This window comes from Coregonus clupeaformis, chromosome 18 (genome assembly GCF_020615455.1).
Source record: "Coregonus clupeaformis isolate EN_2021a chromosome 18, ASM2061545v1, whole genome shotgun sequence".
NCBI lineage: Eukaryota > Metazoa > Chordata > Actinopteri > Salmoniformes > Salmonidae > Coregonus > Coregonus clupeaformis.
In genome coordinates, this window is record NC_059209.1 from 40,187,006 (window position 1) to 40,259,094 (window position 72,089).

Sequence of the window (72,089 nt, forward strand, 5' to 3'; positions counted from 1 at the left end):
GTCGTACCAATCAGAACCCAAAATATAAACTTGTTTTACTTCATTGTTTGTAAGCAATGTAATTGTAAACAAACACTGTATAGCCTCAATGGTTAAAAGTATCAAATTGATATAATTCCTTGTGTCCATAGCCCTGTATATGAATGTGAGATTGGTTACATTTCTCCAGCCCCATCCCTCATCTTTTGACCAAAACAGTGGTGGGGTGTCTGCTTTGTTTGAACTGCAGATTGTTGCCTCTAAGGTGTGCATTTCTCATAGTTCACCAGACATGCATGGACCATTCTGGCTGAAGGGAGACGTGCTGTGCCTTTCATCCTTGCACCTTTCAGTAGAGGGCAATGTAGTATCCATAGATTCATTGTGGTTTAAAAAATGTTGTCTTAGGAAATGCCATCTGTAGAGCCTACAGGCCTACTAATGTATAGTGTGTGTGTGTGTGTATATATATATATATATATATATATATAACCCACATTATTATATATAACCCACATTTAAATGGCCATCTTCCACAAACCAAATGAAAGATCCCTCTAAAAACATGAGATAATATTTAAAGAGACCTTGGTTCACAATGTTTTGGATCTCTCTTTCAGCCCTTGTTATGTAACCTTGGTGTCATGTCATATGCACTTGATGTATGAAGCATCAATGTGCCCTAATACAGATTATTTTAATCCTTGGAAAAAATAGCAAAGTGCTATTTATGAACACAATTTCCCTCAGAACCGGGGTGAGGCACTAGAACTGGGTTCCCCAACTGGGGGGCTGTGGGTTAAAAAAATTGTTGGACATAAGACCGTAAAAACACCAGCAAATTAGCTCCAAGTGATTTTAATTTTGGAAATCTGTTCCAAAGTATTCCCACGCATAGAGCAATATGTGATTGTATACAAATCAGTGGCAGTTGGTGACGTTTAAGATGAGGGAGGACAATATATATTTTTCATAAGCATGGCCTTATTTCTATTTTAGCGTATTGAATGACTCATTCATATTCCATTCACCCAGCTCAATGTAACATCGATAGGTTTAGACTACTACATGATGCTAACAATTTCCCTATACCCATCATGAGGTTGCTACAGTTTAGAAATCAAGGTGACCGACGGTGACTCATTCAATACCGCCTTGCACACTCTTGCCTGCATCTAGCTGATCCAGTGTGTAGTCATTAGTCCAACAGTTGCAAACGAGAGTTTCTATTGAACAAATTCAGTTATGTTTATCTTCGTTTCATTTGCTTAAGTTTAAGAAACATTTCAACAGATTTGGCGTAATGAATAAATCCCTAATCACATGCAAACACAGTTTACTTTCATAGCAGCCACATTCAAACCGCATGAACATTTTGCATGAACACATTATTTTCGCATCTATGCGCTCTCCTCCTCTCACCTTTTCCCTTAGCTGTGTTGTGCACTGAAGTCAACAAGCAGACTGTGGCCGGGTGAAAAAACTGTTCCAAGCCAAACCTTCACATCATAACCGCTACCCATAGCCTACATTGTTGTTGCCATATTAGCTAACAACATTAGTAACGTCATAGTCAACATAGCTACCATTTTTTTTATCTGAGTCATACCGAGACACAAGCCTATTTTACAGATGAGCCCTGAATTACATAAATTACAGAAAATACACATCAAAATATAAACACAAAATGCAAGCAGAAAGAAAGACTGTCATAAAAACACATTCATCAGTAATAAGGTCCTCAATCAGCTAGAACTAATGCGTTAGTAAACCTGCTACAATCATGCAGTACAGTGTACAGTCAGCAAGCAATTTAGCAGTTAATTTATAAAACCAAAAGCTTACATTGACTTGGAAGAGTTCCAGTGTTGGATAGCCAGAGCCAGCTAGCTAACATAGCATCCTTCTCTGTGTTGAGCCTGGTGTTTGAAAAGTGATACAAATACAAGTATAGCACTCTCTCTCTCGCTTCATTTTTAAATAAATGAATTTGTTCAAAACTATTGTCTTTCCCTACGTTTTATGCACAGCAGCACTCTCTAGCTGTATCTTATCAAATCAAATGTTATTTGTCACATACACGTGTTTAGCAGATGTTATAGCGGGTGTAGCGAAATGCTTGTGCTTCTAGCTCCAACAGTGCAGTAATATCTAACAATTTCACAACATATACCCAATACACACAAAACTAGTAAGGAATGGGATTTAATAATATATACATATATGGACAAGCAATGACAGAGCGGCATGGACTAAGATACAGTAGAATATTATAGAATAGAATACAGTATATACATATGAGATGAGTAGTGCAAGATATGTAAACATTATTAAAGTGACTAGTGTTCCATTTTTTAAAGTGGCTTTCAGTACTAGATTCATTCACTGATCCTTTGATTGGTTGGACAGCATGTAAATTCATGCTGCAAGAGCTCTGACAGGTTGGAGGACGTCTGCTGGAAGTTGTCATAATTCCTGTGTAAGTCTAGAACGGGGTGATAACCATGAACCTCCTAGGTTTTGTATTGAAGTCAATGTACCCAGAGGAGGACGGAAGCTAGCTGTCCTCCGGCTACACCATGGAACTACCCTACAGAGTGCTATTGAGGTTACTGTAGACCTCCATTGCAAAACTGTGTTTTAATCAATTATTTGGTGACATTAATATATTTAGTATAGTTTTATCTTAAATTGAAAACTTTGTTTCACTATATGAAATTAATTGAGGAGGATAGTCTTCCTCTTCTGAGGAGCCTCCACTGATTCAAATGTTTGAAATTATTGTTTTAGTGTCAGCTTCTTGCTGTCAATTTGCAGTTGACAAATTATTTGTACATATGTTCAGGCCCCTGACCATCTGCTCAATTAAAAATCGTCCCGCGGCTGAATGTAGTTCATGATCCCTGCATTGGAAGCACTAGTCTAGTGTTTTATGAAAATGCACCTTTTTGTCTTCTCAGCTTCTGTACTGTGGCTCGTAACAAAGATTGTCTATTATAATGATAAGATAGCCGAGTGACCGCTCTAACAATGGAAATACATGTCCTCGAAGATGGAAGGCGGCGGGCGGGAGGAGGCGAGATCAGGTGGGACCATTGTAGCCAATGAGAGGATAGATACGCGTATTAACATGCCATAGAGATAGATAGAGAACTCATCTTTGTATCTGTGACATTTAGCGTCTGTGACAGCATGGGCAGCGCCATTGAGGCTATCTCCATTTCAATGTAGTCAGTTGTCTTCGTATTCATTGGCTGATTGCGAAAAAACTCATAGGAATCCACACACAGTCGACTACTTTAAAATGGTGGAAGCCCTCAATGGCAACGTCCATGCTAAAGTGGTTAATATCCATGATGAGTCCTCTATCTCTATGAAAAGAGGCACAACTCTGAAATAAAGTAGTACATTTTTTTCAAAGTTGCAAAAATGCCACGAGCGTCCACTTATATCAGTGCATTTGTAACAACCTAACCATAACGAAACTTCTATTCGATCAAATAAGCCTCACGTAGCAAATTAGCAATTCAATATTTTGTTGAACAAATTCGACACTCATAGACCTCCATACAAAGACTCCTCACCGTGGACAGATTTTAGGCGGAGTAAAACCTTTTCCTTCGCGTCTTCCCTTTTGCTTGTAATTGCAGCTGTGCGTACCGCAAAACGGATTAGGAGAGCGTCGTGACGGCATCGTCTACGTACCTCTCTCACAAAACAGCGAGAGCTCAGCAATAACAGCCCTCACCATCATTTCTTCAAGCTTCACCCAACAAAGCGCTCCACTCAATGGGATCCTGCACAAAACAGAGGAGACGAAATCGTTCACCACCACTCTATTACCGAATCTGATAATTGCAACTGAGCGCTTTTTCTACTCAGCCTACCTATTCCGCATTCTGACTACATATTTACAGAAGCTGAGCACATTTCCTGAGCTTCCTTCTATAGTAAGGGGATTGGGGTATGACCGACGCCCCGACTCCCCATCTCCAACTCCGTTCTATCAGTTGTAGGAGCGCTTCGCAGCATGCTATCGCCGAGAAGAGGGGTCGATCACCGAGCAAGGCCAGCCGCTACGCTTCTAACCCAGGTTGCTGTCATTGCAACCTTCGTTGCTATGAGCGCTTGTATGCCAGGTAAGAAAAGCTCGGCGCATGTTTTGCGCACATTTATTAAAGTTGATGTGGATGATGTCATGCTGTCAATGAAAACATATTTGCAGGTGTTACCGCGTTCCCTAACATATGGTAACATATTTTAGGCATACACCAACTCATGAATATATTAACTGCTGTTGATTTCTGACCATAGGCAATTTTAGAATTGAAAACTGATATTTCAATTGGTGTGTGTATCACCATTGTGAATGCTCTGTGTTTAAGCACGCAACTTCAGAGCACCTGTGGTTTCTGTGAGGCTTGGGGAAAGCTCAATTCATAGTGCATAGCACAGAATACACTTCAGAGATTTGGGTGATGTTTCAATACATTCTATGTATCTGAAATGTGTTACCTCAAACACACAACATCTTGCTTTTATTTATTTTTACATTACCCTGGGGGGTGGAGGAGAGAGAATACAAGAATGCGTCTGGCTGGGGGTGACCTGATAAGATGTGACATGTGACATATGGCATGTCTCTGGACACAGACAGACACTCACACTTAAATAGTAATTACCAGAGCCATATATAAATGGCCATTACTGACTAGTGATTACATTGCATGGTTACCAGAAGGCCAGGAACCTTTATTAGGTTACAAGCCCGTACTACACGACTACAAAATGCATTACCAAGATACCATGTATGATATCATCCATATGTAGACCCTTGGACACACACACACACACACACACATACACTTGAGTATAGTGAGGTCATGTATTGTCAACCGTGAGGTATCTTATCTTAGGAAGTGGTGGTGAAATTGAAACTGGCTATCAGCAGGCAAGCTGTTCTGTGACACGTTCCCCCTGTCAGAGAGACCACAGAAATATAATCACTAGAATGGGAATCCCTATTCAAATCAATGGTCAGAGGTTCTATGTCCATTCTAGTGATGGTATCTAGGATGTCCTGTGACACATTCCCCCTGTCAGAGAAACCAGTGGAGATCTTCTGTGTATAAAGTGACGCGGAAGGGCAAAAAAGCATCTAACGACGCACTTCGCTGTTCTACGACTGGTCTGAGGCAGTCTGTAAATAACAAGAGTTTTCAAGTGCAACTTTACTAACAATGGTTTTGGGAAACAGCTTGGAGATTTAACGATGCTCCTACGAAGGTTCTAAGGGTGAGTTTAGCCTTAAGATGCTTTTGGGAAACTGGGCCCTGTATATTTTCGCTCCAACCCTAATCTAGCACATCTTATTTAAAAAATGGGTTGATAAGCTGAATCCGGTTAATTACAACTGGGGTTGGAGTGAAAACCCACAGGAGGGTAGCTCTCCAGGAACAGGATTGGAGAACCCTGTTCTAGATTGTCCTGTAACACATTCCCCCTGTCAGAGAAACCACAGAAATAGAATCACTAGAATGGGCATCTCTATTCAAGTCAATAGTCAGAGTTTCCTGTGTGGCTCAGTTGGTAGAGCATGGTGCTCTAATGGCTAATTTCTCTGAAGGGGGGAAAAAAACTACAAAATTCCCTGAGAATACATTACATTACATAACATGATTAAACAATACTCCAAGCCGCAGCTTCATACTACTTGTCAAACATAAAGAACTAACGCTGTATACTGGACGTTGGGGTGGGCTTGGTTTAGGGGGTCCACGGGAGGCTTTCTAACATTTATTTGGATTCCTCACTTTTTAATCATTGTTAAGAGGATGTTTAGTTCAAATTGGATGTTGGGTACTATATGTATTGAATATTATATGAATCCTATAAATTGAAATGACTCAGATTTGTCCGTTTAAAATGAATCCCAAACAAAAAACATTGATTTCAAAGTTTAACAAACCATACAACTCTATGCACAAGGACTACTTTTAACATTTTACACTGATCATTTTACAAAAAACGTTTACTGGAAGAACTGTGCAGATGCAGAGTTTAGTAACAGAATTTTGGTGAAATCTTCCTCAGTTCTTTTGTGTCCACATTTTCCAAAAATATCTGCTCCGAATTAAGATTCAACGATGTCTACAGAAAGAATGGGGTGTCAGCGATGACATGACACATTGACTTTGAAAAAATATATATTTTGGTTATTGAACTACAGTAAGTGAAGTGTATTTACACCCGGTAACGGAATTATCATCATGGGTCCCTGATCTGTACTACACAGAAATGCATAATTATGGATATGAATGTAATTCTCTTCATGGTGACGTATCCTGAATAGGTACACAAAGGTATAAATATGCAATATCCTCCTTTGCTTATTTGGTTATTATTCTACACACTGGCAAAAAAAATAAAAGAGCTCTGCAAGACCAAATTTGGTTGGTTTGGTCAGGACCAACTCTGAACCAGTCATAGACGTCTTATGTTTCACAAGTTTGGACATCAAAGTACAGCACAGTAGAGCTCAGTACTGTACTCTACTTTTCTTTACTGTATTGTACTGTACTGAGCTCTACTCTACTGTGCTGACCAAACTTGTGAATCCAACTGTGGTTTGTGACTACTATGATTTCCTATTGTAGCCAATTCAATTGTAGATATTCCGTTACCGATTTTTCTGAATGTATGTCGCGTTTTAATCACATAATTCATAAACCAAAGTAAAATCAGTTAAAACACTAACTAATTGGTATGTCTACCTTCACTTGTTACTTCTGTAAACTTTCATTATCCTCTTAAAGATATGTGGGTTTTTAACAGAATTTCAAGGCATAAGGCAATGTTTCTTAAACTTACAGAAGGCAGAAAAATGTATCCAAAACTAAATATGTGTTGATATTAGTTGGCAGGGGTCATTACTTCAATATTATTGTGTTTTGAGGTATTTCTAACACCTTTTTAAGACTTTTTCTGGTAGACCCCTTTTCTATCTGTTTGACCAGAAATCAAAGCCTTTGCTAATTCCATATTTTTGGGATGGAAAATGGTTGAAAAATGTATATATGCCTTAATAATAATAATAATAATAATAATACTTAGCTTTCATTTGACACCCAATTTGACATGCTCATATGAACTTCACATGTTGGTGCTCATGGGTTCTTTTACTTGACCGATGGCCAATTTGGGTTCAATCAGTTGGCTTAATTTGCAGGAATTCTTATCTGTTTCTAACTACAGAAACCATCTCAGGTGGGGTTCATGGCTGCTGAAATGAAATGGAAAGACCCTGGTGTGAGCTCATAAGCACAGGTAGCAATGGCAGAGTTGGCTGTGTCCCAAATGACACCCTATTCCCTTTTATAGTGCACTACTTTTGACCGGAGCTCAAAGGATGGGCAAAAGTATTTCACTAAATAGGGAATAGGGTGTCATTTGGGACTCAACCTGGGTCTGTGAGCTCAGGTTAGAAGGGCTGTGGATAGAAGGGCTGAGAGGTGAGAGCAGGCTTCCGTTAAGGCTGTAAAATTGAGATAACCTGATTATAGTGCACTACAGCTGTATAGTATTCTGCTCCTAAAGGAGGTGGGCTGGGCTGGCACTCATGTCCTGCACACACTCTCACCGAATGGCTAAATGTCCAAAAAAGACTGTTTTAGAGCAAAGCAGTTTCTGGCATTATGTTTTAGAGAGAAGCAGTTTGTCAGGCCATTGGGCGACTTTGTCCCTATGCCAGAGGGATGTCCCATTTGTTAAAATTCTGATATATAATGTGGGTTTCTTTCTCCAGTCATTTGGGTAGGAAATAGCTCTGGCATCACTCATGGTGTAGACAAACAGCACGAGACATGGAAAGATTCAACGTTTGTTTTAGAGAAGCATTCTTCTGAGTCTGGATGCATCCACAATGGACCCCTATGCCCTATATAGTGCACTACTTTTGACCAGGGCCTATAGTGCACTATAGGGAATAGGGTGCCATTTAGGATGCTGCCTCTGACTGTTCAAGGAAAACATAGGCTTTGTCTAACTCTTCTTGGAAGAGATGCCACTTGGAATACCAGAAGCACAATTAAAAGGCTATCAATGATAATTGAGAATAAGAGGATTGACATTTAGTGTTGAGAGAAGAGAATGTTTTGGGGGGGGGGGGACTCATAATTAAAGCATGACAGTCTATCGATTACTTTGTCGCAGTGGAGATGTCGAATGTGTTGTTTTGCTGCTGCCCCAAGAGGAGCAGAGAAGGAGGGAGGAGAGATGGATGAATGAAAAGGTTAGCTGCCAAGGTTTATTAGATGCTGTGGAGTGTAACCGGGGCAACAACATCAGGGCAGTTCTGTTTCTTTCCCTGAAGGCGTTGGTTTTGGGAGCGAGACCAAATTTGGTTTCTTCATTTCACCTGCCTCTTGTCGTCTTACAGGCTCTCACATCTGCAGAGGTCTTTGATTTAGCCTCAGTGAGAAGTGCATGGACTTGCTGTTAGACTGGCACAGTCTTAGGGCCTTTTTACACTAACAAAATATTTGAAGTAAGATCTGATTTAAACATTAAGAAACCATAATTTGTTTTCCATATATTTCCTGGCCAACAGTGTGTTTTTGTATAGAAGTTAATGGAAAATGTAAATAGACTGACATCACACATGGTGAACTAACTCAGCAGCTTTCAGATCTTATCTTGTCACAAAAGAAAGACTAAATTAATTTTAGATTCAGAGGTTCCAAAACGTGTCTGCTGCGCTGTATGCGTCTTGAATGGCTGCGTGTCCCCAAGTAGTCAGAGTAGCGCTGGCTTGAAGATGAAATCCTGTCGACATGTCAGTGAGATGTTTAGGCTTTCTGCTGATGTGGTGTGCTGCTGGCACTGGGAGGACCAGCTTATTCACTGTGTTGGACTGACTCTCTTTCTCACTCTCTTTCTGTCTCTTTCTCTCTAGTGTATTTCTTTCTCCCTCTCTCCCTATTTAGTTATTTATCTTTCTCTCAATCTCTCTGCTGCATCTCTCTCTCTCGCTCTCTCAGCTGTTGTTGTGAATAACACCTCTGGTGTCGTAGGTATACAGTATGTTCAATAACTCACTTCACTCTCACAGCTCATCACAGTACTCTCTCTCAAACCTTGGTTACTCTTGAACCATCTAGGACGTCATGCATGTCCTGTTTCTCATATTTCTATGAGTACTACTAAATGTAACGTAAGAGGACGCTTCTAGACTACTTGACATGACTGAAACCATCTTTGCTCTTCTTGAATCCTCCTTTCTATTCTGAAGAGAGAATATAATCAAAGTACTTTGAATCATATGTTACTATATTCTAAATAGGCATATTATTTTTACTCAACAGAAATATTTTCCATTGCAGAGTTCTATTCCCAGAAATGCTTATATCCTACAAAGGTAATTTCAACCACATCCTCAAATGAAGATTGAGGGACCATGTCTAATAATGTATTTACTCAGGCAGTAAATCAACATTCCAGTAACCAGATGGACATTACATTACATTTGTGCTTTTAATACCAAAAACATAAGGACACTACTACTACTCTGTTTATGCATACTAATTCATTTTATGTCATATTTTTCCATCATAACTAGGGAATGCTTTATGCACAATCTGGATGAACCGAGGTGAAATAATGTGAAGTGCATTAAGAATAGAATACAATATACTTTATTATTCCCATATCTTTTTACGTTTATGCCTTAAAAAGCATTTTAATATCACTTCTCTCATGTCACTGTGTCATTCTGCACGGCTAAACAAGCACACAAGAAGTCCACCTTGCATATGGCAGATTAAGTGCATAAGCCAAACCAGTCCATCTATTGGACTTTTTGTGTCCTTGTTTAGCTGTGCAGAATGCCACAGTGACTCACAGGAGAGAAGATACAGTAAATTAATAAGTAGTGTGAAAAAAAATATCAGGCAGTCAGCTGGGGCTATCTGTGTTATTATACAATACACACTGGAGGGGGTCTCAATGACTTTCAATGGTTCACATGGGCTCACGCCTGTAGGTTCTCTCAGGTGAGATCAGATCGTACTCACTACTAGACATTGTTATGGCAATATTAAATGTCAATAGCCTAGAAATAGATTAATCTTGGTCCCTCCATATGCAGTAGCGATTGAGCCTAGGGACGAGGTTACTTTTGAGCCTGGGGGCGAGGTTACTTTTGAGCCTGGGGGCGAGGTTACTTTTGAGCCTGGGGGCGAGGTTACTTTTGAGCCTGGGGGGCGAGGTTACTTCAAACCCTACAGTATAGCTCACTCACTGACAAAACACCTGGAACAATTCTATGTAATACACCTGAGACCATGACAACTAGACCCATATATGTAGGGCTAACAGTAGCCTATTCCGAGACCATGGCAACTACACAGATACTTTTGGTCATGTAGTGTATGTGGACACCTGCTCGTCGAACATCTCATTCCAAAATCATGGGCATTAATATGGAGTTGGTCCCCCCTTTTGCTGCTATAACAGCCTCCACTCTTCTGGGAAGGCTTTCCACTAGATGTTTGAACATTGCTGCGGGGACTTGCTTCCATTTAGCCACGAGCATTAGTGTGGTCGGGCACTGATGTTGGGCGATTAGGCCTGGCTCGCAGTCGGCGTTCCAATTAATCCCAAAGGTGTTAGATGGGGTTGAGGTCAGCGCTGCGTGCAGACCAGTCAAGTTCTTCCACACCAATCTCGACAAACCATTTCTGTATGGACCTCACTTTGTGCACGGGGGCATTATCATGCTGAAACAGGAAAGGGCCCAAACTGTTGCCACAAAGTTGAAATCGTCTAGAATGTCATTGTATGCTGTAGCGTTATGATTTCCCTTCACTGGAACTAAGGAGCCTAGCCCGAACCATGAAAAACAGCCCCAGACCATTATTCCTCCTCCACCAGACTTCACAGTTGGCTATGTGCACTGGAGCAGGTAGCGTTCTCCTGGCATCCGCCAATCCCAGATTCGTCCGTCGGACTGCCAGATGATAAAGCGTGATTAATCACTCCAGAGAGTCCAATGGTGGCGAGCTTTACACCATTCCAGCCGATGCTTGGCATTGCGCATGGTGATCTTAGGCTTGTGTGTGGCTGCTCGGCCATGGAAACTCATTTCATGAAGCTCCCGACGAACAGTCCTTGTGCTGACGTTGCTTCCAGAGGCAATTTCGAACTCGGAAGTGAGTGTTGCAACCGAGGACAGATGATTTTTACATGTTACGTGCTTCAGCACTCGGCGGTCGTGTTCTGTGAGCTTGTGTGGCCTACCACTTCGCGGCTGAGCCGTTGTTGCGCCTAGACGTTTCCACTTCACAATAACAGCACTTACAGTTTACCGGGGCAGCTCTAGCAGGGCAGCAATTTGACAAACTGACTTGTTGGAAAGGTGGCATCCTATGACGGTGCCACGTTGAAAGTCACTGAGCTCTTCAGTAAGGCCATTCTTCTGCCAGTGTTTGTCTAGGGAGATTGCATGGCTGTGTGCTCGGTTTTATACACCTGTCAGCAACGGGTGTGGCTGAAATGGCCAAATCCACTAATTTGAAGGGGTGTCCACATACTTTTGTGTGTATATATAGTGTACATGTAGGGCCAACAGCAGCCTATTCCGAGACCATGGCCACTAGACACATATGGCCAGCAGTAGCCCATTTCAGGCCATTTCCCAAAACAAGGCAATATTAGCAGAGACAACATGTTCAAACAAGACATTGATCTTTTGCAGCCCCAACCAGCCACTCAACAAACAAATAACATTTTAAGAAAATGTGACAGAATTAATTACATTAGAGCACTGAGCTACATTATGACTGATATTTGTGTTGCCTTCGTGTCCTGTGTGCGTCCCAAACGGCACCCTATTCCATATGTAGTGCACTACTTTTGATGGCTTTGGTCTAAAGTAGTGCGCTATACAGGGAATAGGGTGCCATTTAGGATGCATGTTAGTTTCAGATGGGGTTAAGGGGAGGAGGAGAAAGCAGGGGGGGAGGAGGAGAGGGAGGGAGATAGAGCAAAACTTTACAGCAGCAGCTCAAATTTGTTTACATCCCTGTTAGTGAGCATTTCTCCTTTGCCAAGATAATCCATCCACCTGACAGGTTTGGCATATCAAAAAGCTGATTAAACAGCATGATCATTACACAGGTGCACCTTGTGCTGGGGACAATAAAAGGCCACTCTAAAATGTGCAGTTTTCTCATACAACACAATGCCACATAAATTATGTCTTACGTTTTGAAGGGCCGTGCAATTGGCAGGAATGTCCACCAGAGCTGTTGCCAGAGAATTTAATTTTCATTTCCATAAGCCGCCTCCAACGTTGTTTTAGAGAATTTGGCAGTACGTCCAACCGGCCTGAGAACCGTAGACCACGTGTAACCACGCCAGCCCAGGACCTCCACATCCGGCTTCTTCACCTGCAGGATTGTCTGAGACCAGCCACCCGGACAGCTGATGAAACTGAGGAGTATTTCTGTCTGTAATAAATCCCTTTTGAGGGGGAAAAAACTCATTCTGATTGGCTGGGCCTGGCTCCCCAGCCCACTTGGGAGCCAGGCCCAGCCATGGCTGCGCCCCTGCCCAGTCATGTGAAATCCATAGATTAGGGCCTAATGAACTTATTTCAATTGACTGATTTCCTTATGAACGGTAACTCGGTATAATCTTTGAAATTGTTGCATGTTGCGTTTTATATTTTTGTTCAGTATAATAACAACCAATACAGAGAGTGAGCACCTGAGGAGGACTGTTTGAATTTCCGCTTTAACTGTGGCACTTGCAGAGTACTGCAGATGGGAGATAAATCAATCACATTTATTTAGAAAGCCCTTTTTACATCAGCAGATGTGCTTCTACAGAAACCCAGTCTAAAACCCCAAACGGCAAGCAATGCAGATGTAGAAGCACGGTGGCTAGGAAAAACTCCCTAGAAAATGCAGGAAACTAGGAAAAAACCTAGAGAGGAACCAGGCAGAGAGAGACACACACGTTCGGTGAACAGGTCAGGGTTTCGTAGCCGCAGGCAGAACAGTTGAAACGGGAGCAGCAGCATTGGGCATCATGAGTGGCAGCTGCAACCTTTTCTCTGTCTCTAATGTATTGTGTCCTGCTATCAATAGGGAATAGATAACTAATATATGCATCACTGGCTTGTCATTCAGACCCATATGGTGCCATCGACTACAGCTAGAAGGGAGCCAGACTGAAAAAGGTTTTAAATACAATACTTAATGACATTCACTCATTTCCTGAGACAGCCTTACAAGAGATGAGCAATGAGACATGTTGTCACACGTGAATAGAAAACGAAACCAGATTATCACAGGTTAATTTAAACACTACCAATAGAGCAGAAGTGTGCCAAGGATCCAATATAGAATTGTCTCTACGCTACAACACTGTAAGAGTAAGGACGAGTCCCATGTAGAGTAAGGCTCAGTCCCTATTCCCTATATAGTACCCTATTGGCTCTGAGCAAAAGTAGTGCACTATGTAGGGAATAGGGTGCCATTTGGGACACAGCATACGTCTTCATATTAAACAATTTGCCAAAAGGAGGATGCTAATCAGTCTGCCTCTTTGGCAGTGATTGAGTGAATGGTCTCTTCCTGTTAACATTGTTCAAGCAGACAGACAGACCGACAGCTTGACAGAGACAAAGCCTCCTATTTGTAAATAGAAGGCTCTTGATGGACAGAGGCTGCCTGTCATGTTTTCAGATAAGTGCCACCGCTGCCGCTCTTCAGTGCCCTGGGTACACAGGGTTTAACTACTGCTTCCTCACTCTACATTTGGCTCCTGACAGCACCTCCCAGCCTGCCTGGCTGGTCTGGCCCTGAGGATCACCAGCCCTAATAGGTAACGGCAGGTTGTGGAGGAGCATGGCACACGCAGATAGACACTACAGAATGAAGGAGAGAGCAGCTCAGCTGGCAGTGAGGAAGGAGAGGCAGGGGGGAAACATTGAGTCTTGCAGGGTTTCAATCATTCGCATTGGCAATGTCACTGACTATACATTGAGTGAGAGGTGGTGGGACTGACAGAACTATAAAAATGTTTTCAGTTTAATATTGTACTGTTCCAGTTCCTGATTGCTTTGATAATCCCCAAGCAGTGGTTTAATTTCATTTTGAGTCCGTTACATTTGAATTCTTATCATGAATTCATTGGAGAGTTCTCAGAAAACGATTGGCATTGTTCTAAATCATAGGTAGTTTGAATGTAATTGACTCTGGCAGACAGTTCATAGGCATAGAACACTTTCATGTCAGAATGCAGGAGACAGTCTTGACTCACTGTGGGTTGGGCTCAGTTGGAGATATCGCACTACTGCATTCACCTCTTCTGTCAGAGTAGCTTTGCATTCAGTAGGTGAGCTGCTAGTGAACCTGGGTTCAAATACTATTTGAAATACTTTAGGGCTGACCCCATTTTGTTGACTGGTCAATTGTTTGGTCGATAGGCTGTTGGTCTACCAATAGTTTGTTTAGTCAAGCAGTTGCAAAAAAAAAAAAAAATGTTTTATGGCACGTCTTGATTGATGGACTAATCCATTGTGAGGCCGCAGGGATGCCTCACCAGTAGTACATTTACCATTAATTACCATAACTTCTTATCTACAATGTTTATTTGGTTACGGTCATTTCTGTTAATTCATTCAATATATTATTATTACAGTCTTATTGTTGTCATTGTAGGAGTGGACACGTTGTTTGCAGAGCGCACAACCTAGGCTACACCTGTGAGAAACAAGTTTTGGTTGGTTTCATTTCATTTACAAGTTGTCAATTTAGTAATTGTGTTTTGTTTGGAGTGCTCCTGTCAATGTTGATTAAGCAAGCGCACCTGATTACGCATAGAAGTAGGCCTAGGCTACCTGGCCTGCGCGCAAATGTAGGCTTATAAATGTGCCCATTTGGGGATCTGATAGTCTTAATTCACCACCACTAATGAGCTGTGGAGCTTCTCAAAGTAATTAAACAGTTAGTTAACAAAGTCTGTATTTACATCCATTGAGAAAGGCTACATTGAGGAATTATTGTCAATTTCAAAAATCTTTCCAGCTCTCTCCCTTTCAATAACCAATTGGCATGAAAGGGAAAAAAATGTAAAATGTTGTGCTCTGATCCGGTGGAAACGTCATAAAACAGGCCTACATGATTACTTCTTATCCCTTACACAAATAGCCTACAGCTGTGTCTGTCCGGAGCTCACTGGCACAGGAAACTCTGAGGGGCCAGAATATTTTATACAATGTTGCAAGTTTGTTAGTGCAAGCTTTGGGCTGGACCAAGTTGATAGTTGATAGTGTTTCAAGTTCCTTGCAGACAGGCCATGCATAGCCAATGTGATCGTTTTTCTTATCAGGATATTTTCTACCTGCAGTCTGCAATATTTGTATTTGTTGACTTTATGTAGGCTATTTTTACATAGTTGGAAATGGCAATAAAGTTACTTTTAGATTTATATAATTTTCATGTAGATATCTTTTTTTATTAAGCACATGACAATGATTTTGAGCTACGAAGGCTTTATTATAAAATAAATTTAAATGTTCCACAAAAATGTGCATATGAAAATCCTAACTGGCACGCAGATCGGTAGAAATGGTAAGATAAATTGGCACTCCAAATGGAAAAGGTTGCCAACCCCTGGTGTAGCCTATAACAGGCAACTTCGGGAGCATAATGGCAGAAGCGGGAGGAGGAGGTTCGGAAACAGTTTTTTTTTCTTCTGGTTATGCTGTATTGATCTCTGGCTCACTCTTGAGTCATTTGTGTGTCTTAACTATTTAATCACAGACTGCGTAAGGCATCAGACAAGGTCAGTAGCCTACATATAAAATTGATTTTATTAAAACACATAGGGTGTGTCTATATATAGAAAAATACACGTCATCATAAGTGGACAAGGACGCTCGGATCTTGTTAGGTGTTCATACCACTCACCACAGAATTAAATGGAATTTGTAGGATTAAAAATATTCCTTTCTCTTTCTTGTTGTTTCTCCTAATGTATCAAGGCTGGGTCTAGGCTAGACTAGCTGATTGTAGAGAGACTGTGCTCTCTGGGGAAATTAGGTGGGGTGATGTGTACCATGCTGCTGCTGAATGAAGATTATAGGAGATCTGCTCTCTGTCAGGACCAATTTAGAGTGCTAATTTGTCAAATGCAAAAATAGCAATTTGGGTCAGAAATGTTGTTTAGTCAGATCAGGAAAACTGAGTTTGTGTCCCAAATGGCACCCTATTCCCTACATAGTGCACTTCTTTTGACAAGAGCCTTAAAGGGAATATTTTTGCCATTTGGGACGCAGGCTATAAGAATGAGGGCAAATATGAGAATTTGGGCGAATAAAAATAGATCAGTATATATTTTTAGATACTATACTATTACATTCATATTGGAATTCATGAATAATTCTTATCAGAAACAGAATGGGACATATCCTACTACTTTAAATAAACACTACATATGTCCCCTGTCCTTGGTCTGTTAAACCTCACTAGCCAACTTCAAATAAATGTTCCTCTCTCCCTATCGTTTGTCTTAATCTTACCTTACTCATCCCCATTTGTCTCTTTTGATAGCTCCGGTCTCATCTAGACCCCCCCCACCTCCCCCATTCTCCATCCTCGGGTTCTGCGTTCGCAGTGTGACTCACACCTGATGATGCCACACCGTCTCAGTTGCCATGGCAGTCGTTATGGCAACCGCAGCAGCCTTTCAGAATTTCAGTTGCATAGCCCTCCAAAGGGATGGGATGTCAGTCAGTGGTTAGTATTGATAGGTTTACTTGAATGATTTACTTCCCTTGAATGTGTAGGGTAGTGTCTACACTTATTACTCAGTGGTTGAAAAAGTACCCAATTGTCATACTTGAGTAAAAGTAAAGATACCTTAATAGAAAATGACTCAAGTAAAAGTGAAAGTCACCCATTTAAAATACGAAAGTATTCAGACCCCTTGACCTTTTCCACATTTTGTTACGTTAAAGCCTTATTCTAAAATGGATTAAATAAATAAAAATCCTCAGCAATCTACACACAATACTCCATAATGACAAAGCGAAAACAGGCTTTTAGCAAATTTATTACAAATAAAAAAACATACCTTATTTACATAAGCATTCAGACCCTTTGCTATGAGACTCAAAATTGAGCTCAGGTGCATCCTATATCCATTGATCATCCTTAAGATGTTTCTACAACTTGATTCAATTGATTGTACATGATTTGGAAAGGCCTGTCTATATAAGGTCCCAAAGTTGACAGTGCATGTCAGAGTAAAAACCAAGCCATGAGGTCGAAGGAATTGTCCTTAGAGCTCTGAGACAGGATTGTGTTGAGGCACAGATCTGGGGAAGGGTACCAAAAAATGTCTGCAGCATTGAAGGTTTCCAAGAACACAGTGGCCTCCATCATTCTTAAATGGAAGAAGGTTGGAACCACCAAGACTCTTCCTAGAGCTGGCCGCCCGGCCAAACTGAGCAATCGGTGGAGAAGAGCCTTGGTCAGGGAGGTGACCAAGAACCCGATGGTCACTCTGTCAGAGCTCCAGTGTTCTTCTGTGGAGATGGAAGAACCTTCCAGAAGGACAACCATCTCTGCAGCACTCCACCAATCAGGCCTTTATGGTAGTGGCCAGACGGAAGCCATTCCACAGTAAAAGGCACATGACAGCCCACTTGGAGTTTGCCAAAAGGCACCTAAAGACTCTCAGACCATGAGAAAGAAGATTATGTGGTCTGATGAAAGCAAGATTGAACTCTTTGGCCTGAATGCAAAGCCCCACGTCTGGAGGAAACCTGGCACCATCCCTACGGTGAAGCATGGTGGTGGCAGCATCATGCTGTGGGGATGTTTTTCAGCGGCAGGGACTGGGAGACTGGTCAGGATCAACGCAATGATGAACAGAGCAAAGTACAGCGAGATCCTTGATGAAAACCTGCTCCAGAGCGCTCAGGACCTCAGACTGGGGCAAAGGTTCACCTTCCAACAGGACAACGACCCTAAGCACACAGTCAAGACAACGCAGGAGTGGCTTCGGGACAAGTGTCTGAACGTCCTTAAGTGGCCCAGCCAGAGCCCGGACTTGAACCCGATCGAACATCTCTGGAGAGACCTGAAAATAGCTGTGCAGCAACGCTCCCCATCCAACTTGACAGAGCTTGAGAGGATCTGCAGAGAAGAATGGGAGAAACTCCCTAAATACAGGTGTGCCAAGCTTCTAGCGTCATACCCAAGAAGACTTGAGGCTGTAATCGCTGCCAAAGGTGCTTCAACAAAGTACTGAGTAAAGGGTCTGAATACTTATGTAAATGTGATATTTCAGTTTTTATAAAAACCTGTTTTTGCTTTGTCATTATGGGGTATTGTGTGTAGATTGGTGAGGGATAAAAAAAGAAAAATAGAATATGGCTGTAACCTAACAAATTGGAAAAAGTCAAGGGGTCTGAATACTTTCCGAAGTCACTGTACTTAAGTATCAAAAGTAAATGTAATTGCAAAAATATACTTATATCAAAAGTAAAAGTATAAATAATTTCAAATTCGTTATATTAATCAAATCAGACAGCACCATTTTCCTTTTTTTTTTTTATTACGGGTAGCCAGGGCCACACTCCAACACTCAGACATCATTTACAAATAAAGCATTTGTGTTTAGTGAGTTCGCCAGATCAGAGGCAGTAGGGATGACCAGGGATGTTCTCTTAATAAGTGTGTGAATTGGACCATTTTCCTGTCCTGGTAAGCATTGAAAATGTAACAAGTACTTTTGGGTGTCAGGGAAAATGTATGGAGTAAAAAGTGCATTATTTTCTTTAGGAATGTAGTGAAGTAAGTCAAAGTTGTCAAAAAATATATATATATATATATATATATATATATATATATATATATATATATATATATATAAGTACAGATACCCCAAAAAACTACTTAAGTAGTACTTTAAAATATTTTTACTTAAGGACTTTACACCGCTGTTATTACTATACAATTATTAACGGGGCACCAGTCCAGTTATTGGACAAAAGAAGACCTGACTAATGAGTTGTTTAAGTAATGACTTTATAAGACTACAATTAGAATAATAGTAACACATTGATTCATCTGAAGATATGGATCCATTGGAGTTCTTTACTTGAATAACAAAACCAACACAATTGATTTATACCATCAACATTTATTAACACTCATCAAAATATTTACTAACATAATGAGAATGATCCTGAAATATTAAATAGAATGAAAGATAAGAAGTGAATGCCTGGAGATCCTGAACATTAAATGATGTTATACTCAGTCTGTAATCAGTCTGTTGTGGCTTCTAGATTGTTCAGGCCGCATGGAGGAGGAGGAAGTAGATGGCTGTGTGTGCGTTCTGGTTGAGTTGGGTGGGTCCTCCTTGGTGTCCTAATGCTTGTTGCTCTTCTCTGTTGACTCCTTGCTTTAGTTGCAGAGGCTGTGCTCTAATTGTCTATCCTTCTTTCCTTGTAGTAGGTTATTTTAAGTGTACCGTTCAGCTCTTAAGACTTCTGTCTTCTTCTGAGACTGTTTAGTACCAATTTCTGTACTGCATTACAGCTACTATTCCCTAAAAGGTACTTTTCCCCCTAACTTATCAGTTACCAGTTCTGGCCATTTAAAGGCAAAGGTCCAGGGCCTGTGGTCGGCCTGCTGGAGAGGGAGGTCCTTCTCCCTCCTTCGGGTCCAGAGTTCAGCGAGGGGATCAGTACTTTTCTAGTCCTGCTAGGTCACATGGTATCACCCCTAGGTGTCGAGAGCCATTTTTACCAGCAATTGTCTTGGAGGTAGAGAAGATATTTTGGGGAGAACCTATTTGGTTAAGGTCAATTCAATCATAATGTTCAGTATTGTTCAACATATGACATTCAAACGACACATCGCTACAAATGCTTACCAGTCCCTCCAGGATTCTACGATCACATTATTTTAGGTGCAAAATCCACAATTCCCCACATATTATGCGAGGGCTTGCAAATTTGACCAATCACTGCACAATTGCCGCATAAAACAGTAAAATCATCACTATATTATCCCATAAAACTGACCCATTACCACAGTACAAAAAGAGGGCTCGCAATTTCAACCTATCACCGCACATTTACTGCGTAATATGGTACAATCAAGCCACACGTCAACAAACGTTTTCCCTTGTCAGCACATTTTCGTGACAAATTGGACAAAATCATCTCATATTGCCATGCAAAATGTCAGAATTGCCACGGAAAAATCAAGCATCTTCGCCCTCAAATATCACAGAAAATCCCAGCGAAATCCTGGAGGCTTACAGACCATTGGCAGGCGATGACAGAAAAGGCAGTGGCTGGTTGTATGCATTCCTCTAACAGCCATTTTAAGTCTAGCCCAGCTGACCCCTGTCACACACACAAAGACTAGGACTGTGTCCCAAATGGTACACTATTCCCTATATAAAAGGTAGGGCACTATATAGGGAATAGGGTGTCATTCGGCACACACCTTAACAGTCTGTGGAGAGCATTATTCAGTCGGTTAGGGGTTTAGCCAGGTCTTTACTCTGCTAGGCAGGCTAACTCGGCATGATAACAGACACACAATGCAGCAGGACTCCGGAGCCTTGGGCAGACTGACTCACTCACTATTTTGGTCTGCCATTGAGGGGTATTATTCCATGTGAAAAGGGCCCTAGCTAACAGCTCAGACCCCGTCTGCTTTCTCCCTTAACGCATCCCACCTTCACCCCACTGCATACAGCCATATATCAGACCGGACAGCTGTTCACGACCTTGGCCCGACTCCGGCCCCAAAACATTATCAAATAACCGAGATCCCTGATTTTTCAGTAAGAGGTAGTGAAGGAGATGTCGTGTAGATAACATTGTCTTCTGAAACTAGGGGTGGCTCTTAAATGGCGCCCTATTCCCTGTTTAGTCCACTACTTTTGACCAGGGCCCATATCAAGTCTGATTAGCTGTAGCTTGGTGTGTGGTAGAGCTGATGACTGTATTAGATGTACATTCAGGTTGTCACCTTAGGCACCCTGATAATAGCTAGGCTGTAAGACTTAATGCCTGCATAATGAGATGAGTGGTGTCAGGTCCAATTTGTGTAAAAGCCTCAATGGTTATTATTGTCATGGAGACCAGTGCTTTGATTTTTACATTTTTTTTTTTAACATTCTTAGTTATTTAGCAGACGCTCTTATCCAGAGCGACTTACAGTTAGTGAGTGCATACATTTTCATACTGGCCCCCCGTTGGAAACGAACCCACAACCCTGGCGGTGCAAGTGCCATGCTCTACCAACTGAGCTACAATTTACATTTGATTTGCATTTTTACGTTGAAATAAAATAAAATTTTATTTGCCACATGCGCCGAATACAACATGTGTAGACCTTACAGGGAAATGCTTACTTACAAGCCCTTAACCAACAATGCAGTTTGAAGAACATAAAATAGAAATAGCAAATAATTAATGAGTAGCAGTAAAATGAAATAACAGTAGGGAGGCTATTTGCAGGGGATACTGGTACAGAGTCAATGTGCGGGGGCACCGGTTAGTCGAGGTAATTGAGGTAATATGTACATGTGGGTAGAGTTAAAGTGACTATGCATAGATAGTAAACAGAGTAGCAGCAGCGTAAAAGAGGGGGTGGGGGGGCAATGCGGGTCCGGGTAGCTATGACTAGTTGTTCAGGAGTCTTATGGCTTGGGGGTAGAAGCTGTTAAGAAGCCTTTTGGACCTAGATTTGGCGCTCCGGTACCGCTTGCCGTGCGGTAGCAGAGAGAACAGTTTATGACTAGGGTAGCTTGTGTCTTTGACCATTTTTAGGGCCTTCCTCTGACACTGCCTGGTATAGAGGTCCTGGATGGCAGGAAGCTTGGCCCCAGTGATGTACTGGGCCGTATGCACTACCCTCTTTAGTTCCTTGTGGTCGGAGGCCGAGCAGATGCCATACCAGGTGGTGATGCAACGCAGTTGCCATACCAGGCGGTGATGCAACCAGTCAGGATGCTCTTGATGGTGCAGCTGTATAACTTTTTGAGGATCTGATGTTATAACATGATGATGGTCCTCTGTAGCTCAATTGGTAGAGCATGGCGCTTGTAACGCCAGGGTAGTGGGTTCGAACCCCGGGACCACCCGTACGTAAAAATGTATGCGCACATGACTGTAAGTCGCTTTGGATAAAAGCGTCTGCTAAATGGCATATTATTATATTATTATGATGTAATGCGTCTGCTGTGATACCAACACTGACAGTCAGGAAGAGATAGGCTTGCATTTCCAGTTTTGGTGGAGGGGTACTGGAGTTAAAATCCAAACGGTGTGAAATCCAGAAATGGATGTGAATACTAATGTTACTTTGTGTCTATCTGTTTTCACAGGGTCTTCTTTAGTATGCCCACGTAGCTTGGACTGTGCCCGAGCAGGGAGGCATTTCTGCCAGCCGGGCAGCTCCCACTGCGGCCCCTGCCTCACCCCGCTGGTAGAGAACTCACGTGGCAGATGCATAGTGAAGAGGAGGCACAGTCACAACCCTCAATTTGGTAAGTTCACATACACCTACTAATGCATTGCTGTTTGTTTTCTACTGCTAGTGTAGGAACAGTAAAGCCACACGTGTTCAATGTAATCTCGACAACCCAGAACCGAATCTTGCGTGAGCTACTCAATTAGGTTCTGGGTGGAGGATGGAGATAAGTTGTACTAGTGCGGAACCAGAGCACAGCCGCAGTGACACAAAGCAGCGCACAGAATTGTTACACATTAGTCGTCATACCCACCATCTCCCAACATGTGTAACATTTTAATGTTCTCGTTATCACAAGAGACTAGTTTAATGTGAAAAGGACTTTACGGTGCTCAATTTTAATGGCAGGATGCTATTAGTATTAGTTTCTCCCTTCCAGTCCCCCACAGCCTCTGACTTTAACAAGTGTTAATTATGCAGCTAGGAGGTGCGTCATCAGGAGACTGCGAGCTGATCGCTCAGGAAGAAGGTCCGTTGTTTGGAGAGAGTTACAGCAATAGAAAGGATGGTTTTGGCCAAAATGAGAATTAATTCCTTTCATAAAGTGGTACCGATACAAAACAGTGGTCACTAAAACCTTAAAGATATATCTTAGATTTAGTCATAGGTCAGACACTGGAGGGGACACTCCATGAAGGCCATACATACAGAAGGAAAGGAAGATTTGTATGTATTGGATTTTAGTGTTGGAAAGAAATCCAGTACACCATTGAAAGACTGAAATGGCAATAGATTTAGAATAGGGATCATTTCACCTGATTCACCATCTGTCTGTGAGATGTATGGCTGTCTGGCCTGGACCCAGTTTCCAAAAATTATCTTAAGGCTACGTTCATCGTTAGAACCTTCGTAGGAGCATTGTTAGATCTCTGAGCTGTTTTCCAAAACCATCTTTACTAAAGTTGCTCTTGAAAACGCTCGTTATTTAACGACTGCCTCAGACCACTAGTAGAACACCTAAGTACGTAGTTAGATGTTTTTTTTGCCATTCTTGATTTTATTCTTTACACAGACCTCCACTAAACACAAAATCAAGATGTTTATCTGTCTTTTTGTGACCTCCGATAACTTCAGAATGAATGTGACTGACAGTGACTACAAATACAAAGTTGCCCATTTCTTTGCATAACAACCGAAGGTTATAAAACCACAGGATTTAAATTAAAACCGAGATGACTGTATTAAAATATAAATACACTATAGACTACATAGACCTATATCTATGAATGATATTGAAATAAATGTCATGTTAATTCAATTGAGTTTTATTTCACTATTTGTACACTACTGTGTAACATTTCTGTCTCAATATATTTCATAATGTGTAGCCTAACGTGCCAAATCTTGATTTGGTGCATTATTATAGGGTAAGCATTAGAAAAAGCTGCCTCAATATTTGTAGCCTTAGGTGATAGGCTAATATCTCTCTACAGGCTGATCCGTCGTCAGTGTTGTGGACTAATTCTAATGTTAAGGTAAGATGGGAAAGAGAGAACGCTGATCCGAGAGCAGTGCCTCCTTTCGATCCTATCCGTATTGTCACATGCCTCAACGACTCACTTAGCAAATGCATGTTACATCTTCGGCCGTTGTAGAAACGATGCATCGTTAAAACACTCGTAAGCCTAAGTTCCATCGCTATCGGGAAACTGGTATGTAGCAAGAGATATAATAGTTCATGGCTGTCTGGCTTCTAGTGTTGTTAAGTGCTGAGCAGACCACTGGGCCTGTATTAGATCCCACTCATCTCTAAAGTCAGCTCTGACTCACTCACAGCCTACCCACTGGGCACAAACTGCTAAAATCAACGTTGCTTCAACGAAATTTGTCAACGTATTGTGATGTGGACTCTACGTGGAAAATACATTGGATGTGAAAAAAGTCATCAACGTCAACATCAACTGTTGTTTTGAGGGTGACATTTCAACCACAGGATTATGTCGTCATGGTAACCGAATTTCAACAGACAAACCTTGTATAAAATATGTTGAATTTGTACATTTACAACGTCAGATTTTCAACGTTATAGCCACTATCAAAATAAATAAACAATAGGCTGGGCAACACCTCCTACTGAGATTTGATCTATCTACAGCTATCCCTTCGGTCTCCCATCCAGGGTTTTAACCAAGCCCAGCTTAGCTATGATATTATATCGTGAGAATGAATGTTGAGAGATATCCACTTAAAAACGAAATACATCCACTGTTGCTATCGAAGTCATTCCAAAGGGTAGGTTTAACCTCTACGGGATCGGTGTCCCGTATACGGGACGGTTGAGCTAACGTGCGCTAATGTGATTAGCATGAATGTTGTAAGTAACAGCAAAGCTTACATTCTTGTTAATGTAACTGCACTGTCCAATTTACAGTAGCTATTACAGTGAATAAATACCATGCTATTATTTGAGGAGAGTGCACAACAAAAAACGTATCACGACAACTGGTTTGATACATTCACCACTGAAGGTAAATAATGTACTTACATTCAGTAATCTTGCTCTGATTTGTCATCCTAAGGGTCCCAGAGAGAAAATGTAGCATAGTTGTGTTTTATAAAATCAATTTTTATATTCAAATGTAGGAACTATTTTCTACAGTTTGAACCCCTGCTGTCTCTGGCTCCACACCCACCCCCGCCCGGCCATCTAGATGTGTGAAAGTTAGTGTATAAGCTAATGATCCATCATGTATGACATTCCTGGGAGTGTGTAAACTTAAATTTTGTATTACCATATCATTTTAGTATGTTCTCTATAGTTAACGAGTTTTAATGACTCCAACCTAAGTGTATGTAAACTTCCGACTTCAACTTTGTGTGTGTATATACAGTTGAAGTCGGAAGTTTACATACACCTTAGCCAAATACATTTAAACTCAGTTTTTCACAATTCCTGACATTTAATCCTAGTAAAAATTCCCTGTCTTAGGTCAGTTAGGATAACCACTTTATTTTTTAAGATTGTGAAATGTCAGAATAATAGTAGAGAATGATTTATTTCAGCTTTTACTACTTTCGTCACATTCCCAGTGGGTCAGAAGTTTACATACACTCAATTAGTATTTGGTAGCATTGCCTTTTAAATTGTTTAACTTCGGTCAAACGTTTTGGGTAGCCTTCCACAAGCTTCCCACAATAAGTTGGGTGAATTTTGGCCCATTCCTCCTGACAGAGCTGGTGTAACTGAGTCAGGTTTGTAGGCCTCCTTGCTCGCACACGCTTTTTCAGTTATGCCCACAAATGTTCTATAGGCTTGAGGTCAGGGCTTTGTGATGGCCACTCCAATACCTTGACTTTGTTGTCCTTAAGCCATTTTGCCACAACTTTGGAAGTATGCTTGGGGTCATTGTCCATTTGGAAGACCCATTTGCGACCCAGCTTTAACTTCCTGACTGATGTCTTGAGATGTTGCTTCAATATATCCACATCATTTTCCTTCCTCATGATGCCATCTATTTTGTGAAGTGCACCAGTCCCTCCTGTAGCAAAGCACCCCCACAGCATGATGCTGCCACCCCCGTGCTTCACGGTTGGGATGGTGTTCTTCGGCTTGCAAGCATTCCCCTTTTTCCTCCAAACATAACGATGGTCATTATGGCCAAACAGTTCTGTTTTTGATTCATCAGACCAGAGGACATTTCTCAAAAAAGTACGATCTTTGTCCCCATGTCAGTTGCAAACCGTACTCTGGCTTTTTTATGGCGTTTTGAAGCAGTGGATTCTTCCTTGCTGAGCGGCCTTTCAGGTTATGTCGATATAGGACTCATTTTACTGTGGATATAGATACTTTTGTACCTGTTTCCTCCAGCATCTTCACAAGGTCCTTTGCTGTTGTACTGGGATTGATTTGCACTTTTCGCACCAAAGTACGTTAATCTCTAGGAGACTGAATGCGTCTCCTTCCTGAGCGGTATGACGGCTGCGTGGTCCAATGGTGTTTATACTTGCGTACTATTGTTTGTACAGATGAACGTGGTACCTTCAGGCGTTTGGAAATTGCTCCCAAGGATGAACCAGACTTGTGGAGGTCTACAATTTTTTTTCTGAGGTCTTGGCTGATTTCTTTTGATTTTCCCATGATTTTCCCAAAGAGGCAATGAGTTTGAAGGTAGGCCTTGAAATACATCCACAGGTACACCTCCAATTGACTCAAATTATGTCAATTAGCCTATCAGAAGCTTCTAAAGCCATGAAATCATTTTCTGGAATTTTCCAAGCTGTTTTAAAGGCACACTCAAGTTAGTGTATATAAAAGACCAAGTCCATATTATGGCAAGAACAGCTCAAATAAGCAAAGAGAAATGACAGACCATCATTACTTTAAGACATGAAGGTCAGTCAATACGGAAAATGTCAATAACTTTGAACGTTTCTTCAAGTGCAGTCGCAAAAACCATCAAGCGCTATGATGAAACTGGCTCTCATGAGGACTGCCACCTCCATGCTGTGTAAGGGCTATTTTACCAAGAAGGAGAGTGATTGAGTGCTGCATCAGGTGACCTGGCCTCCACAATCCCCCGACCTCAACCCAATTGAGATGTTTGGGATGAGTCGGACAGCAGAGTGAAGGAAAAGCAGTCAACAAGTGCTCAGCAAATGTGGGAACTCCTTCAAGACTGTTGAAAAAGCATTCCAGGTGAAGCTGGTTGAGAGAATTCCAAGAGTGTGCAAAGCTGTCATCAAGGCAAAGGGTGGCTACTTTGAAGAATCTGAAATATAAAATATGTTTTGATTGTTTAACACTTTTTTTGGTTACTACATGATTGCATATGTGTTATTTCATAGTTTTGATGTCTTCGCTATTATTCTACAATGTAGAAAATAGTTAAAATAAAGAAAAACCCTTGAATGAGTAGGTGTGTCCAAACTTTTGTCTGGTACTGTATATGGGCATGTACGTGATAGCTCTATCTGGCTGGTATGATTATGATGGTCCTCTGTAGCTCAATTGGTAGAGCATGGCGCTTGTAACGCCAGGGTAGTGGGTTCGATCCCCGGGACCACCCATACGTAAAAATGTATGCACACATGACTGTAAGTCGCTTTGGATAAAAGCGTCTGCTAAATGGCATATTATTATTATGCTTCTTGACAGTGTATTTTCTTAGTAAAATGACACAAGATGGTAATAATGCTTCAGTTTTTTAAGTTAAAATATGATGAAATAAACATGACTGTAAAGAATTTATTACAACAACAAAGGATTTAAGAAACAAACTTTAAAACTAAAGTAAAGTTCTTGGCAGGGAAAAAAATAATTTGAATAAATATGGGTTTTGACACTATTATGTAGGTGTCATAACCAGCCATAAAACAAGCAATATATGTCACCACAGGTGTAAATATATGGGTCATGACAGTGTTATGACCATGTTATGTTAGGTGTCATAACCCCATAACGGGTTATGACACTGGGTGTCAAGTAAAGTGTTACCCACAAATCTTCCTGCTTTGATTGCACACTGCGATATTTCGCCTAACAGATATGGGAATTTATCAATGTTTGATTTGTTTTCAAGTTCTTTGTGATCTGTGGGAAAAATCTTATCTCTAATGTGGTCATTCATTTGGCAGGAGGTTAGGAAGTGCAGCTCATTTTCCACCTCATTTTGTGGGCAATGGGCACATATCCTGTCTTTGGCCGCCTCTCTCAATAGCAAGGCTATGCTCACTGAGTCTGTCCATAGTCAAGGATTTTCTTAATTTTGGGTCTCTCTCTCGCTCTCTCTCTCTCTCACTCACTCACTCACTCACTCACTCACTCACTCACTCACTCACTCACTCACTCACTCACTCACTCACTCACTCACTCACTCACTCACTCACTCACTCACTCACTCACTCACACACACACACACACACACAAAGGATGTCCTCAGTTTTTTACTGAAAATACGGGTGTTTGCTAAGCTTCTAGATGATGGAGGGTTGTCATCATAAACTCAATAACGTCTATGATTTTCTTTATCAGAAGAACACAACATAATTGGAGTCATATCCGTGGTCTGCTGCATACAATAGTTGCATTGGACTGAATAGGAAGGATTGATTACAGGGTTCCCAGCAGATGGATCTATACTGATGTATTATTCAGATCTGCTTAGAAGCCACAGGTCAACCCATCTGTATTGTATCACATTAGATTACTGTGCACTTTACTTCTCTGACCTCTATGCAGAGCTCCAGAGCACTAACTGTGGTTGGTTGGTTATTTGGCACAGAGGCTAGGGAGTGATCTAACACTTGAAATGTCTTATCTTTTTTAAACATTTTTGAGTGCAATATTTACTGTTCATTTCTAATAGTTTTTTGTTAAATTAGTTTTTTCTCACTTTTGTTTTATTTCACTTGCTTTGGCAATGAAAATATACAGTATGTTTCCCATGCCAATAAAGGGGAAACCCCCTTTGAATTGAAATTGTATGTGACAGATCTCTCTCTGTATCTCCCTCTCTCTCTCTCTCTCTCTCTCTCTCTCTCTCTCTGTATCTCTCTCTCTGTATCTCTCTCTCCCTCTCTGTATCTCTCTCTCTGTATCTCTCTATCTCTCTCTCTGTATCTCTCTCTCTGTATCTCTCTCTCTGTATCTCTCTCTCTGTATCTCTCTCTCTGTATCTCTCTCTCTCTCTCTCTCTCTCTCTCTCTCTCTCTCTCCCTCTCTGTATCTCTCTCTCTCTCTCCCTCTCTGTATCTCTCTCTCTCTCTCCCTCTCTGTATCTCCCTCTCTGTATCTCTCTCTCTGTATCTCTCTATCTCTCTCTCTGTATCTCTTTCTCTCTCTCTCTCTCTCTCTCTCTCTCTCTCTCTCTCTCTCTCTCTCTCTTCAAATGGGCTTTATTGGCATGGGAAACGTGTTTACATTGTGAAAGCAAGTGAAATAGATAATAAACAAAAGTGAAAAAAGCACAAAAAAAATGTACTGTAAACATTACCTCACAAACGTTCCGAAGGAATAGAGACATTTAAAATGTCATATTATGGCTTTATACAGTGATGTAACGATGTGCAAATAGTTAAAGTACAAATGGGAAAATAAATAAACATAAATATGGGTTGTATTTACAATGGTGTTTGTTCTTCACCGGTTGCCCTTTTCTTGTGGCAACAGGTCACAAATCCTTCTGCTGTCATGGCACACTGTGGTATTTCACCCAAAAGATATGGGAGTTGATCAAAATTGGATCTTTTTTGTATTCTTTGTGGGTATGTGTAATCTGAGGGAAATACAAAATACAGTGCATTCGGAAAGTACCCCTTGACCTTTTCCACATTTTGTTATGATACAGCCTTATTCTAAAATTGATTAAATTATTATTTTTTCCTTCATCAATCTACACACAATACCCCATAATGACAAAAAACTGAAATATCATATTTACATAAGTACTCAGACCATTTACTCAGTACTTTGTTGAAGCAGCTTTGGCAGCATGACACTACAAGCTTGGCTCACTTATATTTGGGGAGTTTCTCCCATTTTCTTCTCTGCAGATCCTCTCAAGCTCTGTCAGGTAGGATGGGGAGAGTCACTGCATAGCTATTTTCAGGTCTTTCCAAGATGTTAGATCAGGTTCAAGTCCGGGCTCTGGCTGGGCCACTCAAGGACATTCAGAGACTTGTCCCGAAGCCACTCCTGCGTTGTCTTGGCTGTGTGCTTAAGGTCATTGTCCTGTTGGAAGGTAAACCTTCTTACCAAGTCTGAGGTCCTGATTGCTCTGGAGCAGGTTTCCATCCAAGAACCTGATGGTCACTCTGACAGAGCTCCAGAGTTCCTCTGTGGAGATGGGAGAACCTTCCAGAAGGACAACCATCTCTGCAGCACTCCACCAATCAGGCCATTATGGTAGAGTGGCCAGACGGAAGCCACTCCTCAGTAAATGGCACATGACAGCCTGCATGGAGTTTGCCAAAAGGCACCTAAGAAACCAAGATTCTCAGGTCTGATGAAACCAAGATTGAACTCTATGACCTGAAAGCCAAGCGTCACGTCTGGAGGAAACCTGGCACCATCATTACGGTGAAGCATGGTGGTGGCAGCATCATGCTGTGAGGATGTTTTTCAGTGGCAGGGACTGGGAGACTACTCAGGATTTAGGGAAAGATGAACGGAGCAAAGTACAGAGAGATCCTTGATGAAAACCTGCTCAGGACCTCAGACTGGGGGCAAAAGTTCATCCTCCAACAGGACAACGACCCTAAGCACACAGCCAAGACAACGCAGGAGTGGCTTCGGGACAAGTCTCTGAATGTCCTTGAGTGGCCCAGCCAGAGACCAGACTTGAACCCAATCGAAGATCTCTGGAGAGACCTGAAAATAGCTGTGCAGCAACGTTCCCCATCCAATCTGACAGAGCTTTAGAGGATCTGCAGAGAAGAATGGGAGAAACTCCCCAAATACAGGTGTGCCAAGCTTGTAGCATCATACCCAAGAAGACTCGAGGCTGTAATTGCTGCCAAAGGTGCTTCAACAAAGTACTGAGAAAAGGGTCTGAATACTTATGTGAATGTCATATTTCAGTTAGTTTTTTGGCAATAGGGGGTATTGTTTGTAGCTTGATGAGGGGGGAAAAAAACAATCAATTTTAGAATAAGACTGTAATGTAACAATGTGGAAAAAGTCAAAGTGTTTGAATACTTTCCGAATGCACTGTAATTCCAGTGGGTTCTGGTAGACTTTAATAGTTGATTCTAAGATTTTGTATTTAATCATGTATACAGTGCATTCAGAAAGTATTCAGACCCCTTTACTTTTTCCCCTCATCAATCTACACACAATACCCCATAATGACAAACCAAAAACAGGTTTTTAGAAAGACTTGCACATTTATAGCCAAATGTAAAATGTTCTTGTTTTGACTAATTTAATAGTTGGATAGATCTGCTCTATACCAAATTACTATACCCCCTGAGTCTCTTCCCTGTTTCGGTGGGCAGGAGGGGCATAGGTCTGATCTGAGGGGGCCTATATGGGGTGTCTCTCTCTCTCTGTAGTTCTCTCTTTCTGTATATCTCTATTTCTTCTCTCTCTGTATCTCTCTCTCCTCTCTCTGTATCTCTCTCAATTTTTCACTCTCTCCATTTCCCTCTCTGTATTTATCTCTGTGTTTCTCTCCCAGACTCTCTTCATCTCTACCTCTCTCCTCTCCATTTCTTACTGACTCTCTCTATCTCTCTCTCCCTCCTATCTCTCTATCTCTGTTTCTCTCTCTCTCTCCCTCCCTCTGTGCCCTTCACCCACACACTCAGAGCAGCACTGCATTACAGAGAGGCCGACCCATCCACCCACACACTGCACCACACTCATTCACCCACTCTCACCAATATCCACCCACTTTCTCACATACATACACACACTGCACTGCTCTTCCTCATGCAGGTACACACAAGAGCACCTCACATTCACTCGGTCATAGATACACACTCACTCAATCACACTCTCACTGATCCAGCCAGCACGACATTACAGTATCACTGGCTTACTCAGTCACACTACAGTACTGCACCATGCATCAGTCAGAACTGTCTGTCTCCCTGGCACACAGAGCCACATCATCACTTTCACATACCTTACATGATGCCACACACACACACATTCTAACACTTACAGCACTGTACTGCTATGCAGTTTATTACCTCACTGCACTAACCATAATTATCACTAAAAATTGTAATTAATTACTGTTGACACGGTAACACTTTATGATGGATCACACACCAATCCAATGTAAACATGCAGCTTGTTCTCTCTGCCAACACAAAGCTATTTGATGCATATACAATACTAGGCTGAAGTTTGTTTGCTCAAAGGCTTTTGTACTTGATGAATTATTTGATTTGGATCCTTAATCTGATTGGCCATTCACTTGTTGTTGTTGTTGTTGTTTTTAGGTGTGTTTTCACACTGGCCACATGGGGGCAGCATGGAGCAGTTCTTTCTAACTGGAATTCCTCCCTGTCCTGCGTACCAGTATGGGGCAGTGGAGATTGCTGAGGGGAGGACGGCTCATAATAATAGCCAGAACGGAGCAAATAGAATGGCATCAAACACCTGGAAACCATGGAAACCATGTGTTTGGTGTAGTTGATACCGTTCCACTGATTCCACCAGTCATTACCACAAGCCCGTCCTCCCCAATTAAGGTGCCACCAACCTCCTGTGGTGTAGGGTATATGGATGGAGTCACGGAGAGCCATATATTATATTTATATACATTATGAAATATTATAAAACAGGTTGTTTGGATCCTGAATGCGGAATGGTTGATAGCGGGGAGTTATTCTCCACAGTCCCCATGTAATGCATGTTATCAGTTCCATTTGAATTATCAATACGCATCCACTGTCCCACAGCCCAGCCAGGCAATTCATAAACTTCATCTCCCATGGCATCTAGACACTGTCTTCCATTTGTTTTTTTTTCTTGGCTTCACTTCGTGCCTAAGAACAGCCCTTAGTCGGGTGTTATTCTCACAATAATCCCCGGGTTCTCATGCCTTATTGCTTAATGATGCATTTACATGACACTGTAATTCCGTATGGTAGCCATGTTAGCTCCTCATTAAAATGTATTGCTCTCAAGTCAAGTAGCAGAGACTTTGTATTTCCCTTAGTCAGCAGTGCTGTGGTTTTCCTGTTGATCTCCCAACCTGACCCACAGCATGTCTATTAATAAGATTATATAGGATGAATAGACGCTTGATCTATACAGTACAGTGGCTATGACTGTTATTTCAGTGTTTCATTCTGTATGGATATCAGTAGTTGAATAGGTGTAGCCTATGTCGTTAGTATCTGATGACTGATTTGTTGTGGGCAAACAGTCTCCATAGGTACTATGTATGGTGTAGTAGGAGGTCATCATTGGTGATTGTAGATCTCTGACTCAAACCTGGAATCATTTGGATGGTGGAGGAGGATTCATTATCTCTTTTCTTTCCTTCTCTCCTCTCTTCTCACATCCTCTCCTCTTTTCTCCCATCCTCTCCTCTCTTTTCCCATCCTCTCTTCTCCCATCCTCTCCTCTCTTCTCCCATCCTCTCCTCTCTTCTCCCATCCTCTTCTCCCATCCTCTCCTCTCTTCTCCCATCCTCTTCTCCCATCCTCTCCTCTCTTCTCCCGTCCTCTCTTCTCTCCTCTCTTCTCCCATCCTCTCCTCTCTTTTCCCATCCTCTTCTCTTCTCATCTCTCCTCTCCTCTCTTCTCATCTCCTCTCCTCTCCTCTCTTCTCCCATCCTCTCCTCTCTTCTCCCATCCTCTCCTCTCTTCTCCCATCCTCTCCTCTCTTCTCCCATCCTCCATCCTCTCCTCTCTTCTCCATCCTCTCCTCTCTCCTCTCTTCTCCCATCCTCTCCTATCTCCTCTCTTCTCCCATCCTCTCCTATCTCCTCTCTTCTCCCATCCTCTCCTATCTCCTCTCTTCTCCCATCCTCTCCTATCTCCTCTCTTCTCCCATCCTCTCCTCTCTTCTCTCTTCTCCCATCCCCTCCTCTCTCCTCTCTTCTCCCATCCTCTCCTCTCTTCTCCCATCCTCTCCTCTTTTCTCCCATCCTCTCTTCTCTCCTCTCTTCTCCCATCCTCTCTTCTCCTCTCTTCTCCTCTCCTCTCCTCTCTTCTCCCATCCTCTCCTCTCTTCTCCCGTCCTCTCTTCTCTCCTCTCTTCTCCCATCCTCTCCTCTCTTTTCCCATCCTCCTCTCCTCTCCTCTCTTCTCCCATCCTCTCCTCTCTTCTCCCATCCTCTTCTCCTCTCCTCTCTTCTCTTCTCTCCTCTCTTCTCTCACCCTCTTCTCCTCTCCTCTCTTCTCCCATCCTCTCCTCTCTTCTCCCATCCTCTCCTCTCTTCTCTCTTCTCCCATCCTCTCCTCTCTCCTCTCTTCTCCCATCCTCTCCTCTCTCCTCTCTTCTCCCATCCTCTCCTCTCTTCTCCCATCCTCTCTTCTCCTCTCCTCTCTTCTCCCATCCTCTCCTCTCCTCTCTTCTTCCATCCTCTCCTCTCTTTCCCTCACATGGCAAATGTGAAATTCCGTTAGAAATGCAAAAACCATTACGCAACGATGAGGCAGTATTTCTAATCATTGAAACCCAATGACCAACATCTTCTGTCTACTTTTTGCTGCAGGCAAAGTGACCATTTTCCCTGAAGTGGATGAGGAGATAGACTTCCTGTCCACCATCATCAGCCAACAGAAGACTGAATCAGGGGTCAAACATCCAGGTGAGAGGACAAACCTTTGGCCTGTCCCAGAGGGTGCCACTTCAGAAGCTTTGATTGATTGACAAAGCTTTTACTAATTGCATATAGTATTAGCATAATGTGACCAGTAATACCATACGATTTGCTAAGTTAGTAGTAGAAGTAGTTTTGCCTTGCTATCAATTACCATTTAATTATCTTTTCTTTTTGTGTCTCCTCCTAGCTCCTCCCTTTCAGGATGTTACTAAAGTCAAGGAGGAGAAGGATGACAGATCAATGGTCCTCACCCAACGGCCTACCACAGAGCAGCCTATGACACACGGCAGCACTACAGTCCCTCCACCCAACTCTATCACTACAGCCAACACCACCACTACCAGCCACACCCCAGCAGTACGCAGCGGTCCCCTGATCATCCCTTACCCCTCCAACAATCGTGTGTTTATCAGTATGTAACCTTAATCCTTGTTAATCATTTTCAGTGCCAGTTGACACATATTTTTAATAAGGGAACCATTATTCCCCGATCTGTGTTGAGAATGTATTTCTCCACACCCTGCTGCTCTTGTGAATGCTGCACTGACTGTCACTGCTCTTGTGAATGCTGCACTGACTGTCACTGCTCTTGTGAATGCTGCACTGACTGTCACTGCTCTTGTGAATGCTGCACTGACTGTCACTGTTCTTGTGAATGCTGCATTGACTGTCACTGTTCTTGTGAATGCTGCACTGACTGTCACTGCTCTTGTGAATGCTGCACTGACTGTCACTGCTCTTGTGAATGCTGCACTGACTGTCACTGCTCTTGTGAATGCTGCACTGACTGTCACTGCTCTTGTGAATGCTGCACTGACTGTCACTGCTCTTGTGAATGCTGCACTGACTGTCACTGCTCTTGTGAATGCTGCATTGACTGTCACTGTTCTTGTGAATGCTGCACTGACTGTCACTGCTCTTGTGAATGCTGCACTGACTGTCACTGCTCTTGTGAATGCTGCACTGACTGTCACTGCTCTTGTGAATGCTGCACTGACTGTCACTGCTCTTGTGAATGCTGCACTGACTGTCACTGCTCTTGTGAATGCTGCACTGACTGTCACTGCTCTTGCCTGTTAATATTGAAGTTTTGCGAATGGACTCTTTCCTGTCCTCCCTTCTCGTACATGGGTGATTCTAAATTGTATTTCCTTGATTCATCACGTCCTCCCTCCTCGTCTCCCTCTCAAAGTACATTGAAGTAGAAGGTCGGAGGTTCCAAGGAGAAAGGATGTGAGGAATCGAGGAAATGCAATTGAGATGCATCCCACAAACAAACCCAGTACCTTACTCCGTATTCTGGATAATATCTCTTCCTCTGCCAGATGTTTCTATTCTCTTTTCCTGACACTCTTTCTCTATCTCTTCACAGTCATGACCAGTGTGTTTGTGGTCGTGGGATCTGTTGCCTTGCTCTTGGCTGGTGTCTGTTGGATTAGGTAAAACTACATCTGTTTTGCACTGATTTAGCTGATACCGGCTATGTGGAAGAATGGTCTGCGATAACTGTGATATGTGGTTGTTGTTCCCTACTAAACTTAGTTAAATGCACTGACTCATTTTCATAATTGTCATGTAGTTTCATAATGTGGTTATGGGAAACTAATCATGATGTCCGCCATCTTATCCCAGGTTGCAGAGAGGTGTGCGACTGTCTCAGAAGGTAGACTACCCAGTTTATGGGGGGATGGGGCCCCGTTCCTATGACAACGATGTGGTAAGTACAGTACAGCACACAATCAAACAGTCATGGTTACAACAGATCATATTCATGTCAGTTAAGACCGTTTATGTTTGATGTTATTTTATACATTTAATTAATTGCCATCTGTTTATTTTATCTCCTTCATTTTATTGTTTTACTGTAAAGTGTTTTTTTATTTTAAATAAATCAAAAGTTTGATTTGATACCATACTAATCACATGGAAGCAAACACATCTTCTGTACGATAAATGTTATATTGAAACGGCGTCTAGTTTAGAGCCATACCCTCTCATGTCCCTCTGTGTTCTGCCTGCAGCTTGGGGATAAGAGGCTGGCTCAGAGTGCCCAGATGTACCACTACCAACACCAGAAACAGCAGATGCTCTGCCTGGAAAAGTGAGTAATGCCCCCCAGACATATCTATCTGTCTGCCCTCTGTCCCTGGCTGTCTAAAAATGTTACTAGCTATCCATTTCTTGCTTCCCGATTCTAATTGGTGAGGTCCAAGGTCCAGTGTGTTTTAAGAGGATTTGAGGGGAGGGGGGTATGGAGGAAGTAAACTATTAATGTTTCCAGACACATCCCTTTTCTCCTCCTCTTCCTTCCCATCTCCTCCCCTGTCCTCCTGTAAGTCTGTGTTCTCCTGGGTGAATGGTGGGTTGGGATGTTATGTGATGTGGTTGGATACCTCCATGACTCAGGGTGGGTTGGGATGTTATGTGATGTGGTTGGATACCTCCATGACTCAGGGTGGGTTGGGATGTTATGTGATGTGGTTGGATACCTCCATGACTCAGGGTGGGTTGGGATGTTATGTGATGTGGTTGGATACCTCCATGACTCAGGGTGGGTTGGGATGTTATGTGATGTGGTTGGATACCTCCATGACTCAGGGTGGGTTGGGATGTTATGTGATGTGGTTGGATACCTCCATGACTCAGGGTGGGTTGGGATGTTATGTGATGTGGTTGGATACCTCCATGACTCAGGGTGGGTTGGGATGTTATGTGATGTGGTTGGATACCTCCATGACTCAGGGTGGGTTGGGATGTTATGTGATGTGGTTGGATACCTCCATGACTCAGGGTGGGTTGGGATGTTATGTGATGTGGTTGGATACCTCCATGACTCAGGGTGGGTTGGGATGTTATGTGATGTGGTTGGATACCTCCATGACTCAGGGTGGGTTGGGATGTTATGTGATGTGGTTGGATACCTCCATGACTCAGGGTGGGTTGGGATGTTATGTGATGTGGTTGGATACCTCCATGACTCAGGGTGGGTTGGGATGTTATGTGATGTGGTTGGATACCTCCATGACTCAGGGTGGGTTGGGATGTTATGTGATGTGGTTGGATACCTCCATGACTCAGGGTGGGTTGGGATGTTATGTGATGTGGTTGGATACCTCCATGACTCAGGGTGGGTTGGGATGTTATGTGATGTGGTTGGATACCTCCATGACTCAGGGTGGGTTGGGATGTTATGTGATGTGGTTGGATACCTCCATGACTCAGGGTGGGTTGGGATGTTATGTGATGTGGTTGGATACCTCCATGACTCAGGGTGGGTTGGGATGTTATGTGATGTGGTTGGATACCTCCATGACTCAGGGTGGGTTGGGATGTTATGTGATGAGGTTGGATACCTCCATGACCCAGGGTGGGTTGGGATGTTATGTGATGTGGTTGGATACCTCCATGACTCAGGGTGGGTTGGGATGTTATGTGATGTGGTTGGATACCTCCATGACTGAGGGTGGGTTGGGATGTTATGTGATGTGGTTGGATACCTCCATGACTCAGGGTGAGTTGGGATGTTATGTGATGTGGTTGGATACCTCCATGACTCAGGGTGGGTTGGGATGTTATGTGATGTGGTTGGATACCTCCATGACTCAGGGTGGGTTGGGATGTTATGTGATGTGGTTGGATACCTCCATGACTCTGTGTTTTTCCATTTTCTCCAGACACAGGGATGAACCCAAGGTGCCTGACTCCGGTGCCACGTCAGATGAGGAGAATGAGGATGGTGATTTCACGGTGTACGAGTGCCCTGGACTGGCCCCAGTAAGAGACAGACCTACCTGATGCACAGCCATGCAGTACACTAGCAGACATGGAGAGGCAGCGATAGCTGATATCCAAGATATATTTACCTCTTAGTTTGAATACATTTTAGTTAAATACTGTACATTTATTTTACATACATGTGTATTTCCAGTAGGCTACAGATACACACGTTTTTGTTTCAGCTGTGTAATAACTTTCTCTCTTTCTTTCGTTCTCCCTCTTTTTCTGTCTTTCAATATTTTCTCTCTTTCTTTCTGTCTCTTTTGCTCTCTCTAGACGGGAGAGATGGAGGTGAAGAATCCTTTGTTTGATGACTCCACCCTTTACCTTCAGAGGAGCCACAAGTAACCCTGACAACCCTGGACATTCTGATATGCACCTATAAAACATATCATCCTACATGTACAGGAAGATGAAATCACACTCAATCCCTTACACACCTACAAACACTCATCAGGTTTCTCTGTCTAACCTTTTGAGTTGTCCCACATAATACACTACTTACATGAGGAGGAGGAGGAGGAGGAGGAGGAGGAGGAGGAGGAGGAGGAGGAGGAGGAGGAGGAGGAGGAGGAGGAGGAGGAGGAGGAGGAGGAGGAGGAGGAGGACTGTATGGACATTATATCTGAATGACTGACTGACGTGAATCTCCTCTTGAAACAGACTGAAATCTGGGACCAATGACGTCTCACACTCTCAGAAAACCTACATGATCTTTAAGCTTTCCGTCTGGCCTATCATAACCATGCCTTGTTTTGTTATATGTTAACTCTGTTATCTCTTGTGGATTTGATTCTGTAATATTTCTGTCAAACACTTGCACAACCAACTAACTGACTGAGAGATTTATGTGTATGATGATGGGTCAAATTTTCCATGTTCTGCAAGATTCTATACCTGAACTTTTCAACAAGAAATGTTTGATTTCATGTTCCGTTGGAAGATGTTATGGTACGGTGTGCACTAATGAATACTACCCTGCTTCATACGACAGATACCGACAGACAGGTTCAGGAAGAGAGCAGGGAAGAACTACAGTGAAAAAATAAATATGTTATGGGCCTGTGGGTGTATGATTTATTACATTACACAATCTGTGAAGAATAACTTTGATACTTGCGTCATACTTTTGAATGTTACACAGACCATGATTTACAGTGAAATGTACAGGCCAATGTCCAAACCACAAAACCTTTAGTAATAATGAAAAGGGAGATTATGTGAGAGACAGAATGGGAAATTGAATCACCAATCCAGATACACGTTTCCTAAATCATAGACTGCAGTATGACTCAGACCAAGTTCAAGCCTACTCCAGGACTGAAAAGCATGGATAATCTCTGTTGAAAATTAAATTGAGGAATAGGTTTATTCTGGGTCTGGAGAACTGGTCCTAGAAATCATTATGGAACTGCAGACATTAGGCCACGCCTTTGAAACAGAGATGGAGCATGGTGGGTATATTACAATTGATGAAGCTGTCAACAGTAATCATTGGCCAGACTAAATATCTGTGTCCCAAATAGCACCCTATTGCCTATATAGTGCACTAGTTTTGGCCAGCGCCTTATAGACCATGGTCAAAAGTAGTGCACTACAGTATATAGGGAATATGGTACCATTAATTATGCATTCTAGATATCTGAATCAACTCATCTTTGACTTTCTTCATTGCCAAAAAGTTGCATTTGTTAAATTGTGGTATTTTTTTTTTTTTAGATACAAACGTGATTTTAATGTTTCATAAATACACATGCAGTATGTATGGTAAACCTTTAAGCTCTGTTACGTAGCCATTATATTCTCAGTATCTATGATCCCTCTATGCATGACTTGACGCTGTGCTCTGCTGAAAAAGGGATAAAAGTCTATATGCATTTATGATCCTTACAGGTTTCTTGTGTAAACTTGCTTATGATGATATTTAAATAACTTGAATGATTTCAAAGGAATTTGGAACTTCTTTACAGAACTCTGAAACAGAGCAACCCCATTATGTACATACATGTACACAGTGCTTGACTTGGGCAGGAGCTCACCGGAGCTGAGTACCGGAGCTGAGTACTGGCACCTCAAAGTTTCTACTGCTTGAGCTCCTGTTCCTATTAAATACAATATTAACTCCAAAGTATTGTGGAGCTCCTGCACCTAAATATAAACAGTACCGGAACATATTTCAGTCCAAGTCAAGCACTGAATATACAGTATCAAACAAACACATGGCTTGTCACATGATTTGTGATGTTATTTATGTAAATAGCCACTGATGTGTACTGTACAGAGAGATGGCAACCTGGCTCTAATTATGTATTTGTACACTTATTATTATTATTATTATACATTTCTGATTGCTGTGTCAAAGAAACATTTTTTTTCTTTAGCCTAATGTGCATTCAAAATGGCACCCTATTCCTTATATAGGGTATTGCTTTGACGAAAGCACTATAGTTTGTGGTCAAAAGTAGTGCACTATATAGGGAATAGGGTGTGCCCTTTGGGACGCACACTAGAGTCTGTTCAGAAGTTGCCTACTGTGGTTATCTCTCAGGAAAGCGTGACATTACCTCTTCTATTTACTTAAAGGACAACTCCACCCAAAAACTCTCTTTTTGTTATTCTGTTCATTAGTCCATGGATGATATAGTCCCTAAATGTCTTGCATGTCAGCAATCAAGTTTTCAAGATGTATAACTTTCAAAATGCATAAATACAGCCGGTATGATGCATTGAGCATCATATGATGCATCATACCGGCTATATATCTTGATTGCTGACATACAAAACATTTTGGGACTATATCAACCATGGACTAATGAAAAGAATAACAAAAGAGAGTTTTTAGGTGGAATTTTCCTTTAACTGTTCCCATAACTCTGCCTCAACTCTCTCTGAAGAACAAGGAAGTGGTCAGACATACAGTAATGTGATGCTGTTTGGGTGCAGATGATTTTATTTGCCTTTTTGGGCCTCAAGAATAACGTATGTGAGACAGAAAGAGTATTGGACTCGTAGAATGGACCCATTCATTGATGTAGCCCTAGATTACTGGTTAAGATTAACTTCATACCTAAACCTTCTTTGACTGTTACCATATACCTACATCAGTACTGTCCCCTAGGGTTACAAAATGCAAATAACTGTCGCAAAATTCCCAGGTTTTCCAGACATCTTCGTTTGATGGATTGAAAGATGCTCTTTGCTTTCTCTCATGAATGTGGATGGTTATGAATCTCCAGGAGTGGTTAGTGACTGCCCTTTTATACAGTAAAACCGCCCTCTCTAAATAACTGGACACAGCAGATGAATTAACACATCAACCCTGAGAGATGACCAACCTCTCTTACTGCTACTGGGATTGCTGGACATGACGCATGAAGACATATCAGAGATGAACATGGAAAATAAATATGAATATTATCTTCACTGCAACATGGTCTGCTGTGCTGTTAAAAAAAATATATATGATAGACAATATTGTTGCAAGCTGATTTAAAGCTTCAAGTGAAGAGTATTATAAAATGAAAATCAACCAGAAAGATGTTATGCAAACAACTGTCTTGGATCTCAGGAGATATATGTTAATAGCTGATCTAGCCTTTAAAACAAGTAATAAGGTACTCTAAACTCATAAGAAATGTATAAAGCATATCGTTATAAGTTTATTCAGTTTTTAGGTAATCATGAACTCTGGTGGCCAGAGCTGTTATTGCATGTTGATCTGTTATTGGTGGATTGTACCCTGAATCCATAGATAAAGATATTATAAAGCAACATCCCCTCAGTATCTGTACCAGAAACTGTTTTTGCATCTGAAATGACACCCTATTCCCTATAAAATGCACTATGTAGGGTATAGGACGCAACCTTGGTGTGTAATCTGCATTGACACTATAAATTAAATCATATGCATCACTATTAGTCGTAAAGTTACATTAGGTTACAGAGGAGTACGGTTCAGTTGAGTGACATGCAGGACTTTCAATGCACAGTAATCTCTCTGAGAGGGATTGTTTAGATTAAGAATTGGTACAGGGACTTTGTTTATGGTTTGTGGTCAACCCAGAAACACTCGGAGGAGAGAGATCCAGGCAGAAATGACTGAGAGCGGCCTCAACTGGTGTGACCTGGAAAAACTTGCCCTGAACCGAGTGAGATGGAGGACATTCATCAACTGCCTATGAAGGGTATGAACTGTACTATAGAGTATTATGAGTAGCCAAATACTGAGAGAAAAAAATCATTGAAAGCTTACCCTCAATATTACTGCTGGGAAGGACATTTCCTTGTGCAATTGAAATAGCATTATGAGCCAGCCCACAGGGTTGTGTAATGTCCTTATTTGTGGTTATTCTCGGTCTTGTAAAGGCTGGAATGTAGTCAATTGGACCTTACATGTGATTGGACACTGTGGGTACACATTCATACTTCCTCTTCCCTTTTTTAACTGAAGTTGTGATTTCTCTGTGGTGTTTCTGCATTGGGGACCAAAAGGCAATGTTGTAATGTCATCAGTCTGTTATGGATGTGAAAGTCACACACCATCACCACAATGCATAAATGAATGTATTTCACGTTTCACCCGTGTCCTTTTGCATGTGAACAAACTGGCCCTGTTGTAAGTACAGCACAGCATAAGTTGTTGAACATATTAGGCTAAAACAAAGATACCAAATAACCTACAGTAAAAGCAGCTTTTGAGTGTTATCTATTGGCCCATCCCTCCAGATCATAGTACACCTTGTTAGCTGGCAGTCTGTGATAGTTGATACAGATATTACAGAGCCTCTCTCTCCAGTCTGTGTATGTCTTGATTTCATGGGTCTGACGCCACTTGAAGTAAGCCTCATAGCGCCCTCTGTCTGTGGCCAGCTGCTGTAGGAAGGCAGCCAGACGCTCTGTGCTGCTGAAGTCACTGACATGGATGAACGAGCCTGAGGGCACAAAGGCCTCATAGTTAGCCCGAGAGGGCCCCAGAACCACGGGTACTGCCCCTGCTAGGTAGGCATTCCTCCACAGCTTCTCAGTGATGTAGTCTATGGCCACTGAATTCTCAAATGCCAGGTAGAAGTTACAGCGGCCAATGGTGGGTATCAGACTTTGGTCTGTCAGTGGCCTCTTTAGCCAGCGTCCATACACCTCTATAGGAATGTACTTCCTCAGGCTCTGGTAGACTTGACTCCTGGCATGGTCAGGCCTGTAGTTGCTGACCACCCAGCTGGCTAGGCAAGCCCCTTTCTTAGGGATCACATAGCTGCTGCTGTTGCTGTTTGGTGGAACCAGAACTTCCACCATCTTCCCATAGGGCATGGGTACGTCAGCGTCCGCTCGGTAGCTCATGGTCCAGTTGAACAGTCCTTTGTACTGGGTCAGGTTTCCGTTGTTCACCGGGGGCTCCAGGGAGAGCCAGAGCCAGCGCTGGGAGGCCGGCCGGGGGAGGTGGAGAGGAAGGGTGGAGCGGCCCGTCCTCAGCTCATGGTGGTGGAAGACCACAATGTCTGCCTGAGGGTACAGGGAGGTGTTGTCACTGAGGAGGCAGCCTGGGATACCGTACTCATTGCTGCACACGTCTCCCTCCAGGCTGTAGGGGCGGCTGAAGGGCCAGTGCCACAGCAGAATGGTGAGGTTCCTGAGTTGGTATTGATGAGCGGTCCCTATCTGAGCCAGCAGCCTCTTGTGGAGCACATACGAGGAGATGCTGAGGATCATGATGGCGGAGAGGAACAGGGGCATGGAGGCAGCCATCTCTGACACAGGGGATGACAGGCAGGCAACACACTGACTGGTACAATTGCGGCGTACTTTAGTTTAGTCCACGATCATACAATCTCCTTGGGATTTTTACTGTAGAAGTGTAGTATTTCCTCCCTGGTAAGACAAATAGATAAATTAGTATCCAATCAGTGGTGTAGTGGAGGCTACACACAAGAAACAAAGTTGACCACCTTTTGTGGAAAAATGAATTGAAAGAATATGGAGTGTTATTTTTTTCACCGTGACCGGCGATCAGAGTTTACACACCTACTTGTTTTACCACTACATCACCTCTACCTTACCTGACACCCTAGATCCACTTCAATTTACTTACTGCCCCAATAGATCCACAGGCGATGCAATCGCCATCGCACTACACACTGCCCTATCCCATCCGGACAAGAGGAATACCTATGTAAGAATGCTGTTCATTAACTATTGCTCAGCATTCAACACCATAGTACCCTCCAAGCTCATCATTAAGCTCGGGGCCCTGGGTCTGAACCCCGCCCTGTGCAACTGGGTCCTGGACTTCCTGACGGGCCGCCCCCAGGTGGTGAAGGTAGGAAACAACACCTCCACTTCGCTGAACCGCAACACAGGGGCCCCACAAGGGTGCGTGCTCAGCCCCCTCCTGTACTCTCTGTTCACCCATGACTGCGTGGACACGCACGCCTCCAACTCAATCATCAAGTTTGCAGACGAAACAACAGTAGTAGGCCTGATTACCAACAATGACGAGACAGCCTACAGAGAGGAGGTGAGGGCTCTCCCTCAACGTCAACAAAACAAAGGAGCTTATCGTGGACTTCAGGAAACAGCAGAGGGAGCACCCTATCTATCCACATCGATGGGACCACAGTGGAGAAGGTGGAAAGCTTCAAGTTCCTCGGCGTACACATCACTGACAAACTGAAATGGTCCACCTACACAGACAGTGTGATGAAGAAGGCTCAACAGCGCCTCTTCAACCTCAGGAGGCTGAAGAAATTTGTCTTGGCACCTAAAACCCTCACAAACTTTTACAGATGCACAATTGAGAGCATCCTGTTGGGCTGTATCACCGCCTGGTACGGCAACTGCACCGACCACAACCGCAGGGCTCTCCAGAGGGTTGTGCAGTCTGCCCAACGCATCACCGGGGGCACACTACCTGCCCTCCAGGACACCTACAGCACCTGATGTCACAGGAAGGCCAAACATATCATCAAGGACAACAACCACCCGAACCACTGCCTGTTCACCCCGCTATCATCCAGAAGGCGAGGTCAACTGAAAAACAGTTTCTATCTCAAGGCCATCAGACTGTTAAATAGCCATCACTAGCATCTTAGAGGCTGCTGCACTATATACATAGACTTGAAATCACTGGCCACTTTAATAATGGAACACTAGTCACTTTAATAATGTTTACATATTTTGCATTACTCATCTCATATGTATATACTGTATTCTATTCTACTGTATTTTAGTCTATGCTGCTCTGACATTGCTCATCCAAATATGTATTTATATATTCTTAATTCCATTCCTTTACTTTAGATTTGTTTATTGCGTGTATTGTTGTGAAATTGTTAGATATTACTTGTTAAATATTACTGCACCGTTGGAGCTAGAAACACAAGCATTTCGCTACACCCGCAATAACATCTGCTAAACATGTGTATGTGACCAATACAATTTGATTTGATTTGATTTATAATGCAGTAGATTTAGGGCATGATCAAAAAGCTTAGGAAATGCATACCCTTAAAGAATAATACAATAATGGTTGGATGAAGCTCTTCGAATTTCTTATGAATGCAGACATGGACAATATAGGCAAATATTCTCTAGTGAATGAAAACACTTTTAGAGGACTGCACCAGCTTTACTTTCATCACTTCCTACTTTCATCACTTCCTACTTTCATCACTTCTTCCTTTCGTCACTTTTTTAAGATAAGCATCACATTAACCCTCAGCATTTCACAATCACTGTAACAGTCAAATACATTTAGTACTGCTTATGAATGAAAAAATGTAATGATTTGCTTGGTTATTAGCATTTCAGAAGATGGGATATATCTGTGGACTGTTTAATTGATTCAAGTAATTAGAAAATATTCATAGCCCATGTGCATAAAGACAAGTTTTCTGCTGCTCTGTGTGGGAGCATCTGCTAGATGACTGGAATGTAAGGTAAATGTTGAGCGGCTTCACTGCAGGTAGATTGCATGTTTTAAAATTCAATAAAAAATAAATACAAGTAATCATGTTTTCTGCCACTTCCATATAGTTTCAAAGGAGATGAAATGACAGTCAGAGGAACAGAACTGATTTCGGATGGCACATGGTAAAGTGCTCTTGCTATCTCTACTGTGCTGAGTCGTGTAGTGTGACGTAGGATGTGTGAAGCCCTCAAGCCCTCATGCTGTCTATAACTGGAACATCTTATTTGAGACTTCCCAGACCATTATTATTTAGAACCATTCAGCGTGCATTAAGACATACCACAGAGATGTTACCTAGAAAATAAAAGGTCATGGCATCTCCCAAAAAGACAGCAACAACAAAACGTTTTTCTAATGCTTAGGTGCTCTTTTATCTGTTGTCCTTCCTGATAGTAAGCCATTATGTCACCTTTTCTTTTTTGGAATATGACTTTACCCAGATGAGCACCACATTCCATTCCAAGCCTTTTATTAACACCGGGATATCTAAACTCTCAGCCTGGTCTCATAGACTAGACGTGACATAGTAAATGGAAATCCGGAACGCTCAAATTAGTATGATATGTAACATAATTTTTTTGTTGATTTGTAGTCATTTAGCAGATGTTCTTATCCAGAGCAACTTACAGGAGCAATTAGGGTTACGTGCCTTGCTCAAAGGCACATCGACAGATGTTTCACCTAGTCAGCTCAGGGATTCAAACCAGCGACCATTCAGTGACTGGCCCTACGCTCTTAACTGCTAGGCTACCTGCCACCCTAAATACTGTAAGACAGATGGTTACTTAAGGCAAAAAAAGAAAGTTGGATGGTTGGTCGAGGTGGATAGATGGACGTATATATAACGCAAACGTCTAGCAACCCAAAGGTTACGAGTTTTAATATCATCATGGACAACTTTAGTATTTTAGCAAACTTTTCAACTACAGTTGAAGTCGGAAGTTTACATACACCTTAGCCAAATATATTTAAACTCAGTTTTTCACAATTCCTGACATTTAATCTTAGTAAAAATTCCCTGTCTTAGGTCAGTTAGGATCACCACTTTATCTTAAGAATGGAAATGTCAGAATAATAGTAGAGAGAATTATTTCTTTCAGCTTTTATTTCTTTCATCACATTCCCAGTGGGTCAGAAGTTTACAAGCACTCAATTAGTATTTGGTAGCACTGCCTTTAAATTGTTTAACGTGGGTCAAATGTTTCGGGTAGCCTTCCACAAGCTTCCCACAATAGGTTAGGTGAATTTTGGCACATTCCTCCTGACAGAGTTGGTGTAACTGAGTCAGGTTTGTAGGCCTCCTTGCTCGCATACACTTTTTCAGTTCTGCCCACATATTTTCTATAGGATTGAGGTCAGGGCTTTGTAATGGCCACTCCAATACCTTGACTTTGTTGTCCTTAAGCCAACTTTGGAAGTATGCTTGGGGTCATTGTCCAATTGGAAACCCATTTGCGACCAAGCTTTAACTTCCTGACTGATGTCTTGAGATGTTGCTTCAATATATCCACATAATATACCTTCCTCATGATGCCATCTATTTTGTGAAGTGCACCAGTCCCTCCTGCAACAAAGCACCCCCACAGCATGATGCTGCCACCTCCGTGGTTCACGGTTGGAATGGTGTTCTTCGGCTTGCAAGCTTTCCCCTTTTTCCTCCAAACATAACGATGGTCATTATGGCCAAACAGTTCTATTTTTGTTTCATCAGACCAGAGGACATTTCTCAAAAAAAGTACGATCTTTGTCCCCATGTGCATTTGCAAACTGTAGTCTGGCTTTTTTATGGTGGTTTTGGAGCAGTGGCTTCTTCCTTGCTGAGCGGCCTTTCAGGTTATGTCGATATATGACTCGTTTTACTGTGGATATAGATACTTTTGTACCTGTTTCCTCCAGCATCTTCACAAGGTCCTTTGCTGTTGTTCTGGGATTGATTTGCACTTTTCGCACCAAAGTACGTTCATCTCTAGGAGACATAACGCGTCTCCTTCCTGAGCGGTATGATGGCTGCGTGGTCCCATGGTGTTTATACTTGCATACTATTGTTTGTACAGATGAACGTGGTACCTTCAGGTATTTGGAAATTGCTCCCAAGGATGAACCAGACTTGTGGAGGTCTACCATTTTTTTCTGAAGTCTTGGCTGATTTCTTTTGATTTTCCCATGATGTCAAGCAAAGAGGCACTGAGTGTGAAGGTAGGCCTTGAAATACATCCACAGGTACACCTCCAATTGACTCAAATGATGTCAATTAGCCTATCAGAAGCTTCTAAAGCCATTAAATCATTTTTTGGAATTTTCAAAGCTGTTTAAAGGCACCGTCAACTTTGTATATGTAAACTTCAGACCCACTGTGTATGTAAACTTCTGACCCACTGTCTGTAAACAATTGTTGGAAACATTACTTGTGTCATGCACAAAGTAGATGTCCTAACCGACTTGCCAAAACTATAGTTTGTTAACAAGAAATTTGTGGAGTGGTTGAAAAACAAGTTTTAATGACTCCAACCTAAGTGTATGTAAACTTCCGACTTCAACTGTACTTACTACTTTTTAGTTACTTTGCAACTACTTAGCATGTAAAAAATAAATAAAATACTTATCATGTTAGCTAACCCTTCCCCTAACCCTAACCTTGACCCTTTAATCTAACTCCTAAACTTAACCCTAACCTTAACCCTAACCCCTAGCCTAGCTAACGTTAGCCACCTAACTAGAATTCATAACATATACGTTTTGCAAATTCGTAACATATTGTACGTTTAGCAAATTCGTAACATGTAATAAGAATTATAATTCGTAACATATCATACAAAACGAGTGATGAACAACCACAAATGAATACCTACCATACGAAACGTAACGTATCATACTAAAGTGTTAGTTATCGGATTTACCTACAGAATAATACGAAATGTTCTGAGACCAGGTTGAAACTGTACATGTCACAGAGATTACCTTTGTCATGACACCAGAGCTCAGGTAGCCTAATGGTTAAGAGAGTTGGGCCAGTAAGCTAAAGGTCGCTGGTTCAAATCCCTGAACCGGCAAGGTGGAAAAATCTGCTGTTCTGCCCTTGAGCAAGGCAGTTAAACCCCCAACAACAACTGCTCCCTGGGCGCTGATGACGTTGGGTTAAATGCGGAAGACACATTTCGGTTGAATGCATTCAGTTGTGCAACTGACTAGGTATCCCCTTTCCCAGTGGTACTCACCTGGGTGAGGTCTCAGTGTTTGCTGTCCTGTGGAGATAAGACTCACTGAAGATTACTTCCTCCTCGAAGATGATATAGGCAGTGGGAAGGAAATCCTGTTATGGCCTTTATTTTCCCTCCTCTTTCAAACCGTCTCTCTGTTCTCTCTCAACATGCACACATGCCACAACCACACCCCTGTGTGTAACTTTTTGACAGTCATATGGACACTACTATGACGCCATAGGGCACTCTTGTAGCTAGTCTAGAATGAGAATAAATGTAATGATTTACATTGTAGCCACTTATAGATGCACTTCCTGGAACTTATTTTACACTTTCTGCTAGAGATATAGCTCATACATTAGCCTATGCACCATCAAACAACTACAATAATGAAACAATATTAGAATATTAGTATCCTAAAAGGTGTATCTTTCCATCCTTGGATAGTAGCACAAGCTCAGTCAGTTGTTCTGGTTTCGTGGTTTCATCTGCTCTGCATCCATTTCATATGTTCAAACTTTCCTTTTTTGACTGTATTTGATTTTAGTTAGAAAACATTTCTCCAGTCGTAATCAGATGAGGGCACCAAGGGCGCAACTTTCAGAAAACTAAACAATGTTTTCCTGTTATTGGTGAATATGGAGAGTATAACAGTATAACAACAATATAATGGCGGAAGGTAGACTAGCTGTTAAGTGTTGTGCCAGTAACCTAAAGGTCGCTGGTTTGAGTCCCTGAGACGACTAGGTGAAAGATCGGTGTGCCCTTGATCAACCCACTTTACCCTAATTGCTCCTGTAAGTCGCTCTGGATGTAAACATGTAATGTTTCCGTGACCAAATTCCACTTCTCTTGCAGCTGACCTGCCACTAATAGGCTGCTAATTCAAATCTGTTTAAAGCACAGCCCTGCCTAGTTTTGAGTGGTTACAGGGGTATGAATATTTTCCGAATGCACTGTATATATATCAAACCGTTCAAAAGTCTGGGGTCACTTAGAAATGTCCTTGTTTTCGAAAGAAAACAAATTATTTTGTCCATTAAAATAACATCAAATTGATCAGAAATACAGTATAGACATTGCTAATGTTGTAAATGACTATTGTAGCTGGAAACAACTGATTTTTAATGGAATTTCTACATAGGCATACAGAGGCCCAGTATTTTACATTTTTAGTCATTTAGCAGACGCTCTTATCCAGAGTGACTTACAGTTAGTGAGTGCATACATTATCAGCAACCATCAGTCCTGTGTTCCAATGACACGTTGTGTTGCTAATCCAAGTTTATAATTTTAAAAGGCTAATTGATCATTAGAAAACCCTTTTGCAATTATGTTAGCACAGCTGAAAACTGTTGTGCTGATTAAAGAAGCTCGGGCTCCTGAGTGGCGCAGCGGTCTAAGGCACTGCATCTCAGTGTTTGAGACGTCACTACAGACCCCCTGGTTCGATTCCAGGCTGTATCACAACCGGCCGTGATTGGGAGTCCCATAGGGCGGCGCACAATTGGCCCAGCGTCGTCCGGGTTTGGCCGGTGTAGGCCGTCATTGTAAATAAGAATTTGTTCTTAACTGACTTGCCTAGTTAAATAAAGGTAAAATAACAAATAAAATAAAAAATAAAACTGGCCTTCTTGAGACTAGTTGAGTATCTGGAGCATCAGCAATTGTGGGTTCGATTACAGGATCAAAATGGCCAGAAACAAAGAACTTTCTTCTGAAAGGCTTTTCCATGTGAGAAATTGCCAAGAAACTGAAGTTCTCGCACAACGCTGTGTACTACTCCCTTCACATAACAGCGCAAACTGGCTCTAACCAGAATAGAAAGAGGAGTGGGAGGCCCCGGTGCACAACTGAGCAAGAGGACAAATACATTAGTGTCTAGTTTGAGAAACAGACGCCTCACAGGTCCTCAACTGGCAGCTTCATTAAATAGTACCCGCAAAACACCAGTCTCAACGTCAACAGTGAAGAGGCGACTCCAGGATGCTGCCCTTCTAGGCAGAGTTGCAAAGAAAAAGCCATATCTCGGAGTGGCCAATAAAAAGAAAAGATTAAGATGGGCAAAAGAACACAGACACCGGACAGAGGAAGATTGGAAAAAAGTGTTATGGACAGACAAATCGAAGTTTGAGGTGTTCGGATCACAAAGAAGAACATTTGTGAGACGAGACCAAATGAATAGATACTGGAGGAGTGCTTGATGCCATCTGTAAAGCATGGTGGAGGCAATGTGATGTTCTGGGGGGTGCTTTGGTGGTGCTAAAGTGGGAGATTTGTACAGGCTAAAAGGGATCTTGAAGATGGAAGGTTATCGCTACATTTTGCAACGCCATGCCATACCCTGTGGACGGCGCTTGATTGGAGTCAATTTCCTCCTACAACAGGACAATGATCCAAAGCACAGCTCCAAACTATGCAATAACTATTTAGGGAAGAAGCAGTGGCCAGCACAGTCACCAGATCTCAACCCGATTGAGCTGTTGTGGGAGCAGCTTGAACGTATGGTACATAAGAAGTGCCCATCAAGCCAATCCAACTTGAGGGAGGTGCTTCAGGAATCATGGGGTGAAATCTCTTCAGATTACCTCAACAAATTGACAACTAGAATGCCAAACGTCTGCAAGGCTGTAACTGCTGCAAATTGAGGATTCTTTGACGAAAACAAAGTTTGAAGGACACCATTTTTATTTATATGAAAAATCATTATTTCTAACCTTGTCAATGACTACATTTCCTATTTATTTTGTTATATTTCCTATTCAAACTCATTTCATGTATGTTTTCATGGAAAACAAGGACATTTCTTAGTCACCCCAATCTTTTGAACGGTAGTGTATATATATATATACATACAGTTGAAGTCGGAAGTTTACATACACCTTAGCCAAATACATTTAAACTCAGTTTTTCACAATTCCTGACATTTAATCCTAGTAAAAATTCCCTGTTTTAGGTCAGTTAGGATCACCACTTTATTTAAAGAATATAAATGTCAGAATAATAGTAGAGAGAATGATTTATTTCAGCTTTTATTTCTTTCAACACATTCCCATTGGGTCAGAAGTTTACATGCACTCAATTAGTACTTGTTAGCATTGCCTTTAAATTGTTTAACTTGGGTCAAACGTTTTGGGTAGCCTTCCACAAGCTTCCCACAATAAATTGGGTGAATTTTGGCCAATTCCTCCTGAAAGAGCTGGTGTAACTGAGTCAGGTTTGTAGGCCTCCTTGCTCGCATGCGCTTTTTCAGTTCTGCCCACAAATGTTCTATAGGATTGAGGTCCGGGCTTTGTAATGGCCACTCCAATACCTTGAATTTGTTGTCCTTAAGCCATTTTGCCACAACTTTGGAAGTATGCTTGGGATCATTGTCCATTTGGAAGACCCATTTGGAAGACCCATTTGCAAACAAGCTTTAACTTCCTGACTGATGTCTTCAATATATCCACATAATTTTCCTTCCTCGTGTTGCCATCTATTTTGTGAAGTGCACCAGTCCCTCCTGCAGCAAAGCACCCCCATAGCATGATGCTGCCACCCCCATGCTTCACGGTTGGGATGGTGTTATTTGGCTTGCAAGCAACCCCCTTTTTCCTCCAAACATAACAATGGTCTTCATGGCCAAACAGTTCTATTTTTCCATTATCAGACCAGAGGATATTTCTCCAAAAAGTACGATCTTTGTCCCCATGTGCAGTTGAAAACCGTAGTCTAGCTTTTTTATGGCGGTTTTGGAGCAGTGGCTTCTTCCTTGCTGAGTGGCCTTTCAGGTTATGTTGATATAGGACTCGTTTTACTGTGGATATAGATACTTTTGTACCTGTTTCCTCCAGCATCTTCACAAGGTCCTTTGCTGTTGTTCTGGGATTGATTTAGACTTTTTGCACCAAAGTACATTCATCTCTAGGAGACAGAATGTGTCTCCTTCCTGAGCGGTATGATGGCTGCGTGGTCCCATGATGTTTATACTTGCGTACTATTGTTTGTAAAGATGAACGTGGTACCTTCAGGCGTTTGGAAATTGCTCCCAATCTTGTCAATGATTTCAAGGCAGCTGGGACCATAGTCACCAAGAAAACAATTGTTAACACACTACGCCGTGAAGGACTGAAATCCTGCAGCGCCCGCAAGATCCCCCTGCTCAAGAAAGCACATATACAGTGGGGAAAAAAAGTATTTAGTCAGCCACCAATTGTGCAAGTTCTCCCACTTAAAAAGATGAGAGAGGCCTGTAATTTTCATCATAGGTACACGTCAACTATGACAGACAAAATGAGAGAGAAAAAATCCAGAAAATCATATTGTAGGATTTTTTATGAATTTATTTGCAAATTATGGTGGAAAATAAGTATTTGGTCAATAGCAAAAGTTTCTCAATACTTTGTTATATACCCTTTGTTGGCAATGACACAGGTCAAACGTTTTCTGTAAGTCTTCACAAGGTTTTCACACACTGTTGCTGTTATTTTGGCCCATTCCTCCATGCAGATCTCCTCTAGAGCAGTGATGTTTTGGGGCTGTCGCTGGGCAACACAGACTTTCAACTCCCTCCAAAGATTTTCTATGGGGTTGAGATCTGGAGACTGGCTAGGCCACTCCAGGACCTTGAAATGCTTCTTACGAAGCCACTCCTTCGTTGCCCGGGCGGTGTGTTTGGGATCATTGTCATGCTGAAAGACCCAGCCACGTTTCATCTTCAATGCCCTTGCTGATGGAAGGAGGTTTTCACTCAAAATCTCATGATACATGGCCCCATTCATTCTTTCCTTTACACGGATCAGTTGTCCTGGTCCCTTTGCAGAAAAACAGCCCCAAAGCATGATGTTTCCACCCCCCATTGCTTCACAGTAGGTATGGTGTTCTTTGGATGCAACTCAGCATTCTTTGTCCTCCAAACACACGAGTTGAGTTTTTACCAAAAAATTATATTTTGGTTTCATCTGACCATATGACATTCTCCCAATCCTCTTCTGGATCATCCAAATGCACTCTAGCAAACTTCAGACGGGCCTGGACATGTACTGGAGAGCTCCTTGGTGACTTCCGTGACTTCCGTCTCGCTTCCGCATTGTCTCCGTGCTGCTCTGCTGTTTGTTGCTACTTGGCTACCTAACAAACTATTCACGTTTTACTTTTAATAAACGTTTAATCAATCTCTGTGTTCAACAAATTTACCAACTTTTTAGTTTTGTCCTCACTCATCTTTTTCGTTAAACTTTTTCACCCCGGACGTTTATCCCGAGACAGAAGAGTCAGAAGAGTCTTTTTCCTGTGCGTTTTAGCTGCCAACTTTACGTTATTTTCCTTTTTTCCATCGCAACTTTTTTCCCTTATTCAACTTTTTTCACTCCGGACGCTTTATCTGGACATGGTTCATCAACATCTTCAACAGCCGAAGCTAAGTAGTAACATTAACATGATGTCTTCTAATTGCAGTCGCTGTACTCATAATATACAGGGAGAATTCTCGCCTTACGGCGAGAATAGCTGTGCTACAAGCCCAGCTTCAGACGCTAATCGTTAGGCAAGGGTAATATCAGTGTAGGAAAGGAAGAAACAGCGTCTGTGCCACCAGTAAGTACAGACAGTAATGTTAGTATAAATCCCCCCGCACAGTCCCCGCAGCCGGACAACTTTCTCATGGCTTCTGGAGGGAAATACTGTTGGAATGCTCAACCGGTGTCGCTCATTCAGCCGACAGAAACCTTCAACCGGTTTTCCCCATTATGTAGCGAGTCGGAGTCTGAGTCTGAGTCTTCTCTAGTCTCTACTCCTCCCGTTACGGGGTCTGAGACTCCGAAGGCTCCCACCATTAGCTCTGACAAATTGAAAACCCTAGTCATCGGCGACTCCATTACCCGCAGTATTAGACTTAAAACGAATCACCCAGCGATCATACACTGTTTACCAGGGGGGCAGGGCTACCGACGTTAAGGCTAATCTAAAGATGGTGCTGGCTAAAGCTAAAACTGGCGAGTGTAGAGAGTATAGAGATATTGTTATCCACGTCGGCACAACGATGTTAGGATGAAACAGTCAGAGGTCACCAAGTGCAACATAGCTTCAGCGTGTAAATCAGCTAGAAAGATGTGTCGGCATCGAGTAATTGTCTCTGCCCCCTCCCAGTTAGGGGAAGTGATGAGCTCTACAGCAGAGTCTCAGCACTCAATCGCTGGTTGAAAACTGTTTTCTGCCCCTCCCAAAAGATAACATTTGTGGATAATTGGCCCCTCTTTCTGGGACTCACCCACAAACAGGATCAAGCCTGACCTGCTGAGGAGTGACGGACTCCATCCTAACTGGAGGGGTGCTCTCCTCTTATCTACCAACATAGATAGGGGCTCTAACTCCTCTAGCCCCACAGTGAAATAGGGTGCAGGCCAGGCAGCAGGCTGTTAGCCAACCTGCCAGCTTAGTGGAGTCTGCCAATAGCATAGTCAGTGTAGTCAGCTCAGCCATACCCATTGAGACTGTGTCTGTGCCTCGACCTAGGTTGGGCAAAACTAAACATGGTGGTGTTCACCCTAGCAATCTTATTAGGATAAAGACCTCCTCCATTCCTGCCATTATTGAAAGAGATCGTGATACCTCACATCTCAAAATAGGGTTACTTAATGTTAGATCCCTCACTTCAAAGGCAGTCATAGTCAATGAACTCATCACTGATCATAATCTTGATGTGATTGGCCTGACTGAAACATGGCTTAAGCCTGATGAATTTGCTGTGTTAAATGAGGCCTCACCTCCTACCTATCTTTCCGAGTTGGTCCTGCCGTACATACCAATACGTACGCTACGGTCACAAGACGCAGGCCTCCTAATTGTCCCTAGAATTTCTAAGCAAACAGCGGGAGGCAGGGCTTTCTCCTATAGATCTCCATTTTTATGGAACAGTCTGCCTACCCATGTGAGAGACGCAGACTCGGTCTCAACCTTTAAGTCTTTACTGAAGACTTATCTCTTCAGTAGGTCATATGATTGAGTGTAGTCTGGCCCAGGAGTGTGAAGGTGAACGGAAAGGCTGGAGCAACGAACAGCCCTTGCTGTCTCTGCCGGGCCGGTTCCCCTCTCCACTGGGGGTTCTCTGCCTCTAACCCTGTTGCAGGGCTGAGTCACTGGCTTGCTGGTGCTCTTTCATGCCGTCCCTGGGAGGGGGTGCGTCACTTGAGTGGGTTGAGTTACTGACGTGATCTTCCTGTCTGGGTTGGCGCCCCCCTTGGTTTGTGCTGTGGTGGAGACCTCTGTGGGCTATACTCGGCCTTGTCTCAGGATTGTAAGTTGGTGGTTGGGGATATCCCTCTAGTGGTGCGGGGGCTGTGCTTTGGCGGAGTGGGTGGGGTTATATCCTTCCTGTTTGGCCCTGTCCGGGGTTTCTTCGGATGGGGCCACAGTGTCTCCGGACCGCTCCTGTCTCAGCCTCCAGTATTTATGCTGCAGTAGTTTATGTGTCGGGGGGCTGGGGGTTAGTTGGTTATACCTGGAGTACTTCTCCTGTCTTATCCAGTGTCCTGTGTGAATTTAAGTATGCTCTCTCTAATTCTCTCGTTCTCTCTTTCTCTCTGAGAACCTGAGCCCTAGGACCATACGTCAGGACTACCGGGCATGATGACACCTTGCTGTCCCCAGTCCGCCTGGCCTTGCTGCTATTCCAGTTTCAACTGTTCTGCCTGCGGCTACGAAACCCCCTACCTGTCCCAGACCTGCTGTTTTCAACTCTAAATGATCGGCTATGAAAAGCCAACTGAGAGACCTGAGCCCTAGGACCATACGTCGGGACTACCGGCCGTGGTGACTCCTTGCTGTCCCCAGTCCGCCTGGCCTTGCTGCTATTCCAGTTTAAACTGTTCTGCCTGCGGTTATGGAACCCCTACCTGTCCCAGACCTGCTGTTTTAAACTCTAATGATCGGCTATGAAAAGCCAACTGAGATTTATTCCTGATTATTATTTGACCATGCTTGTCACTTACTGAACATTTTTGAACATCTTGGCATGGTTCTGTTATAACCTCCACCCGGCACAGCCAGAAGAGGACTGGCCACCCCTCATAGCCTGGTTCCTCTCTAGGTTTCTTCCTAGGTTTTGCCTTTCTAGGGAGTTTTTCCTAGCCACCGTGCTTCTACACCTGCATTACTAGCTGTTTGGGGTTTTAGGCTGGGTTTCTGTACAGCACTTCGAGATATTAGCTGATGTAAGAAGGGCTATATAAAATAAAATTGATTGATTGATTGATTGATTACTGGCTTAAGCAGGGGGACACGTCTGGCACTGCAGGATTTGAGACCCTGGCGGCGTAGTGTGTTACTTATGGTAGGCTTTGTTACTTTGGTTCCAGCTCTCTGCAGGTCATTCACTAGGTCCCCCCGTGTGGTTCTGGGATTTTTGCTCACCGTTCTTGTGTTCATTTTGACCCCACGGGGTGAGATCTTGCGTGGAGCCCCAGATCGAGGGAGATTGACAGTTCTTTTGTGTTTCTTCCATTTGCGAATAATCGCACCAACTGTTGTCACCTTCTCACCAAGCTGCTTGGCGATGGTCTTGTAGCCCATTCAGCCTTGTGTAGGTCTACAATCTTGTCCCTGACATCCTTGGAGAGCTCTTTGGTCTTGGCCATGGTGGAGAGTTTGGAATCTGATTGATTGATTGCTTCTGTGGACAGGTGTCTTTTATACAGGTAACAAGCTGAGATTAGGAGCACTCCCTTTAAGAGTGTGCTCCTAATCTCAGCTCGTTATCTGTATAAAAGACACCTGGGAGCCAGAAATCTTTCTGATTGAGAGGGGGTCAAATACTTATTTCCCTCATTAAAATGCACATCAATTTATAACATTTTTGACATGCGTTTTTCTGGATTTTTGTTTTGTTATTCTGTCTCTCACTGTTCAAATAAACCTAACATTAAAATTATAGACTGATCATGTCTTTGTCAGTGGGCAAACGTACAAAATCAGCAGGGGATCAAATATTCTTTTCCCTCACTGTATATATATATATATATATATATATATATTCTATGTAACCACACAGTGGTTGCAGGCTCAGCAAATCAGTGAAAGAATCTAGCCTTAGTTGTAACCGACAGTTTAGCACTTACTGGCTTTACTATCTCATCAGCACTAGAAACTCAAAACTAGGCAGGACCATAGCCGCGGGAAGTACCTGAAATTTTAAAAATAAAATAATAAATAAAATATTATTTGTGTATTTATTGATTTGTCAAAAGTAGTGCACTGTGCCTTTACTAGTCCTATAATAGCGTACCGATATAGCCAACTGTAGCACTGGAAAACATTCCTGCTCAAACATTCCCAACAACAACATTGTAGCTACTCCACAACAGTAACCTAATTCACAGAGGGAAAAGAACGAAGCCTGTACATATATTAAAAACATGCATCCTGTTTGGGACTAAGCACAGGCAAAATCCTAGAGGAAAACCTGGTTCAGTCTGCTTTCCATTCAGATACTGGGAGATTAATTCACCTTTCAGCTGGACAATAACCTAAAACACAAGGCCAAATCTGGAGTTGCTTACCAAGAAGACAGTGAATGTTCCTGAGTGGCCGAGTTACAGTTTTGACTTAAATCTACTTGAAAATCTATGGCAAGACCGGAAAATGGTTGTCTCACAATGATCAACAACTAATTTGACAGAGCTTGAAGAGTTTTGAAAAGAATAGGTAAGCTCTTGGAGACTTACCCAGAAATACTCACAGCTGTAATGGCTGCCAAAGGTGTTTCTTCTGACTCAGGTGTTTGAATACTTATGTAAATTAGATATATCCTCGATATATTCTCAATAAATTTGCAAAAATGTCTAAAAACATGTTTTCACCTTGTCATTATTGGGTATTGTGTGTAGATGGGTGATATATATTTTTTACAAATATATTTTTAAATCACGCTGTAACAACTAAATGTGGAATAAGTCAAGGGTTATACATACTTTCTGAAGGCCCTGTAATTGTATGTGTGGGGTACAGGGATGAGGTAGTCATTCAAAAATCACGTTAAACACTATTATTGCACACAGAGTCTATGCAACTTATTATGTGACTTGTTAAGCAAATGTTTAATCCTGACTTATTTAGGCTTGCCATAACAAAGGGGTTGAATACTTATTGACTCAAGACATTTCAGCTAATAAAAAAAAAATACATTTGTAAAGATTTCATTCCATTTTGACATGATAGGGTATGTCAGTGACCGGAAATCTCAATTTAATCAATTTGAAATTCAGGTTGTAACACAATAAAATGTGGGAAAAGGTCAAGGGGTGTGAATACTTTCTGAAGGCACTGTATAAGCCAGTGATAGTGGCGCAGTGCCATCCACACCCCAAAAAAGCACAGAGTTTTCAAACTCATGTATTTCTCTTTGCCCATATGTAACGGACGTGAGTCAGGTTTACAGTCTAGTGATGAGTTAGCCATGCCCGCGACGTCAAATTCACCCTTGTCAAACGGTCCTGTTATGGCTTTTATTTTCACACCTCTTTCACACCATCTCTCTGTTCTCTTGCAACATGCACACATGCCACAACCACACCCCTGTTTGTAACTTTTTGACAGTCATATGGACACTACTATGATGCAATAGTAAACTCTTGTAGCTAGTCTAGAATGAGAATAAATGTAATGATTTACATTGTAGCCACTTATAGATGCACTTCCTGGAACTTATTCTACACTTTCCGCTAGAGATATAGCTCATACATTAGCCTATGCACCATCAAACAACTACAATAATGAAAGAATATTAGAATATTTGTATCCCAAAAGGTGTATCTTTCCATCCTTGGATAGTAGCACAAGCTCAGTCAGTTGTTCTGGTTTCGTGGTTTCATCTGCTCTGCATCCATTTCATATGTTCAAACTTTCCTTTTTTGACTGTATTTGATTTTAGTTAGAACATTTTCCCCCCGTCGTAATCTGAGCCGTGTTTTCAGAACAATCAATTCAGATGAGGGCACCAAGGGCCCGACTTTCAGATAACTAAACAACGTTTTCCTGTTATTGGTGAATATGGAGGGTAAAGAGGTACCACAGTATAACATCAATATAATGGCGGAAGGTAGCCTAGCTGTTAAGAGTGTTGTGCCAGTAAGCTAAAGTTCGCTGGTTTGAGTCCCTGAGACGACTAGGTGAAAAATGGGTGTGCCCTTGAGCAACGCACTTTACCCTAATTGCTCCTGTAAGTCGCTCTGGATGTAAACATGTAATGTTTCCGTGACCAAATTCCACTTCTCTTGCAGCTGACCTGCCACTACTTGGCTCCTGATTCAAATCTGTTCAAAGCACAGCCCTGCCTAGTTTTGAGTGGTTACAGGGGTCTGAATATTTTCCGAATGCACTGTATATATACAGTACCAGTCAAACATTTGGACACACCTACTCATTCAAGGGTTTGTCTTTATTTTGACTATTTTCTACATTGTAGAATAATAGTGAAGACATCAAAACTATGAAATAACACATATGGAATCATGCAATAACCAAAAAAGTGTTACACAAATCAAAATCTATGTTATATTTGAGGTTCTTCAAATAGCCACCCTTTGCCTTGATGACAGCTTTGCACACTCTTGGCATTCTCTCAACCAGCTTCATGAGGTAGTCACCTGGAATGCATTTCAATTAAAAGGTGTGCCTTGTTAAAAGTTAATTTGTGGAATTTTGTTCCTTCTTAATGCGTTTGAGCCAATCAGTTGTGTTGTGCCAAGGTAGGGGTGATATACAGAAGATAGCCCTTTTTGGTCAAAGACCTTGTCCATATTATGGCAAGAACAGCTGAAATAAGCAAAGAGAAATGACAGTTCATCATTACTTTAAGAAATTAAGGTCAGTCAATACGGAAAATGTCAAGAACTTTGAACGTTTCTTCAAGTGCAGTCGCAAAAACCATCAAGGCACACTTAACCAGCATGGCTACCACAGCATTCTGCAGCGATACGCCATCCCATCTGGTTTGGACTTAGTGGGACTATCATTTGTTTTTCAACAGGACAATGACCCAACACACCTCCAGGCTGTGTAAGGGCTATTTTACCAAGAAGGAGAGTGATGGAGTGCTGCATCAAATGACCTGGCCTCCACAATCACCTGACCTCTAACCAATTGAGATGGTTTGGGATGAGTTGGACGGCAGAGTGAAGGAAAAGCAGCCAACAAGTGCTCAGCATATGTGGGAACTCTTTAAGTTAGAATTAATGATTTTTAATATAAATAATAATTGTGTCCTTCAAACTTTGCTTTCGTCAAAGAATCCTCCATTTGCAGCAATTACAGAATTGCAGACCTTTGGCATTCTAGTTGTCAATTTGTTGAGGTAATCTGAAGAGATTTCACCCCATGCTTCCTGAAGCATCTCCCACAAGTTGGATTGGCTTGATGGGCACTTCTTACGTACCATACGGTCAAGCTGCTCTCACAACAGCTCAATAGGGTTGAGATCAGGTGACTGTGCTGGCCACTCTATTATAGACAGAATACCAGCTGACTGCTTCTTCCCTAAATAGTTATTGCATAGTTTGGAGCTCTGCTTTGGGTCATTGTCCTGTTATAGGAGGAAATTGGCTCCAATCAAGCGCCGTCCACAGGGTATGACATGGCGTTGCAAAATGGAGTGATAGCCTTCCTTCTTCAAGATCCCTTTTATCCTGTACAAATCTCCCACTTTACCACCACCAAAGCACCCCCAGACCATCACATTGCCTCCACCATGCTTGACAGATGGCATCAAGCACTCCTCCAGCATCTTTTTATTTGGTCTGCGTCTCACAAATGTTCTTCTTTGTGATCCGAACTCCTCAAACTTCGATTTGTCTGTCCATAACACTTTTTTCCAATCTTCCTCTGTCCAGTGTCTGTGTTCTTTTGCCCATCTTAATCTTTTCTTTTTATTGGCCACTCTGAGATATGGCTTTTTCTGTCACGTCTCCTCCCGTTGCTCCCCTCCGGCGCTCTGATTCGCCGGTCTACTGAGCCACCGGTCTGAGCGCACCACCTCGGCAACACCGGAATGGAAACCCAATGCACCCTAATCACCTCCAGCGCACCTGCACATCATCATCTCTTCACCACCCCTTATTTAGCCCTGGACTGTTCTGAAATATGTTGTGTGTGATTGTTTAGCTTCATGTCATGTACTCGATCTTTGTTATCTCACTTTGTCATTGTTTAAGTAAACCTTGACCTTGTTAATTCCTGCGTCTGCGTCCTGCCTCTTCGTATACTCAGTACTCGACAGAGAATCACACACCAAACGAAATGGATGCAGCAGGAGTTTCCCAGTGCCTCGACCAGCACCAGCAGCAGCTTGCCCAGTTGAACGCCGCCATGCAGGAAGTGCTCCAAACTCTGCATAATCTGCCCAGCACTCCGGTCCACCTCAGGGAGCGGCGAGTGCCCCCAATCCACCCTTTCCCGGGCTATCACCCACTTCTGCGGGAACCCTCACCCTACCGGAGCGCTATGATGGTACAACTTCCTGCTACAGGTTTCACTTTATCTGGCGTGTCAGCCTGGGGCATATCCATCTGATCAAGCCAGGATAGTGCTGGTAATTTCTCTACTTAAAGGAAAGGCGCTGGATTGGGCCACGGTAGTCTGGGAAGGAGAGGAGGCAGTGGCACTACCCTACCCCACCTTCCTCACTCGGTTCAGAGCGGTGTTTGATCATCCCACGGAGGGAAAGGACGGGGGTGAGCGTCTCCTCCATCTTCAACAGAGACACGGGCCTGCGTCCGAGTATGCTCTGAACTTTCACATGGTGGCGGCGTCTTCCGGCTGGAATGAGCGTGTTCTGTGCATGGCCTTCAGGAGAGGCTTACGGGAGGACATCAAGATGGAACTTGCATGTCAGGACGACGAGATGGACCTTGATACCCTCATCACCACGTCTATCCGTCTTGACGACATGTTGAGAGAGATACGGCGTTCCCAACACCTTCCGGAGCCTCGACGCTCACCCCATCTGAGCTATGGAAGCCGCCCTGCTTCCAAGTCCTCACCCATGGAGGTGGGCAGCACCCACTACACCACCACGGACCACAGATCTCCTGGGGGCTCCATATCTAGGCAGTATGACTCCCATCGCTGCTCCGTGAGTGTTACGTCAGCTCCTATCACAAACCATTGTGTTTAGTTCCCATAAAGGTGTCTGGTTACTCTTTCATTTCTACTGCTATGATAGATTCCAGATCAGCGGGGAACCTTATAGATAGGGAGCTGGTTTCTGAATGGGGGTTGCCCACCGTGCCACTGCCATCTCCGCTATACGTCAACTCGCTGGATATTAAACCCCTTGGATCAGGCACCATTACGCATGTCACTCTCCCCATCACCATTCCCACTCTACCGGAGCACCACGAGGAGCTGTCATTCCACATCGTCACGTCACCCCTTCACCGGATTGTCTTGGGATTTCTCTGGCTCAGACTACACAACCCCACCATCAATTGGAGCACCAAGAGGATCACAGCCTGGTCTACCTCATGCCGGAAGACCTGCCTGCCGGTGGTTTGTTGTTCCATGTCAGTGGAGAGTCCGGAGTCCGCCCTCCAGCCCAACATTCCACGTGAGTATGCAGAACTCTCAGATGTCTTCTCTTCAGTAAAGGCTATGTGTCTCCCTCCTCACAGGCCCTGGGACTGCGCCATTGACCTGCTGGAGGGACAACACCACCCGAAGAGTCGCATTTACACCCTTTCCATGGCGGAAACTGATGCAATGGAGAAGTATGTGGCGGAGACCCTGAAACAGGGGTTCATCAGATGCTCTACCTCTCCTGCCTCCGCCAGCTTCTTCTTCGTGGCCAAAAAGGACGGAGGACTGAGACCATGCATTGACTACAGGGGGCTGAACGCAGTCACCACCAAGTACCGGTACCCCTCCATCTGGTTCCATCGGTCATCGAGCAGCTACGAGGGGCCCGGTACTTTACCAAGTTGGACCTGAGGAGTGCCTACAACCTGATCCAAATCCGGGAAGGAGACGAGTGGAAAATGGCATTCAGCACTACCTCAGGCCACTATGAATACTGCGTCATGCCCTACGGCCTCGCCAACGCACCTTCTGTGTTCCAGTCCTTCGTCAATGACGTGTTCCGGGACATGCTGAGTAGACAGGTGGTGGTGTACATCGACGATATCCTGATCTACTTGGCTACGTTCGAAGAGCACGTCAGGGACGTCTGAGCTGTTCTACTCCGCCTCCAGGAACACAGCCTGTTGGTGAAGGGGGAGAAATGCGAATTCCACCAACAGGCCATCTCCTTCCTTGGATACCGGATAAGTCCTCAGGTCATGGCCAATTCCCACCACCATCAAGGGCCTACAGAGCTTCCTGGACTTTGCTAATTTCTACCGGCGTTTCATCAGGTCCTTCAGCTCCATAGCCGCCCCGCTCACCTCTCTCCTTAAGGGTGGGCCTCAGAAGCTGGCCTGGTACCCTGAGGCTGATGCTGCCTTCAAGAGGCTGAAGGAGAGGTTCACCACAACGCCCATCCTAAAACACCCAGATCCATCTCGTCCTTTCATCCTGGAGGTGGACGCATCGGAGGAGGGCTTTGGTGTGGTCCTCTCCCAGCGGCACGGTAAGCCAGAGAAAATGTATCCCTGTGCCTTTTTCTCTAAAAAGCTTACCCCGCAGAGAGAAACTATGGAGTTGGAGACAGGGAGCTCTTGGCAGTGGTCCTCGTTCTGGAGGAATGGAGACACTGGCTGGAGGGCGCAGTCCATCCATTCCGGATTCTTACTGACCACCGGAATTTGGAGCACATACAGGCAGCGAAACGGATGAACTCTCGTCAAGCCAGGTGGGCCCAATTTCTCACTCGCTTCCAATTCATTCTGTCCTACCGACCAGGATCCCAGAATATGAAGGCTGACACACTCTCCAGGATGCACCATACCAGAGAAAGGAAGGATCTGGGGGGTCCTATCCTGCCCTCGTCTCTCATCGTTGCACCTGTCGTTTGGGATGTGGACAAAGACATCCACCTGGCGGCTCAGGAGGACCCAGCACCTGCCAATGCCACTCCGGGGCGTGTGTATGTACCCACCAGTGTCCGTGACAGCCTGCTGATCTGGGCACACACTACCCTTACCGCAGGGCACTCTGGTATTACGCGCACCCTGCATTCTCTAGCCCCAAAATACTGGTGGCCCACCTTGGCTTCTGATGTCTCCCTCTATGTCAACTCCTGTTCCGTATGTGCCCAAACGAAGACACCTTAGAACGCCCCGGCAGGCAAACTAGTTCCTCTCCCAGTGCCTCAGCGACCTTGGTCACACCTGTCCATAGACTTTGTCACCGACCTTCCACGTTCTGACTGCTTCACCACAGTCATGGTGGTCGTAGATCGGTTCTCCAAATCATGCCGTTTTTTGCCACTAATTGGTCTTCCTTCTGCTCTCCAGGTCGCTGAGGTCCTGTTCCAACATTTCTTCTGGCATTATGGACTTCTGGAAGACATCGTCTTGGACCGTGGCCCCCAATTCACCTCCCGAGTGTGGAAGGCTTTCCTGGAGAAGATCGGGGCCACAGCCAGTCTCACTTCCAGGTATAGGCCTCAGTCGAATGAGCAGGTGGAGCGCATGAACCAGTAGCTGGGGAGGTTTCTTCATTGCCACTGTCAGGACCGGCAGGGTGAGTGGGCGAGGTTTCTTCCCTGTGCAGAATATTCCCAGAATTCCCACGTTCACTCCTCCATGGGGTTCACTCCCTTCCAGTGCGTCCTGGGGTACCAGCCGGCCCTGGCCCCTTGGACACCTAGCCAGACTGATGCGCCCGCTGTCGACGAGTGGTTCCACAGGGCTGGACAGGTCTGGGACACCGCCCATGTCCATCTCCAGAGGGCCATTCGTCGGCAGAAGGACCAAGCCAATGGCCACCGCAGTGAGGCCCCTGTATTCCAGCCTGGGGATTGTGTCTGGCTGTCCACAAAAAACCTCCCTTTCCACCTGCCCTGCAAGAAACTGAGCTCCCGGTTTGTGGGGCCGTTAAAGGTCCTCCGGTGGATAAATGAGGTACCATACCAGCTTCTCCTTCCCCCTCACTACCGTGTCTCACCCACTTTTCATGTGTCTCTCCTCAGGCCGGTGGTTCCTGGTCCTCTGGTGGATGCCGTCCCCCGGGGTACGCCTCCTCCGCCCCTGGACATTGACGGGAGTCTGGCGTATGCGGTGAGGGATCTGCTGGACTCCAGGTTCCATGGGGACGGCTCGATTACCTGGTGGACTGGGAGGGGTATGGTCCTGAGGAGAGGAGCTGGGTTTCGGCTGGTGACGTTCCAACCTAATTCGGATTTCCTCCGTCGCCTCCAGGACCGGCCCGCTCCTTATCCTCGGGGTCGTCCTCCTGGCCATCGATGTCCAGCAGCTGGGGCCGCGCGTTCGGGGGGTGGGGGGGGGGGGTTACTGTCACGTCTCCACCGGCGCTCTGATTCGCCGGTCTACTGAGCCACCGGTCTGAGCACAACACCTCGGCAACACCGGAATGGAAACCCAACGCACCCTAATCACCTCCAGCGCACCTGCACCTCATCATCTCATCACCAACCCTATTTAGCCCTGGACTGTTATGTAATATGTTGTGTGTGATTGTTTAGCTTCGTGTCGTGTACTCTATCTTTGTTATCTCTCTTTGTCATTGTTTAAGTAAATCTTGACCTTGTTAATTCCTGTGTCTGCGTCCTGCCTCTTCGTATACTCAGTACTCTACACATGTTCTTTGCAACTCTGCCTAGAAGGGCAGCATCCCGGAGTCGCCTCTTCACTATTGACGTTAAGACTGGTGTTTTGCGGGTACTATTTAATGAAGCTGCCAGTTGAGGACCTGTGAGGTGTCTGTTTCTCAATCTAGACACTCTAATGTATTTGTCCTCTTGCTCAGTTGTGCACCGGGGCCTCCCACTCCTCTTTCTATTCTGGTTAGAGACAGATTGCGCTGTTCTGTGAAGGGAGTAGTACACAGCGTTGTACGAAATCTTCAGTTTTTTGGCAATTTCTCGCATGGAATAGCCTTAATTTCTCAGAACAAGAATACACTGACGAGTTTCAGAAGAAAGTTATTTGTTTCTGGCCATTTTGAGCCTGTAATCGAACCCACAATTGCTGATGCTCCAGATACTCAACTAGCCTCAAGAAGGCCAGTTTTATTGCTTCTTTAATCAGCACAATAGTTTTCAGCTGTGCTAAAAATAATTTCAAAAGGGTTTTCTAATGATCAATTAGCATTTTAAAATGATAAACTTGGATTAGCAAACACAACGTGCCATTGGAACACAGGACTGATGGTTGCTGATAATGGGCCTCTGTATGCCTATGTAGATATTCCATTAAAAATCTGCAGTTTCCAGCTACAATAGCCATTTACAACATTAACAATGTCTACACTGTATTTCTGATCAATTTTATATTATTTTAATGGACAAAAAAATAGCTTTTCTTTCGAAAACAAGGACATTTCTAAGTGACCCCAAACTTTTGAACGGTAGTGTGTGTATATACAGTGGGGAGAACAAGTATTTGATACACTGCTGATTTTGCAGGTTTTCCTACTTACAAAGCATGTAGAGGTCTGTAATTTTTATCATAGGTACACTTCAACTGTGAGAGACAGAATCTAAAACAAAAATCCAGAAAATCACATTGTATGATTTTTAAGTAATTAATTTGCATTTTATTGCATGACATAAGTATTTGATACATCAGAAAAGCAGAATGTAATATTTGGTACAGAAACCTTTGTTTGCAATTACAGAGATCATACGTTTCCTGTAGGTCTTGACCAGGTTTGCACACACTGCAGTAGGGATTTTGACCCACTCCTCCATTCAGACCTTCTCCAGATCCTTCAGGTTTCAGGGCTGTCGCTGGGCAATACAGACTTTCAGCTCCATCCAAAGATGTTCTATTGGGTTCAGGTCTGGAGACTGGCTAGGCCACTCCAGGACCTTGAGATGCTTCTTACGGAGCCACACCTTAGTTGCCCTGGCTGTGTGTTTCGGGTCGTTGTCATGCTGGAAGACCCAGCCACGTCCCATCTTCAATGCTCTTACTGAGAGAAGGAGGTTGTTGGCCAAGATCTCGCGATACATGGCCCCATCCATCCTCCCCTCAATACGGTGCAGTCGTCCTTCCCTTTGCAGAAAAGCATCCCCAAAGAATGATGTTTCCACCTCCATGCTTCACGGTTGGGATGGTGTTCTTGGGGTTGTACTCATCCTTCTTCTTCCTCCAAACATGGCGAGTGGAGTTTAGACCAAAAAGCTCTATTTTTCTCTCATCAGACCACATGACCTTCTCCCATTCCTCCTCTGGATCATCCAGATGGTCATTGGCAAACTTCAGACGGGCCTGGAAATGCGCTGGCTTGAGCAGGGGGACCTTGCGTGCGCTGCAGGATTTTAATCCATGACGGCGTAGTGTGTTACTAATGGTTTTCTTTGAAACTGTGGTCCCAGCTCTCTTCAGATCATTGACCAGGTCCTGCCGTGTAGTTCTGGGCTGATCCCTCACCTTCCTCATGATCATTGATGCCCCACGAGGTGAGATCTTGCATGGAGCCCCAGACCGAGGGTGATTGACCGTCATCTTGAACTTCTTCCATTTTCTAATAATTGCGCCAACAGTTGTTGCCTTCTCACCAAGCTGCTTGCCTATTGTCCTGTAGCCCATCCCAGCCTTGTGCAGGTCTAAAATTTTATCCCTGATGTCCTTACACAGCTCTCTGGTCTTGGCCATTGTGAAGAGGTTGGAGTCTGTTTGATTGAGTGTGTCGACAGGTGTCTTTTATACAGGTAACGAGTTCAAACAGGTGCAGTTAATACAGGTAATGAGTTGAGAACAGGAGGGCTTCTTAAAGAAAAACTAACAGGTCTGTGAGAGCCGGAATTCTTACTGGTTGGTAGGTGATCAAATACTTATGTCATGCAATAAAATGCAAATTAATTATTTAAAAATCATACAATGTGATTTTCTGGATTTGTTTTTAGATTCCGTCTCTCACAGTTGAAGTGTACCTATGATAAAAATTACAGACCTCTACATGCTTTGTAAGTAGGAAAACCTGCAAAATCGGCAGTGTATCAAATACTTGTTCTCCCCACTGTATATATATATACAGTGGGGAAAAAAAGTATTTAGTCAGCCACCAATTGTGCAAGTTCTCCCACTTAAAAAGATGAGAGAGGCCTGTAATTTTCATCATAGGTACATGTCAACTATGACAGACAAATTGAGAAAAAAAAATCCAGAAAATCACATTGTAGGATTTTTTATGAATTATTTGCAAATTATGGTGGAAAATAAGTATTTGTTCACCTACAAACAAGCAAGATTTCTGGCTCTCACAGACCTGTAACTTCTTCTTGAAGAGGCTCCTCTGTCCTCCACTCGTTACCTGTATTAATGGCACCTGTTTGAACTTGTTATCAGTATAAAAGACACCTGTCCACAACCTCAAACAGTCACACTCCAAACTTCACTATGGCCAACACCAAAGAGCTGTCAAAGGACACCAGAAACACAATTGTAGACCTGCACCAGGCTGGGAAGACTGAATCTGCAATAGGTAAGCAGCTTGGTTTGAAGAAAACAACTGTGGGAGCAATTATTAGGAAATGGAAGACATACAAGACCACTGATAATCTCCCTCGATGTGGGGCTCCACGCAAGATCTCACCCCGTGGGGTCAAAATGATCACAAGAACGGTGAGCAAAATCCCAGAACCACATGGGGGACCTAGTGAATGACCTGCAGAGAGCTGGGACCAAAGTAACAAAGCCTACCATCAGTAACACACTACACCGCCAGGGACTGAAATCCTGCAGTGCCAGACGTGTCCCCCTGCTTAAGCCAGTACATGTCCAGGCCCGTCTGAAGTTTGCTAGAGTGCATTTGGATGATCCAGAAGAGGATTGGGAGAATGTTATATGGTCAGATGAAACCAAAATATAACTTTTTGGTAAAAACTCAACTCGTCGTGTTTGGAGGACAAAGAATGCTGAGTTGCATCCAAAGAGCACCATACCTACTGTGAAGCATGGGGGTGGAAACATCATGCTTTGGGGCTGTTTTCCTGCAAAGGGACCAGGACGACTGATCCGTGTAAAGGAAAGAATGAATGGGGCCATGTATCGTGAGATTTTGAGTGAAAACCTCCTTCCATCAGCAAGGGCATTGAAGATGAAACGTGGCTGGGTCTTTCAGCATGACAATGATCCCAAACACACCGCCCGGGCAACGAAGGAGTGGCTTCGTAGAAGCATTTCAAGGTCCTGGAGTGGCCTAGCCAGTCTCCAGATCTCAACCCCATAGAAAATCTTTGGAGGGAGTTGAAAGTCCGTGTTGCCCAGCGACAGCCCCAAAACATCACTGCACTAGAGGAGATCTGCATGGAGGAATGGGCCAAAATACCAGCAACAGTGTGTGAAAACCTTGTGAAGACTTACAGAAAACGTTTGACCTGTGTCATTGCCAACAAAGGGTATATAACAAAGTATTGAGAAACTTTTGTTATTGACCAAATACTTATTTTCCACCATAATTTGGAAATAAATTCATGAAAAATCCTACAATGTGATTTTCTGGATTTTTTTTTCTCATTTTGTCTGTCATAGTTGACGTGTACCTATGATGAAAATTACAGGCCTCTCTCATCTTTTTAAGTGGGAGAACTTGCACAATTGGTGGCTGACTAAATACTTTTTTTCCCCACTGTATACCAGTCAAAAGTTAGAATTTCTCTAAGCTTTTATGCTTTTATCACACCCCTGCTTTCCCTTGCTAACAAGTAGAGCACTACTTTTGGTAATGTCCCAAATGGCACCCTATTCCCTAGCTAGTGCTGCTCTAGATAAAGGGAAAAGGCTAAACAATTGTAGCAGTAAAATTGTATAAAATGTACAAATGTATGAAAAGGTCACTAGGATGGCAGCAGTGGTTAAGAATTCATTTGGACAAGCCTAGGAACAGGTAGAAATACTGAAGTGGTAGACAATAGTTCATATGAAGACAAGATTTTGTTTTATATTTTGTAAATTCATAAAAGTATTGTTTAATTAATTACATCTCTATGTTGGCACCACTATTACTCAGTGTTAAATTACAATATGAGAGACATGGACTCTTTAAACATGACTTTTGAGTTCTGAAAACATTTGTCAAACTTTGATTGTGGAGTGATGTATTAATTTAAGATTAAGATTAAGATAACTTTATTCGTCAATTGTACACAATTTCCAACCGAAACTTGACTACCGCTTTATCCCAACCCCCGAAACACACACATACATATAGAGGTTGGAGCAAGGGACTGTTAGATACATATAGAGGTTGGAGAGGTTGGAGCATGGGGCTGATA

At 43.1% G+C, this 72,089-nt stretch overlaps 2 protein-coding genes across 2 annotated transcripts; one reads left to right on the forward strand and one right to left on the reverse strand.

The window, feature by feature from the left end:
* The first annotated feature begins 3,546 nt into the window (after nt 1-3,546).
* LOC121583171 (neural proliferation differentiation and control protein 1-like) lies at nt 3,547-39,068 on the forward strand. Its single transcript, XM_041899373.2, has 9 exons — nt 3,547-4,118; nt 22,408-22,569; nt 34,670-34,765; nt 34,968-35,192; nt 36,153-36,219; nt 36,413-36,497; nt 36,802-36,881; nt 38,455-38,554; nt 38,834-39,068. The coding sequence occupies exons 1-9, from the start codon at nt 4,010-4,012 to the stop codon at nt 38,903-38,905; spliced, it is 996 nt and encodes a 331-aa protein (XP_041755307.1). The 5' UTR covers nt 3,547-4,009; the 3' UTR covers nt 38,906-39,068.
* Nucleotides 39,069-39,162: 94 nt separating this feature from the next.
* Nucleotides 39,163-44,414, reverse strand: LOC121581905 (alpha-(1,3)-fucosyltransferase 7). Its single transcript, XM_041897300.2, has one exon. The coding sequence runs from the start codon at nt 44,297-44,299 to the stop codon at nt 43,259-43,261; it is 1,041 nt and encodes a 346-aa protein (XP_041753234.1). The 5' UTR covers nt 44,300-44,414; the 3' UTR covers nt 39,163-43,258.
* Between the last annotated feature and the right edge of the window lie 27,675 nt (nt 44,415-72,089).

Coding starts and splice junctions, on each gene's coding strand:
- LOC121583171 (XM_041899373.2), top strand. CDS start 4,010: ATGCTATCGCCGAGAAGAGGGGTCGATCACCGAGCAAGGCCAGCCGCT. Junction 22,570..34,669: donor CAGTCACAACCCTCAATTTG/GTAAGTTCACAT, acceptor TTTTTGCTGCAG/GCAAAGTGACCATTTTCCCT. Junction 36,882..38,454: donor CAGATGCTCTGCCTGGAAAA/GTGAGTAATGCC, acceptor CATTTTCTCCAG/ACACAGGGATGAACCCAAGG.
- LOC121581905 (XM_041897300.2), bottom strand. CDS start 44,299: ATGGCTGCCTCCATGCCCCTGTTCCTCTCCGCCATCATGATCCTCAGC.